This window comes from Callorhinus ursinus, unplaced genomic scaffold (genome assembly GCF_003265705.2).
Source record: "Callorhinus ursinus isolate GAN/ISIS: 27379988/994484 unplaced genomic scaffold, GSC_fseal_2.0 scaffold4, whole genome shotgun sequence".
Lineage (NCBI taxonomy): Eukaryota > Metazoa > Chordata > Mammalia > Carnivora > Otariidae > Callorhinus > Callorhinus ursinus.
This window is the reverse complement of record NW_027397066.1, coordinates 105383410-105455498: the sequence shown is the minus strand read 5'-3', so window position 1 is coordinate 105455498 and position 72089 is coordinate 105383410. Positions and strand designations below refer to the sequence as shown.

General features: G+C 35.8%; 1 pseudogene; it reads right to left on the bottom strand.

Annotated features, from left to right (window-relative positions):
* Positions 1 to 30458: 30458 nt before the first annotated feature.
* On the bottom strand, positions 30459 to 30587 carry LOC112826270 (U4 spliceosomal RNA; annotated as a pseudogene).
* Positions 30588 to 72089: the final 41502 nt, after the last annotated feature.

Sequence of the window (72089 nt, the reverse complement as noted above, 5' to 3'; positions counted from 1 at the left end):
TATTGAGCAGCTGACCAATTCCAGGCATTCGGGTAGGTGCTAATTACACAATGAGGATTAAGGCTGAAATCATTTTACCCATATGGACTAAACATCGATTGAATAATCTTCAACATATCCCTCAGATACAAACCCTTGACATTGTTAAGTTTTAAAGTAAGTTTAACATTATGAGATAAGGTTCCATTTCACTAGGGGAGAAAAGAAGCCTTTGAACAAAGAAAGGGAATTCAGACATATTAAAAAAAAAACGAAAACAAGGCCATCAACCTACTTTATTCCTTATTTTAACATTTTAAGGATACATAAGTATTACTGATATAATTGAATAAATCAATATTGATTTCTGTTTAGCCTGTTAGAGTGATGGATTCAGGAACTGGAAGAGATTGTTAGAAGACATTAGTTCCATTCCTCTGCTTTTGTGAAATGTGTAATTTGCCAAAGTAGCTCTGTGAGTGGAATGGAGAATAGTGGAGTGACTGGTTTCTATTTCACTGGTAAATTTATTTATTTTTTTAGGTGAATATAATGTAGGTGGTGTTTAGCTAGAAATCTCTTGGTCTGATAGGACTCTTTCCTTGGATTACAGGTTCTCTAACTGAGCATTACTGACATAGAACCTGGAGAAACTAGAAAATCTTCACTATGATTGTCAATGGAAAAGCCAAATACCTTTCAATCACATTGAATCTTTTCTTCTTATATATCATTTAAATAATAGAAGAAAGTTCTTTTAAAATCCAATAATATAGTATGACATTCTTAGATGTAATCTTATAAACTAGTTTCTTTCTTTCATCCTTTCTCCCCTCCCCACCCCTCCTGAACTCAAAGTTCTGCCTAGATAAGGGTAGCATGTCTTGAACTCACTTATAATAACACTGACCTTTTGGTTAGAAGGTATAAAGATTAATGTGATATGATACCTGTCATTTAGAGCTCAAAATCTAGTTGGGGTCAGCCATATGAATAAATAAGTTGAATTTGATATAATAAGCCCTATAATATAAACAAGTACAAGTTTCAGGGCTTAGCACAAAAGAGAGACAATAAAACACACACTTTAAATAAATGTTTTTCTCATTATACTTTCTCCAATTGAAATTGATTTAAGACGATAGAGTATGAACTATGTCTAAATGGCAGAATCCACATTTTGTATTGAGAGTAGAATTATTTAATAAGGGTGTTCTAGGCACAGTGCATGAGATGGATGAGAATGGGAGAAAATTCCTTTTTTTTAAACTATTTTACTACTTTTGTGTGACATCTCTTAACATTTCATTCTAAACTATCTCTAATTCTGTCTTCCTTTCCATTCTACCCTCATATTTTCCCTTCTTTTTTTCAATCCTCAGATTCCAACCATTTCTCATTTTTTTTTAAAAGTAAAAACTAAGAAAGCTTTAATGTCTCTTTAGCTTAGACTCTCTCCACTTGTTTTTACATATGTCTAAATCATATTTAATGGATAAAGAATCAGGATATTTGTCTACAGGCATAATAAAGACTTTTAATCTAAAAACAATAACAACAAACATCTCAACTTGATAACAAATAATTAAGAAAATCCCAAAATCTTGGGTTGCCTGAGTGGCACAGTTGGTTGAGGCTCTGATTGTTGGTTTTGGCTCAGGTCGTGATTTCAGGGTCATGAGATTGAGCCTCAGATTGGGCTCTGTGCTCAGTGTGGAGTCTGCTTGAGTTTCTCTCTCCCTTTGCCCCTCCCCCCATCTAAAATAAATAAATAAATCTTAAAAAAAGAAAACCCACTGCACTCAAGAGATGGGGTTTGTTTCTGCCCTTGTTGGGAGTAAGTGTGCTTGCTCTTAGGCAGGTAGTAAAAAAATTTATGGATGGGGCATCCAAATTTTAAAGAACTCTGCCTTTAGTTGTAAAGGTTTTCTAATCCCAATTTTAAGAAACCGAACATGTAAACTGCAGAAAGAATAAAGGGGAAATTGTGAATGTGCTTGAGTAATAAATGACATGAATGTTTTGCTCTAGGCTCTCATCTATTTCCAGGAACAAAATTAGAGTGAAGTGGATGAATACAGTCTGAATCTTTTTCCTGTTTCTTACTGTAAGTTTGTGTTTTGTTCTTGTTTTTTTATGTGTGTAGGTTGGGGAGCACTTTAGACAATGGACCGAAGTAAGTCTTTTGAGTATTGCCCTGTGAAGTTTGTAACAGTTTGGGTTGGCATGAGGGAAGTGAGAGGTAGCTTCTAACTATGTGGAAATTCTAAGAGTTGGCATAATGAGCAATTGGGACTGTATGAGTGGAGGGTTGACTATCCTGGAGTTCAGTTTGGCACATGTGTGGTCATTTGGACTGCTGTCTTTCTTGCATTTTTGTGTTTTTATTGTCAAGGGTTATGGGAACAATGGGGGTACAAACACAAATATTTGCTAAGGGAAGTATGATGGCTCCTAAACATAGAGTAGGGTTGGAAGTCTTTGTGTAGGAGAATTATTTATGGGTGTCACCTTCAGGGGCTAAGCATGGAGCTTCAGAAATCAGGCTTAGTCTCAGAACTACAGGGAGAAGGGAGTGCGCACTAGGTAGGCTAACTGGAGTATCTTAACAGTTGTATTTTTATTAATAAATTGGCTTTCTAGTATTAAAAAGAAAATAAAATAAATCAGCTTGGTCTGTGACTTTCCAGCCATAATATTATGGTTGGCTTAAAGAAGTGACCTTCTCAAAAATTTTATTGATTCTAAAAGTTAAAAAGATTGACTTAAGCAGGAAGAAGCTATCTAAGCGATGCCACATTTTTCACTGTGATTCACAATTAGATGAGTAGCTTCGTGATAATCTTAACAGAATTAGTAGAATTATAATAGCAATACCAAAAATGTTCTTTATTGAGAGTCTTCATTCTAAGAGGCTGAAAATGCTTTAACATCTATTCTTTCCTTCAACTTCATAAGGGAGACAGGGCAAGGTTGAAGCAATTTTGGAAATAATAATTTACAGAGTAATGTTAGAAGTGGAAAATAACCTAAAAATATGTTGTTCTGGAATAGGATGGGCCTATCCTACCTTAGGAGGGAGGAAGCTTTCTTTGGGCCACCTTTGTCCTTCCCATAGTTTCCTTTGTTCTCTCATTATTTTCTCCTCCAAGGCAATCACAGTCCTTCTGCAGTCTCTTGGATGACCATGGAATTCTAGTGTGATTCCTTAAGGGCTAAATTACTGTGTTTGAGAACTTTATGACCTCTCCTGTTCCTCATCTCATTTATTCCATTTCTCAGTGTTTGACTGGATGAATAAGGTATAACCTTCTTCCAAACACTGCCTTGTCATGCAGGAGGCATGAATCCTGGGAAATTTTGGTACTTTGATGTTCTTATGTTATGTGCATAGTGTCCTTGGGCTATATGATGGAAAGAAATCTGCGATATATTTCAAATCATACTTCAACTTACTTTGGTTTAATTATTTGGAAAGTGAGAATTTTACTTTCGACTTAGAATTCTGTCTAATTCTCATGGTACATGTTGGCCTGATAACGTTTCTTGAATAGAATTGAGTAATGAGTATATAGAAGTACAAATTTTACTGTTGTAGGACTATCTTAATCATCTGCACATTGCACTGATCAAACAATTGGTGATTCCATTCAGTATCTAGTGGTGGCCTTATGAACAATGAATTAATTAGTTTTAGAGTAATTTGTTAATACTTATTAACTTTTTGTTACTTTATTGTTTTAAAGCCGTTTCCAACAATAGTATTAAAGAATATATACTGTGTAAGCCCTTCAGTTTTATTTGTTTGTAAAGGATGATGTTAATAATACAGGGTTCTGATATTACATGAGGGTTTCTAATACCTAAGTTATTTCTTATCAAATCCATTTAAAAGAATAAATAATATATGTCAGGCCTGTTAATACTTATTTGAACATATTTTTCAGGTACACATAATCTATGCTTTGTAGAATAGTGATTTATGTGGTTTGATTAAGAAAAGGAGGTTGTTCAGGGCTTAAATGCTCCTGTGGGTTTATTATGCATAAAATCCTGAGATTTAAACATTTTACTGAAGTGGTTCCATGATCATGCAAAGCAAGTTATTCTTGGCTGCCTAAAAAGAAAGTAAAATACATTCTTGGTCTTATTTCTGTCTTTTATTCCTACCTGATGTCATCTTCAAATCGTGCAATATCCAGGAGGTTACAACTAATTCCAAACAAACTTTATTGGGGACTTTCCTTCCTGCAGACATTTCCTAACACAGAAAATACTATAAACATTCTCAGAGCTCCCAGACTGTCCTAATGTTTGGTTCTCCCTGCAAACCCTCAGCCTTGGTCTGCTACACATGATTGTCAATCAGAAACCTTCCTTCCCCAAGCAGAACATTGCATGGCATACTGAAAGATTTCCATTAAAGCCGACTCAAACAGATGAATGCTGATATACTGGGGAAATAAACAGAAGGAAAAATGGCACATTTTCTGGGAGGCAGTCAAAAGCAGTTGGGTTGCTAGGCAGGAGGAAATCATATAAATAATTTTAGATCCCAAATTCTATTTGGATATCTGAATGAATCCAGTTGAATTCATGGCAAAAGTGTAAAATAAAAGAAAAAATTTTTAAAGGAAAAAAGAAATTATTGATGTATGTCAACCGCCTCCCCCCAAGTTTTGCTTTCTTTTGGTTTCCAAGTTTCCATTCTCCTAAATCAAACTATATAATTGCTTCAGATAGTTTGCGTTTGAGATTTGTTTTGGATTTTGTGAATAGTTATAATTTACATAAAAAGAAGCTGCAGTTGCACTTTAAACTATCTTTCCAATAAGGATTTAATTTAGGTTTAATGGGACAGTTATCGTATGTTAATTAAATACTGATAGAATGTGAGAAACATATTTACTCTGGTTTACAAGCAAGGTACAAAAATACATTTTTAATCTAATTTTGGCATTTGGCTAGTTTGCAGATTCTTCTGTAGAAAGATAAAGTTCTTCAGAGATAATAATAGGTTTATTTTACTGAGATTAAATTGTACGTGACAGTTAAGGTATTTGTATTTGCTATCAGGTTTATAGTTATGTTACAGAGATGTATGTGGATATGTTTTAGATCAGTGAACACTGAATCTTCCAACATCAATTATATATTTAAACCAATAGACACACTGAAGAATGGACAGGGTAATAATCTTCCTGAGGTCACATAACTACTAAAGAGCAGACATTCAAACCCAGCCACTTTACTCCAGAGTTGCTACTTTTAATACCTTAGCATGTTATACTGCTTCATATTCATCTGCGTGTACATGTGCGTATCCACACACATATGGATTCTTTGTGTAAATACCCTCTCAATACAGGTACATACAAATATGTAACCATTTTTACTGATGTTTGTAATTTTGGGGGGCATTATATTATAATCTAAATAAGCTATATGATGAAACTTCATGGTCCTGAATACTATTAGAATTTGCTAAATAAAATTTAAAAGGCTCTCAAAAAATAAATTGATCTTTTTTATTGCTACATTTGTAATTTTGGAATTTATCTCTAGCAGGTGGTTACAAATTGCTGCCCAATAGAATCTCTTCTTTTTATCAATTTTTCAATGTGCTACTTATTAAGCAATGATATATTTTAGGAATGTTTTCTTCACATCAACACTTGTCATCTGTAGAACCAATTGTATTATCTCTAATTGAGTTTATTTTCCCTCACCATAGTTAGGAATACACTTGATTGAATCCACCTTCTTTTTCATCAGAGCCAATATTCCTCCTCATCTCTTTCTCTCTCTCTCTTTTTTTTTTTTTTTTGTATGAGTGATTATAACCCACTTTTTTTTCTGTCTCCTCTTGTATCATTTTATCCCTAAAGTCTCCCCTAAGGACTTAAAGCCTGGCTTTCCACCAAAGTACATTGTCTGGAGTCAGAGATCTTAAGAGTGCTGAGTTAACTTATCTCCTGAGTTTCTAGGCACTTTATAAAAGACTACACAGTAAAACAATGGGAGCCAGTAAAAGTAGAAGGTTGAGGAATTATCTGAAAAATGTGACCAGTGTGCACAGCAAATCTGGATCATTTCATCTCTAATTTTTCCCTCTCAATAACAGGATTATGTGGGTCTTGACACTTGCATTAAATTTCCAGTTCTTTGTGCATACAGAGTTGCAGCCAAAGGCAAGAGGTGATTTTGAGTTTTCTTTTTATTAAAGCAAAATATCTGAAATCCTTGACACATGAGCTCTTATAACATGTCTCATTGTACTTAGGAAAAAAAAAGAAAAAAAAAACTACAATTACTTGTGTGCTAAGGAAGGGAACACAAGGTGGCAGGGCCACAGCAGAAATAGCATCGATATTGTGAGAAAACACATACAGGGTAGGTCAAAGATATGAACAGCTTTAAATTCTCTGTGAAGTGCATTTTTCTTCATTCAAATTTCACATAATGTATTATTTTCTTTACCAGTAGTAAATTACTAATCCCTTTAGAAGGCACAATAGATCTTGGTTTCTAGGTTGGAATTCATAAGGACAGCAAGCGGACACACTTAACCTTGTAAATCACTTACCTGAAGTGTGTGTTGCAGTATTTTTCTTAGCTTTTTATGACATAAGCTTCACTTTAATGCAAAAATGCCTTGAGAGTAATTCTATGATCCAGATGATTTGAATATTCCTCGTCTCTGTTACATTTCAGAGTGTTTTGATTCTTTGGGAATTACTGGCATTTTCAGTATTTAATGAGCTAGATCAATGAATTTTCCTCTGTGTGGTTCAGCCAAGAGAAGTATACAGCTGTGACAGATATTCCAAGCCTTCGATGGTAAATAACTGGAATATTTATATTCTGGAAGAAATGGAAAATGTGCTGGTTAAGGTAGTAGAATTTATGTAAAATATAAATACAATAATTTCAGTAACTGAACAGAATGGAAGTTTAATTCTTGCTAATAAAAAGTGTTAAACAGGCATATCAGAGTGGCAGGCAGATTTTGTCAAAGCATTGATTCAGTAACCCAGTTTCCCCTATATGTCGGCTCCCTAATCTTCAACACCTGATTTCTAAAATTGCCACAGAAGGGGAAAGGGCATGGGAGATTGGAGATGTTAGGTTGTGTGGGCAAAACCTGGAAATAGTAGTTATCACTTCTACTCAAATTCTGTTGGCCAGAACTCGGCCATATGGCCTCATCTAACTGCAGAGGTTGCTGGATAATATTGTTTATCTGTGTGTCTAGGAGGAAGAAGAATTAGGTTTGGTGACCTCCTGCCTCACCTCTGCCATAGTGCTATTGGTAATTTTAACTGAATTACTACAAAAGCAAGATTAAGAATCATGGCTACAAATAGATATTTGGGAAGATGTATGTATCAGTTAGGGTTCAACCAGAGAAACAGAACCAGTAGGAGATATATATTAAGAGAGTTGGTTTAATACATGAGTGCTAGCTAGGCAAGTCTGAAATCCTAAATGCCATCAGGAAGGGTGGACTGGAACTCTCTGGTTCAGATGAAGCTGCAGTCCACAGGTGGAATAGCTTCCTCTTCAAGGAGTTCTCAGCTCTGCTCTAAAGGCTTTGTGACTGGTTGAATCAGGCCCAGCCAGATTATCTAGGATAATTATTCTCTTCATTTATAATAACTGATTATGGATTTTAATCATATCTACCAAATACCTTCATAACAATGCCTAGATTAGTGTTAATTGAATAGCTGGGGGCTCTAGACAGATTGGCACAAAATTGAGCATCACAGTATTTATATATATGTATAGATAGTTGTATTTGATTATTAATATAATTCAAAATTGTTTTCCATTTGTCTCCTGACACTCAGTAAATGTACAGACACATCTCCATATGTACTATATTTTGGAAGTCAAAACATTCTTCGCATTTGTACATTTAATTAGGAAATAAATAAAATGCAGCATGACATAAGTAGGATAAACCCAGCTTTGAAGTAAAATAGACTTAAGTTTGAAACCTTGTTACACTGTTTACTAGTAATTCTGTAGCCTTGCACAATGTTGCTCAATCACTTTGAGGCCCCCCCCCCTTTTTTTTTTCTTTTTTCTGTTGTAAGAGGTAATAATGACCATAGCTTTGTATAACATACTCTAACAGTCCTTGGTTTGGGACAGTTGCTCAATAAGTAATAGGTATTATTAAATGAGATAGGAGCTAGCCTACAGACAGGGCTGGCTTCTCTCCTAGAATGCTGACAAGATCAGAAGCCAGGAAAAATTCCTATGCCATTGTCTCTCCACCTCAAGGTGGAAGTGGCCGGCTGCACCATGCCTGAGACAGTGATTCTTTACTAGAAGCATGATGATAGAAGAGGCAGTGTTCAGAGAAATGTTGATGTCATGGAAAATGGTTTCTAAGGCCATAAAATTCTTGCCTTAAATCTAGGTCTTTGCAATGAAAATATTAGCTGTTCTCAAGTGATTCCTGCAAAACAGTGTGAATGTCAGAATTTTGTTCATTGTATTTATTCTTTTCATTCAGCAAATATTTATTGAGTTTTTACTAACTCCTTGACATTATTGTAGATGAAAATAACAGAAATATGTTGAGATTTGTGGAGAGGTGTGCTTTAGAGTAATAGTTTACAGATTGGAAGAGTGGGGCTGGTAATGAAATATATCCGTTAACAATGTCCCTGGTCAGGGTGGTATTGCCTTGTACTATCACAGTGAAGGCTGATGTAACACGTTGGGTTTTCTTGATCTCAATAACTCTTCTATCCTTAGCATATTATATTAAAAAAAAAAACTTCCTGAGAATCTAAACTTTTCTACTTATGATTTATATAATCTATGCATTTGCTTCTTAAAATAGTTTTAAAAAACAGTCAGTCTGGTTACTATTTCCTGCATATGACTTTTGATAAAATATCAATATCTTAAGGCCAACTCCTAGAAATCTAGGTTCTAAGAAACATCTGAATGTGAGCAGTGTATGAAAGTGGCCATTAGTTGGCTGGAGATTAATTTGACTAGTGATAGTTTTTATAGATGCAGCAAATTAAAGATAATTCTTTTTACTTTCCATTTGTTGGAGATAGTTAAGATGGTTTATGAGCTCAGTAGTCACATTCTTTCAAAGGTTTTGAAATACTTCATGAAAAATAGTGCCTATCGAAGGCAGTACCTACCAGTGCTTGTGGAGACAGGCTGGGAAACACTTTCACAATGGCAAATGTCTGACAAACTCTGCTTTGGAATGTTAATAATAATGTATAATTGCATATGACAAGGAAAAATTATTTTAGATCATATACTATTAAATGTTTTAATATAAAGCTTATATTATTTATAGGCAAAACTTCTCATTTTCCCACTCACTAAGTGTCATATACTGTTTACCTCAGAGATAGTGCAGGTTTGGTTCCAGATTACTGTAATAAAGCGAATTCTGCAATAAAGTGAGTCAAATGAATTTTTTGGTTTCCTGGTGCATATAAAAGTCATGTTTATACTTTACTGCAGTCTATTAAGTGTGCAAGGCATTGTCTTAAAAAGACAATATACATACCTCAATTTAAAAAAAATGTTTTATTGCTAAAAATTGCTAACCACATCTGAGCTTTCAGTGAGTCATAAGCACGGATCACAGATCACCATGACACAATAATAATGAAAAGTTTGAAGTATTATGAGAATAACCAAAATGTGACACAGAGACATGAAGTAAGCAATTGCTATTGGGAAAATGGCACCAATAGATTTGCTCCATACAGTTTTGCCACAAACCTTCAATTTGTAAAAAGCACTGTATCTGTGAAGTGCAATAAAACAAAGTGCAATAAAATGAGGTATGCCTGTAATTTTAAAAAGACATAACTTGTCAACAAATGCATTTTCAAATGACACATTACATGTTTGGTTTAGGGACTGAGTGTGTAGTCAGGGCCAGCTAGAATATAAAACTACTTTATTTTTTTTGGTATTAAAAATAGACCAAAAGAGCAATAATCCTGTATTTGGCTGGTTTATTTTTATAATTTTGTTACTTTTTCTATATGAAAATTGTACATACGTTGCAGGAGTGGATACATCTTTTTTCCCAACAAAGGAAAAAAGATAATAAATTTTCTCTAATTTTTTTTCACATTCTAGAGACTTTTTAGTTTGCTATATGAAAAGATTGATCAGATGTATGCAACTTATAAATAAGATGAAGGTATTATTTTCGGCATCTTGGCTATTTTATAGCAAAGAAAGCTGAGGTTTAGAGATATTTACCGCTGCAGAAGATCAAGTATGAACCTGGTGTTTTGGATAAATCTTAAAATGTGTCTTATGTGTATGTCACAGAAAGATTTGATAGCTAGATGTTTCTTTCCTTCCTTTTGTCTTTTTTCTTTGGACACTTACCTCTGTTTCAAACGCTGGTAGAACTGTGTGTAACTTTTAATATACTTGCACCAACTTCCTTTCTTTCACAAAATTATAAGTAGCATTCCCTCTGGATTTTCAGTGATTGTTTCACTGAATTGGCTTTTCATCAACAGTAATAATGTGATTTTATTTAAAGAAAGCAATAACAGAAAATAGGTATGAATAGTGACCCTTTGGCTTGTCTTGTAAAGTTTATCATGGCTTCTTGATCCAAGAGCATTTTTATTAGGATTACTACTTGCTTCTTATTACAAACTGGTTTTAGTTGTACTCCTCTCCGCCAGACAGCCCCTTATCCTCACCCCGGGGACTTGAAAAACACTCTTTTCCATTTATTTTGTAGTTTTGAAATGCCCAAATGGATTCCATTTCTTTTAGTTATAATGTTAAAGTTAACTGAGTGGTATCAGATTTCTTGGGATAATCCTTTGTAAGGTGTGTAAAGGTGTATTTAATAAAGGACTCAAGAGTTGACACCTGTAAGCTGCAACACTACATGGGAAAGGTAATAGAAACTGGTGAAGGTGTAACAGTTTGAGTGATTTGTAAGATTGTAGGAATTGAAGAGCTATGGTGAATGTGCCAGTGATCAGTAGTGGTTTGTAATAATGAGTGTTAATTCAAAATGATTTTTTCCACAGTGTCACTTTTATTCTCAGGAGCAATTTGGGTATTTTTAGTGTAGCTTTTCAGACGCTGTATTGTCCCCATTGATTTTCTGACATTCACTACATCCTGAAGTCCTGAGAACCCTCTTCATGTTAATTTTTATAGAGCATGTACCAAAAAATATGCTAAATGCTTGCAATGTTCCAATCCTAAAATCACATTTTGCAAGCAGATGATCCTTATAAATTTGTTTCCCAGAAGATCATAATCCAGTATTGAAAAATTTGTATTTTAATATCAGATGTTTTCTTAGTTAGCATCTGTTTGGTAAGGTTCATAATTCAGTAAAATGTCATGTTTCAAAGAACAGTATTTTTAAATAATTAAGAGTGGGTAAGCCAATTTGGAAGTATGACAAATTTTAGCTTTGTGAATATTAGGAATGTACTGGTAGAAAGAACAGAAAGAGGATCTGGGATAGGGTCTGCTCTGATATTATAGGTAAGAGAAAAAAATTTCACCGGAAAGAGCGAAATGAGATATATGGTTATGCATAAATCATTACACAGCTGTGTAGCAAGCACCTCATGTTGGATTCATCAGACTGTTGGCCAAAAAAAAAAAAAAAGTTTTGGAAAGTGGGGGAGGGGCTATGAATAATCAAGAGCAGGTACAAATCCCATTATAATGGATTTCATGAGAAAACTAAATTGTTTTGTAGTGACTGTATACATTGCTGTAAATATTTCCATTCTGCTGGAGGGAGAAAAAGCTTAAGCAAGACTTATCCAAAGCAAATTAAGAAGGAAGAAATAATCAGTGCTTTGAAAACAATTAAAAATGTGTGGTGAATAATATACCATATTCTTGTGACTCAGTGGCTTTTATTGTTCTGTTTGGAAAGTTTATAGATTTTTAAAGGGTAGGGTATTGGTATAATTGAAGAAGGAAGATGTAAGTGACATTAATCTAGTATTGTTGATATAGTAAGTTCACAAAGTATTGAATGAAGAAATAAAACTTGGAAGTTAATTGCTGCTTGGGGCAGGTCTATAGTGACAATGTGAACATACCGTTATGGCCTGATACAACCTCAGTAGGCCCTTCCTTGTCTTTCTTGTAGAAAGGGTGCTCTAAAACTGAAATCATCATCTCTTTTTCTGCTTCCCTTTGATACTCTTCACAGAAGCTTGAAAGTCACAGGAGCTGGGCTCTTAAATTTACTCAGGTGGTTTCCAAGTAGGATAAGTGGTTTTCAGTGTAGATCCAGCAAACTGTTTAAGAAAATTACTTCTCTCATAGAAGGTACAAACTTTTGCTGTAAAAGTTGTTTTTTCAGAAATGGTGGATCATCTGGAATAGAATGGTAACAAAAACAAGTAAAACACTCTTGCATGGGCAATCTCTTGAACTCCATACATCAATGTTCTACGGAATGCATCCTAGTAGTTTTGGCCCTCGATCTCATCTGAACCAAATTACCTTCCAAAGGCCCTACTTCCTAATACCATTGCAACGAGGAATGGGAATCGAACCTATGAATTTTGTGGGCACACAAGCATTCAGTCCATAGCAATCCTCACAGTCAAATCAGTTTTAAAACGTTAGCCAGGTAAGGATTTTCTTTTTTCTTTTTTTTGTTATGTTAAACATCATACATCACATCATTAGTTTTTGATGTAGTGTTCCATGATTCATTTTTTGCATATAACACCCAATGCTCCATTCAGTACTTGCCCTCTTTAATACCCATCACCAGGCTAACCCATCCCCCCACCCCCCTCCCCTCTAGAACCCTCAGTTTGTTTCTCAGAGTCCGTAGTCTCCCATGGAGACTCCCCCTCTGATTTCGCCCCCCTTCATTTTTCCCCTCCTGCTATCTTCTTCTTAAAAAGATTTTATTTATTTATTTGAGAGAGAGAGAGAATGAGAGATAGAAAGCACGAGAGGGAAGAGGGTCAGAGGGAGAAGCAGACTCTCTGCTAAGCAGAGAGTCCGATGTGGGACTCGATCCCAGGACTCCAGGATCATGACCTGAGCCGAAGGCAGTCGCTTAACCAACTGAGCCACCCAGGCGCCCTTCTTCTTTTTTAATATATAATGTATTATTTGTTTCAGAAGTACAGGTCTGTGATTCAACAGCCTTACACAATTCACAGCACTCACCATAGCACATACCCTCCCCAATGTCTATCACCCAGCCACCCCATCCCTCCCACCCCCATCACTCCAGCAACCCTCAGTCTGTTTCCTGAGATTAAGGATTCCTCATATCAGTGAGGTCATATGATATATGTCTTTCTGTGATTGACTTATTTCGCTCAGCATAATACCCTCCAGTTCCATCCACATCATTGCAAATGGCAAGATTTCATTCCTTTTGATGGCTGCATAATATTCCATTGTATATAGCACATCTTCTTTATCCATTCATCTGTCGATAGACATCTTGGCTCTTTCCACAGTTTGGCTATTGTAGACATTGCTGCTATAAACATCAGGGTACACATACCCCTTTGGATCCCTACATTTGTATCTTTGGGGTAAATACCCAGTAGTGCAATTGCTGGGTCGTAGGGTGGCTCTATTTTCAACTTTTTGAGGAAGCTCCATACTGTTTTCCAGATTGGCTGCACCAGCTTGCATTCTCACCAACAGTGTAGGAGGGTTCTCCTTTCTCCGCATCCCCACCAACATCTGTTTCCTGACTTCTTAATTTTAGCCATTCTGACTGGTGTGAGGTGATATCTCATTGAGGTTTTGATTTAGATTTCCCTGATGCCGAGCGATGTTGAGCACTTTTTCATGTGTCTGTTGGCCATTTGGATGTCTTCTTTGGAAAAATGTCTGTTCATGTCTTCTGCTCAATTCTTGATTGGGTCATTTGTTCTTTGGGTATTGATTTTGATATGTTCTTTATAGATTTTGGATACTAGCCCTTTATCTGATATGTCATTTGCAAATATCTTCTCCCATTCTGTCGGTTGTCTTTCGGTTTTGTTGACTGTTTCTTTTGCTGTGCAAAAGCCTTTAACTTGATGAAGTCCCAATAGTTCATTTTTGCCCTGGCTTCCCTTGCCTTTGGCGATGTGTCTAGGAAGAAGTTGCTGCGACTGAGGTCAGAGGTAGCTGCCTGTGTTCTCCTTTAGGATTTTGACGGACTCTTGTCTCACATTGAGGTCTTTCAACCATTTTGAATCTATTTTTGTGTGTGGTGTAAGGAAATGGTCCAGTTTCATTCTTCTGCATGTGGCTGTCCAATTTTCCAAACACCATTTGTTGAAGAGACTGTCTTTTTTCCATTGGACATTCTTCCCTGCTTTGTCGAAGATTAGTTGACCATAGATTTGAGGGTCCATTTGTGGGCTCTCTCTTCTGTTCCATTGATCCATGTATCTGTTTTTGTGTCAGTAGCATACTGTCTTGATGATGACAGCTTTGTAATAGAGCTTGAAGTCCCGAATTGTGATGCCACTGGCTTTGCTTTTCTTTTTCAACATTCCTCTGGCTATTCGGGGTCTTTTCTGGTTCCATACAATTTTTAGGATTATTTGTTCCATTTCTTTGAAACAAGTTGATGGTATTTTGATAGGGATTGCATTGAATGTGTAGATTGCTCTAGGTGCATTGACATCTTCACAATGTTTGTTCTTCCAATTCATGAGCGTGGAATGGTTTTTCCATTTCTTTGTGTCTTCCTCATTTTCTTTCATGAGTATTCTATAGTTTTCTGAGATTCTTTGATGTTTGGTTAAATTTATTCCTAGGTATCTTATGGTTTTGGGTGCAATTGTAAATGGGATCGACTCTTTAATTTCTCTTTCTTCTGTCTTTTTGTTGGTGTATATAAATGCCACGGATTTCTGTGCATTGATTTTATATCCTGCCACTTTACTGAATTCCTATATGAGTTCTAGCAGTTTTGGGGTGGAGTCTTTTGGATTTTCCTCATAAAGTATCATATCATCTGCAAAGAGTGAGAGTTTGACTTCTTCTTTGCTGATTCGGATGCCTTTGATTTCTTTTTGTTGTCTGATTGGCTGTGGCTAGGACTTCTAATACTATGTTGAATAGCAGTGGTGCGAGTGGACTTCCCTGCCATGTTCCTGACCTTAGGGGGAAAGTTCTCAGTTTTTCCCCATTGAGAATGATATTCGCTGTGGATTTTTCATAGATGGCTTTTATGATATTGAGGTATGAACCCTCTGTACCTATACTCTGAAGAGTTTTGATCAAGAAAGGATGCAGTACTTTGTCAAATGCTTTTTCTTCATCTATTGAGAGGATCATATGGTTCTTGTTCTTTTGTTAATGTATTGTATCACATTGATTGATTTGCGGATGTTGAACCAACCTTGCAGCCCAGGGATAAATTCCACTTGGTCGTGGTGAATAATCTTTTTAATAAACTGTTGGATCCTATTGGCTAGTATTTTGGTGAGAATTCTTGCATCCATGTTCATCAAGGATATTGGTCTGTAATTCTCCTTTTTGATGGGTTCTTTGTCTTGTTTGGGGATCAAGGTAATGGTGGCCTCATAAAACGAGTTTGGAAGTTTTCCTTCCATTTCTATTTTTTGGAACAGTTACAGAAGAATAGGTATTAATTCTTCTTTAAATGTTTGGTAGAATTCCCCTGGGAAGCCATCTGGCCCTGGGCTTTTGTTTGTTGGGAGATTTTTGATGACTGCTTCAATTTCCTTAGTGGTTATAAGTCTATTCAAGTTTTCTATTTCTTCCCAGTTCAGTTTTGGTAGTTTATACAGCTCTAGGAATGCATCCATTTTTTTCCAGATTATCTAATTTGCTGGCATATATTTGCTCATAATATGTTCTTTTGTTTGTATTTCTTTAGTGTTGGTTGTGATCTCTCTTCTTTCATTCATGATTTTAATTATTTGGGTCCTTTCTCTTTTCTTTTTGATAAGTCTGGCCGGGAGTTTATCAATCTTGTTCATTCTTTCAAAGAAACAGCTCCTAGTTTCGTTGATCTGTTCTACTGATCTTTTGGTTTCTATTTCATTGATTTCTGCTCTGATCTTTATTATTTCTCTTCTCCTACCGGGTTTAGGCTTATTTGCTGTTCTTTCTCCAGCTCCTTTAGGTGTAGGGTTAGGTTGTGTATTTGAGACCTTTCTTGTTTCCTGAGAAAGGCTTGTATTGCAATATACTTTCCTCTTAGGACTGCCTTTGCTGCATCCCAAAGATTTTAAACAGTTGTGTTTTCATTTTCATTTGTTTCCATGAATATTTTAAATTCTTCTCTAATTTCCTGGTTGACCCATTCATTCTTTAGTGGGATGTCCTTTAGCCTCCATGTATTTTAGTTCTTTCTGACTTTCCTCTTGTGATTGAGTTCTAGTTTCAAAGCATTGTGGTCTGAAAATATGCAGGGAATGATCCCAATCTTTTCATACCAGTTGAGACCTGATTTGTGACCTAGGATGTGAGATTGTTCTGGAGAATGTTCCATGGGCACTAGAGAAGAATGTGTATTCTGTTGCTTTGGGATGGAATGTTCTGAATATATCTGTGAAGTCCATTTGGTCCAGTGTGTCATTTAAAGTCTTTATTTCCTTGTTGATCTTTTGCTTAGATGATCTGTCCATTTCAGTGAGGGTGGTGTTAAAGTCCCCCACTATTATTGTATTGTTGTCAATGTGTTTCTTTGATTTTGTTTTTAATTGGCTTATATAATTGGCTGCTCATATGTTAGGGGCAGTGATATTTACAATTGTTAGATCTTCTTGTTGGATAGACCCTTTAAGTAGGATATAGTGTCCTTCCTCATCTCTTACTATAGTCTTTGGTTTAAAATCTAATTTGTCTGATATAAGGATTGCCACCCCAGCTTTCTTTTGGTGTCCATTAGCATGGTAAATGGTTTGCCACCACCTCACTTTCAGTCCGGGGGAGTCTTTAGGTCTAAAATGAGTCTCTTGCAGACAGCATATTGATGGGTCTTGTTTTTTTTATCGAATCTGATACCCTGTGTCTTTTGATTGGGGCATTTAGCCCATTTACATTTTGGGTAACTATTGAAAGATATGAATTTAGTGCCATTGTATTGCCTGTAAGGTGACTGTTATTGTATATTGTCTGTGTTCCTTTCTGGTCTATGTTACTTTTAGGCTCTCTCTTTGCTTAGAGGACCCCTTTCAATATTTCTTGTAGGGCCTGTTTCGTGTTTGAAAATTCCTTTAGTTTTTGTTTGTCCTGGAAGCTTTTTATCTCTCCTTCTATTTTCAATGACAGCCTAGCTGGATATAGTCTCCTTGGCTGCATATTTTTCTCATTTAGTGCTCTGAATATATCATGCCAGTCCTTTCTGGCCTGCCAGGTCTCTGTGGATAGGTCTGTTGCCAGTCTAATGTTTCTACCATTGTAGGTTACAGGTCTCTTCTCCCGAGCTGCTTTTAGGATTTTCTCTTTGTCTCTGAGACTCGTAAGTTTTACTATTAGATGTTGGGATGTTGACCTATTTTTATTGATTTTGAGGGGGGTTCTCTGTGTCTCGTGGATTTTGATGCCTGTTTCCTTCCCCAAATTAGGGAAGTTCTCTGCTATAATTTGCTCCAATATACCTTCCTCCCCTCTCTTTCTTCTTCTTCTGGGATCCCAATTATTCTAATATTGTTTCATCTTATGGTATCACTTATCTCTAGAAGTCTGCCCTCGTGATCCAGTAGTTGTTTCTTTGTCTTTTTCTCAGCTCTTCTTTATTTTCCATCATTTGGTCTTCTATATCACTAATTCTCTTTTCTGCCTCATTTATCCTAGCAGTTATAGCCTCCATTTTTGTATTGCACCTCATTAATAGCCTTTTTTATTTCGACTTGGTTAGATTTTAGTTCTTTTATTTCTCCAGGAAGGGTTCCTCTAATATCTTCCATGCTTTTTTCAAGCCTAGCTAGTATCTTTAAAATCATCATTCTGAACTCTAGTTCTGACATCTTACTAATGTCCGTATTGATTAGGTCCCTGGCAGTTGGAACTGCCTCTTGTTCTTTTTTTTGAGGTGATTTTTTCCATCTTGTCATTTTGTCCAGAGGAGAACAGATGAATGAGAGAACAAAATGCTAACAGGGTAACAACTACCCCAGAAAAATATACACTAAACAAATCAGAAGAGACCTGAATCCGGGGGAAATGAAAGGGAAAGAAAGAAAAAAGAAAAAAAAAAGAAAAATATAAAAACAAACAAACAAAAAAACAGAATATGATCAAATATGTTCAGGCTGGTGCATAGATCAGTGCCACACACTAGATTTTGTGCATATTGTGGTGTGTTAGAAGAATGTGCCTCCCAAAATTTTAAAGAACAGAAAGCTTATATATGTACAAAAATAAGGGTAAATATGATGAAGGAATGGAATATGACTGCAAAGATGAAAATTATAAAAGATGTTATAAAAGGAATTGATAAGATAGGATGTTGGTTGAAAAAAGAAAGAAGAGGATTAAAAAAAAAGGGCGGGGGGAGAGAATGTGATCAGGCAGGAGACTAGAACAAAGCCATACACTAGAGATTTAGGGTATATTTCGGTCTGTTAGAAGAAACTGTATCCCAAAATTTTAAAGAGAGGACAATTTATACATATATACCAAAAATAAGGTTAGCTACTATGAAGGGATAGAATATGACTCTAATAATGAACAATAAAAAAGATTTTTTTAAAAAAGGGATTGATATGTTGTTGGTTGAAAAAGGGAAAAGGAAAAATTCAAAAAAAAGAAGAAAAAGTTAAAAAAAATTAACTTTGAAAGACTAAAGAATCACAGTAAAAAAGCCATGAATTCTATGTGCAGTATTCTCCTAGCGCTGGAGTTCTCCTGTTCTCATTGATCGGTAAACTTGGTCTTGGCTGGCTGTTCTTGGTGATCTTCTGGGGGAGGGGCCTGTTGCCATGGTTCCCAAATGTCTTTGCCCCGCCCTTGCCGGGGTCTTGGCTAAGTAATCTGCTCGGGTTTGCTCTCGGGGGCTCTTGTTCCCTGCAAACTTTTCGTTTGGCTTTGGAGGACGAGAGTGAAAATGACGCCTCCCAATCTCTGCCCCGGAGGAGCCAAGAACGCAGGGCCCTGCTCCTCAGTGCGCCCCCAGAGAAAAGCAATCAATCACTCCCGTGTCCCCAGTCTCTGGCCGCACTCCGTGCTCACCCGGCCTGTGACTCAGCATTTCTATCTCTGGCACCCGATTCCGTGTGGAGTCTCCAAACCCAGCAGATCCCTGCGGTGCGCTCCCGCGCCACTCCTCCCAGGGGAGGAAGGCGAGTCTCCCCGGATCTGCCACTTGTTGTGTCCCTGCTGGAGGAGCAGTGGCCCAACTGTGCCACAAATCATGGCTTATGGGAACCCCGAGCTGAGAGCCTGCTCCTTGGCTCTGTCTCTGCAGCCGGCTTCCCCGCTCCGATACCTGGGAGCTCTGCCGCACTCACGCACCCTAGTCTTTCTGTGACCCCGAGGGTCCTGAGACCACGCTGTCCTGTGAGGGTTCCACCCCTGCTTAACCACTGGAGCGATGTCCCTCAGTGGAGAGGACTTGTAAAAGTTCCAATTTTGTGCTCCGTTGCTCTTATCACTTGCCAGAAGCGGCTGATGGAAGCCCCCTCCCCCACCGTCTAGCCTCCCGAGTATCGCCTCGGATTCACTTCTCCGCATGTCCTACCTTCCAGAAAGTGGTCGCTTTTCTGTTCAGAGAGTTGCTGCTATTCTTTTCTTCGATCTCCTGTTGAATTTGTAGGTGTTCAGAATGGTTTGATCCCTATTCAGCTGAATTCCTGGGACCAGATGAAATTTAGGTCTCCTACTCCTCTGCCATCTTGCTCCTCCCACCCAGGTAAGGATTTTAAATGTTGCTATTTTTATAGCAGGATTTTGACTCTTACATGCATTGTATAACTTCAAGAGGCTGGTGTATATTGTAGGCACTCTTTTTCAGAGATCTTCAATTATAGAACTCCTTTTCTACAGAATATCCTGAGGAACTAATGTCTAGGAAATACACTCTGGTGGGCTGTGCCTTGGCCCTGGACATCTCTAGATTTTTATTTTTCAAATCCTATTACAGAAGCCCATTATTAGCTTGGCATATGTATGAGACCACTGCTGTAAGGGGACATTTCATGTATTACTGGATCTCTTGGGACTAAGAGGTAAGAAATGTTTTCTACATGTTTTCTCTTGCCTTATCTCCTGCTTTTGGGAGATTGTAATTTTTAAGACTTAGTGACCTAAAAATATTGTGGATATTTTGAAAAATGTCTTAAATGTGAATGGACTTAGTGTTCTACAGTAGCTAGTACAGCCAAATAGATTCTAACTTCATGATAAGATTCAAAGCATCCATGAAAAAAAAAAAGATAAATACGTTTGATTCCTTGTGGACAAAAGAATCAGAAGTGAAACCAAATTCCTAAATTTTCTTACTGGCTTGTTGATTTGATGTCATGTAGATACTACTTATACTTTATGTTATTGGTGAGTCAAGGAAATGAAGTCAGTTTTACATATTGGAGCTTTATTTAAGCATCCATTGACTTCATTTTTAAGTTAAATGTGACTTTAGTAACTCTTTATTGTTTCCTAGGTAACAATATGTAGTTTTTATAAAATGAGTAGAGAAATTTTTGGAGTTTTCCATTTGCTTAGTGCCTAATAATGGAAAATAGATTTTTAAAATAATAAATGTATAAAAATATATTTTTAAAATGAAAATAATTTAATAATGGAAAATGAAAAAATCGTATGATGTTCTTGAACTGTCAGTAGTACTGAACATTTGAATATTTAAAAAATCTATAGGCCTTGGGCGCCTGGGTGGCTCAGTCAGTTAAGCGACTGCCTTCAGCTCAGGTCATGATCCTGGAGTCCCGGGATCGAGTCCTGCATCGGGCTCCCTGCTTGGCGGGGAGTCTGCTTCTCCCTCTGACCCTACCCCCTCTCATGTGCTCTCTCTCTCATTCTCACTCTCTCAAAATAAATAAATAAATCTTTAAAAAAATAAATAAAAATCTATAGGCCTTTGTTTTATCAGATATTCTTTGAAATTGTTATAGTCAGGAGGGAAGAAAGATATAGGCCAGAATGTTGGACATTTGCATGTAATGTAAAAATAGCTCATCTTTCAAAGGAGTATAGAATATGTAACTATTTGCTTATTTGTTGCTACTTATGGTGTCAGTGTTCCCTAAAGCTGAAATAAATGAGATTAGGAGAATAATCTCTCAAGAATTCAAAAAGAGTGTCCACTTATTTGTGGATAGTTTTTTTCTTGGTGTATGCCTAAAGACTGTCCGATTGATTAGGAAACATTACATAAACTTATTTTTAAGTATATCTGTTACATTTCCAAATATATGCTTAATGTATCTTTTGTTCAAACTTCTAGACACTTTTTCAGGTCAAATATCTGTAAGTTTTAAGCAGTGGTTTCAATTGTTAGACTAAGTAAAAAATATACTAGCTTCCTATTTTTCCAGATTTGTTGATGCTCTGTAGTATATTTGTTATATTTTTTAATGTAAATTTTCTTGCTTTCAGCTATATGTAAACATTTATGAACCCCATATCAGACAAATAATAGATGGCTGCCACTGAGGCAAATTTAGGGAAAAATCAAGGTATTTTAAGTTACTTCATGTTTTATTAATAGTAGAGGAGTTCCAGGTTAGACCTGGAAAACTTTAAATGGAGAAATGGAAAACATGACATTGCAAAGGAACGTTGATTAAACGTGATGGCAATAATCAAGATGATTTCATGTACTTGATTTATTATGAAATGTATGAAAAATTACATGAAGTCAAAAAATATTTTTTTACTTGTTTGCAAAGTGAAGTTCTCCCAATTTATCCTGACTTCATTCTCTAGTCACAGCACTGTTTCAGCCAGCTTGATTTTATATTCTTTTTTTTTTTAAATTTTGGTGTACTTTGAATAATGAATAATTTTTTGTTTTGTAAAATGAAGTCCAGTGTAACAATATGGACATTTTATTGTCACCTTATGGATGAATTTAAAAATATTCCTTATTTTCAAATTCTATAGCAGTTGTTGCTATAGGGCAGTTACTGCATCATAGGTCTTTTTGAAAATTATAAGTATTATATATCTGTGCGTTTAAAAGAAGTACACACACCCAAATAAAACCAGAATCCTCATACTGCTGTTTTAAGTGCATAACAGCTAAAGCATATTATTTTATTTTTTTAGAGATGGGGGAGGGGCAGAGGGAGAGGGAGAGAAAGAAACTTAAACAGGCTCCATGTCCAGCGCCCAGCTTGGAGCCTGTGTGGGGTTCATCTCACAACCCTGAGATCATGACCCGAGCCGAAATCAAGAGTGGGTCGCTTAACCGACTGAGCTACCCAGATGCCCCAAAAGCGTATTACCGTTAGAGCTGAAGGGTTAATTCAATTCAGCAAATACTTCTTAGCACTTTACCTACAGCTTCTCTCAGAATGCCGACTGCATAATTGGCACTCAACTGACACTGGATTTTGGGGAATGAGTGAGCAGATGGAAGCATTTTGTTAGCTGAAGCAAGTTATATATAAAGGTATGTAAATATTACTTGTTCTCAAGATTCTTTCAATTAGCTGGGGATTCAAGCAAGTAAAGACAGAAAAGCAGTCATTTGGGGGAGAAAGAACTGAATGTGGAGGAGAAGAAAATGCAAAGCCTTAGGAAGTACGTAGGCGCAGTGTGTGGGTGAGTGGCCCCACATGCTTGGAGTTTAGTGCTCTGTAGGGTGGAATGAAAACTAAACCTGGAAGAGTGACTTGACTTCTCCTTTTAGAGAGATTTTAACCTAGACAACATTTGTACTTAAATGGTTAGAAAATGTAAGCATCTTGGAAATATTTTGATTGGAGAAATGACATGGCATTAGGGAGCTGATTGGATGGCAGTGTTCACCAAGTGAAGTGTACACCTGAAAAAGGGAGGCTGCCAGAAGTGTTACACACCAGAGACAAACCAGGCCATTTGGCTACAGTCTGTGCTATGTTTCTCAAATCAATATTTTTATTCTTTGAATTCTTAGGCTAGCTTTCCAATGTTTACTGGCAACTCTACAACACTTTTTCTCTTAGCTAATCTTAGCTAATGCTCTCTTAAATCTGTATCATAATACCTTTCCTCTCTTTCTTAGGTAGGATATTTAGCTATAGGGACCTTATTAAAATACCTCCTTAGTTAAGATCATGTGTATGTATGTGAGTGTGTGTGTGTGTGTGTGTGTGTGTGTGTGTGTGCGCGTGCACCCGCATAGCATTGGTGGCTACTGCTGTTCATCCTGGCTATCATTAGAAACTCCAAATATATGTAGGCCATAATTAAAAAAGAAAAAAGTATGTATGACTGCCCTTAAGATAATTTATCCTTGTATTTATCATAGTCAGATTTGACTAAGACTTTGGGAACATGAACCATTTTCCAGGTACTTTCATTTACTAGTGATAATTAATTTTTGTAGTATATAATAAGCAGTCATTGTGCTAACACATTACATATAGTATCTAACTTCATAATTGCAATCCTGTGGTTTATATGTTATCTTACTCCTTTCTTAGAAGAATAAATTGAGGTATAGAGACAATAAATATTTTCCTATACGTCAGGCAGCTAATAAGTGATAAAGTAAGTAACAAAATTGGTTTGGTTTCAAATAATATTACTTTTTCATCAATTAATATAATTGAATCCTTGCAGAATTAGCTTTATGCAGCCTATATTATTCCCGATTTTAGATTAGGGAACAGACTCATTCATCCAGATAGAAAAAAGCTAAGCTCAGATTAAAACAAAGGGTTTCCGGCTCCACGTTTCATGACCTGCATGATGTATCAACTTTCCCAAGTTTAAGACTAAGAAACAAAGTAAAATAACAAATAATTTCGGGCCCCAAGCTCCCTGTTAATCAGTGACTTCTCTAAAATAGCACTAACATTTTGTTTGTTTTGATCATTCATACCCCAGCTTTGTTTCTGTTAATTACAGTCTCAGATTCAGTGGTTTATGGTGTTAAATTTATCAACAAATACATATTTTTAGTAAGTTTAATTTCTATTATTATCTAACATTGGGACCTGAAAGTTCCATATTCGTCCCCAGAGATTTATTTATTTATTTATTTATTTATTTTTAAAGATTTTGTTTATTTATTTGAGAGAGCGAGAATGAGAGAGAGAGAGAGCACATGAGAGGGGGGAGGGTCAGAGGGAGAAGCGGACTCCCTGCTGAGCAGGGAGCCCGATGCGGGACTTGATCCCCGGACTCCAGGATCATGACCTGAGCCGAAGGCAGTCGCTTAACCAACTGAGCCACCCATGCGCCCCAGAGCTTTATTTAATGTTGCTTCTAGTCATCCACTGGAAATGGTATGTATGACCCTAGGCATCTTCATGGTAGATTTTCCTGCCACTTTCTTCTGTCTATTCTGTGCGGCTGCCTAATGAGTCATTTCAATGTCTACTTCATATTTCCCAGCTGCATTTCATTTAGTTAACCAATATACTGCACATGCATGAAGAAACACAAGGTTCGTGTTCAAGAATGCTTAGATTAGTGGGTGGCTTAGAGAGGGGGAGGAGGATGACAGAAAGAAATTAATGGATTCCCCACAGAAAGGTAATTCTTTAAAATGTACAATAAAGAATTTCTTATAACCCAGATCACCCTGTCAACATATATAATGCAGTTTGAACATACACCTATCTTAACTTTTGAAACAACTTTTAATTTATTAAGGTGAAAGAGCTTGTTAGCATTTGCTTTAGCATGCACAGAGGAGGTAAATGATTGGTTTTAAAATGTTTGATAATGCAGGGTTAATTGATGGGCCTTAAGGGCTTAGGATTCTTAAGAATGATATTTTAAAATCATTTTGCACCACCTGCAAAATGAAAAAGTATTCCGGTACTTGAAATATATTGATATGAGCTAAAGTGAGGCTCATAAATTTTATTCTTTTTCTCTTCTGAACAAACACCGCTTAGGGTTGTATAATGTGTGCCTAGGGTGGTCTTGGTCATTGTGCTGTCAGAAAGCAGTATGCTGTGTTCGCCCAGAAATATAGATGTGATACATTATATGCTGAGAATAGTTTTTTGGTGATTTTTCAGTCTTATTCTCCCTTCCTTTGGGTACAATTTTACTTTAATACAGAATAAGCAAAATATTACTAATAAATTAAACAGTGAAAGAGCTGACCTAAAAAAAAAACAAACAAACATCTTCAGGGGTTAAACAGCACTCTGAACTAATCATACCATGTCAGATCTAAATGAAATTAGTGAACACTAGATAGCATTCCTCTTAGAAGTTGCAAGTGATGTGCCTAAATCTGGTTTTGTCCTATGGATGTTTGACCCACACAATGTTTTTTAACAATTGAATTAGTTTCCAACATTCAAAATAGGAAGATTTTACCTAAAATACCAGATTTCTGGCTTCTCTTGAAAAAATATGAAGGTCTGGCATACTGAGTAGACCTTCCCACATGGACACAGTTGATGAGAACTGCAGAAATTGCCCACTACACACATTTGCTAGGATATGAATTCCGTGAAGACTCATGAAGAAGTAACTGTTCCATGAAGAACTGAAGTCCTATGAATTTCCATAAAGAACTGGTTTGTGGGTTGAAGTAATCAGAATATCTGGAAGAGTATCTGGCTATAGATGTTCAATACATTATCACACAAATCAGCCTTTAATCTCTTAGTAAACATTTGTTGAAGTAACAGGGCATGGGTTCACCAGTGTGACATCCACCAATCCTTACTGTATTGTACTTAAACCGCCTTTTCATTTATATTACCTCCTTGGGCCCCTCCGCAGGCATTTACCTTTTTTGTTGCTTTTTAAAAATTGTGGTAAAATATACATGATGTAAACATTGCCATATTAAACATTTTTAAATGTACAGTTCAATGGCATTAAATATATTCACATTATTGTGCAATCATCACCAGAACTTTCCATCTCCAGAACTTTTTTATCTTCCATATTTAGAATATGGCTCATATAGGGAATATCTTTCTAAAGAGACTCACCTAAGTCATTGTAGAAGTTTTTATTTCATTTGTAAATGATTTTGGGGGAAGAAGGTTGGCCATTCTGGTGAACATTTAAGCACTACTTTAGCAACTATAGTTGGAAGATTGTTTTGTTCTCTTCAATTATGTTTAGAGATTTGCTAACCTAATGTTTTTATTTATATTGAGATTTTATCCTCAGAAAAGTAATTTTTTCTTGCCCAACCTGTCTTTGTCTTTAGAGTGATGTTCTCAGTCATAGCGATCTAGGAATGCAGATATCATTTGTTAATTTTAAGAAACTCTGGTTAAATGAAGTTAGGTGATTGCTGGAATTTCAGCCCAGGTTTTCTGATTAGTTCAGTGTTCTTTCACTGCACCAGGAATTCCTGATTATAGAGATTTTTCAAAACCATTCAAACCCATAATTTTAAAAGATTTGGGGGGGGGGAAATATATAGATTGCACATTTATTTTTTTCTTAATGTTGAGAGAACTCTGGAATTATTCTAACAGTCCTGGGGATACACAAACATTTTGCTATGGCAATTCTTTGGATTTGTGTTCAATGGCATATGTAAGACAACTGCTTTGTAATGGTGGAAGAGGTTTGTAAATCTTGTTAAAGAGCAAACACTGAGATCACAAACAATGTAGATATTTATTAAGGACAACACACTCACAAAACCAAGGTTTTCTTTAAAAAAAATGAGGCATTTTACTCTGACAAGAAAACAATGGAATTTAATTAAGTTTTGCATATGATACCACATACTTTGCAGTTGAGATTCAGTGATGTAATCACTCTATCTTTTGTCTCCCACTCTTTCTTTACTTTTGGTTGAAAAATGGACTCGCAAAACCTTGTGTTGATATATTTTGCTCATGTTTAAAAAAATTTCCATGAAGTTTTTTTTTTTAAAGATTTTTATTTATTGAGAGAGAGAGAGAGAATGGTAGAGAGAGAGCATGAGAGGGAAGAAGGTCAGAGGGAGAGTAAATTTATTAAACTATATGTTATTAACATCTCTGAAGCCGTATAACAGGTTTAAATGGTAAAGAATGTGACATTAGAGGCATTTAAATTGTTCACTGTTATGTTTAATTTCGAACAAATTAGTAACCCTGTTCTTAGATATAATACTTAATGAGTCCAGTGATTCATCTCTTGAAAGACTGACATATAATTGATAATCAAGGTGTATGCTTTTGATAAAAGTTTCCCCTCTGACTTTCTGATGATATTTGGAAAAGGTGAGATTTATAGGATCTATAAATTTATAGCGTCTTTGAGGAAAGTCACTTTTATATTAGATCTAATTAGTGATGAGGCCAGTTTTCAAGTTTATCATGTCCTCACAATTATAACACACATTTCTGAAATTATGCTGTTTATCATGATAGCAGCTTGCTTATTTTTTACATCTGTTATTTTATCTGATTAGTCCTGTCAAATTTCAATCTTTGTATTCTCTGAACTTTAATATATTATTAGCACTTCGTTGATTTCTCAGATTAATTTAATCTTGAATGAATTATTTTCATACTTAAAACATTTAAACCTTTAACCAAGTAAACAGATGCTTAAAATGCATATACTTGCTTAGTAAAATATGGAACAGTGCTGTATCTAATGTAAACAACACTCAAAGTGGATCATTATATAATACTCCTTAGATAACAAAATTATTTTTAGTAGTAATCATGAAATGAAATAGATACTAATAGTAATAATAACAAAAATAAATGCAGACAGCAATTGAGTTTTGTATATATAATCATGGCAGTAAAAAATTAAAAAAACAAAGTCGTGGATTAAGATTTTTTAACTTCATAAAGTACTTTTGTTGAAAAATAGGAAAGAAACAAATGAATGACTTCAAGAGAATAAATTCTTCAAGATTCAGGGGCGTGATTTGTGCATAGAATTACAATATTAAGGTAACTCAAGTATTGTTTCTTCCATCTTTACAATCACTCTGCTATCATTGTTCATTTTGAATTTATAGATGCAGCAATAGACATTGGAGTTGTGAAATGTGCCCAAACTAAGCTCAAATTATTTCACACCATTTTGAGTTTACTCTTGATATGAATGAGGGCAGCAAGGACAGCTGAGTTTGTGTGAGGCAGGGCTGACCGGGTAACTCAGTTCTCTAAATTAACCTGCCTGTAGAATATTATTCTCATTAAAGGTATAGTAAACACATGCTAATTGGTATTATACATGTATTTTATTAAAACTCAACAGTAACAGCAACTATGTTTAGAACATAAGAGCAGAGATTTGCAAACTATAGCTTGTGGGGCCAAATCCCCCATGATCCCAGGTAAACCATTTTTGGGGAGAGTAAAAGAGCAGGAAAAGGCTCCAATGCCATTTCTGAGCATGTACATCTGCAGTGGGACTAAATTCTGCTGTGTATGTGAGCGTTGTTCTTAGCACCCTGTATTAAAAGCAAACACAGACTATGCCATTTTATTTCCCAGGTGCTGTGTATCTTAGGTGTTGTCTTTCTCAGTGGTAAATGTGCTTAACTTGAGTGTGGTTCAGAAAATGTGTCTCATGTGTCTTAACCTCTGTTACTTTTTTGAGGAAATAGCCCAAGCTATAGATTTAAATCAAAGCCTTCGAGAAATTATATTTCTTCAAGCAGCTTCACCTTGATATAGTTTTGTTATCTCTTTTATTTTTATAAACTTATAAGATAGCTTAATGACCAGAGAACTGTTTTTACATAAATATTTGGAAGCTATGTCTTTGAAATGATTTCTCCCCTTTTGATCTAATTTTATTTAAACAAATATCTTGATTATGTAATTAAATTTCCTTGACTTTTTCTTTAAAGTTAAGTACCTTATTTATAGGTCTCAGAAAATGTTTCTGTACATTAAAAAAAATAACTGTCATATTTTAGCAGACCAGAAATATAACTTGTAAGGAAAATCCCTTTTGTACTGCTGTTTGCTTTAACCATATAGATCACGTTCTCAGTCTCTCTGAGGATCTGTGCCCAAATGGAATAGTCTTTGCTTTCTTCTATGGTATTTATCAATAGATATTTTTTATTATTTTTTTAATTTTTAAAGATTTTATTTGTTTATTTAACACAGAGAGAGAGAGACAGCGAGAGAGGGAACACAAGCAGGAGGAGTGGGAGAGGGAGAAGCAGGCCTCCCGCGGAGCGGAGAGCCTGATGCCGGGCTGGAGCCCAGGACCCTGGGATCATGACCTGAGCTGAAGGCAGATGCTTAATTACTGAGCCACCCAGGCACCCTGACAATAGATATTTTTTTAATTTATGCTTCAGTGACTGCAAATTTTGCAGCATAGTCTACTTGGTTATGACATTTCAGCTGTGCTCATTCTTTAGTGTAGACTTTTTTATCCATTTTGTGTTTATCATACTAAATAAAGCACAAGTAGTAAATACCAATTTTAAGCCTTCAAACTATATAATTGCATCTGTAACTAATAAAGGGATATGACCATATATTCAGTGTACTTTAAGTTTCTAAAACTTTGAGAAATTAAAACAAAACAAACATGATGCCATTTAGCTGTGTGATTTAGAAAAGTGAAGGCCTAAGAACTGACCCTTACTCTCAAATGTAGGACCAAGAAGGTTCTAAGGCTGGTAAACTTCAGTACATTGTGCCCCTCTGAAATACAAGTATCACCAATCAGCTGTATTATGTCTAAGAGAACTAGACTATAGTCTCTGTGGAAAATTTAACTCTGGGAAGACTTGAATACTGATGAAACTCAACAAGTTAATAACAATAAAGTAATTCTGAGTTTTATTTTATGTCAGTAAGTACTCAGCTGTTCAAACTGTTTAAGCAATTCACTACTTTGAAAGAATCAGGCCCAGATAATCAACTGGTTGATTTGTAATTTGGAAGTAAGAAAGGATTCCTCTCTGTTAAGATGGTAGAGATAAAATTTTATGTCCATTCTAAAGGCAGTTAGACCAAGAGTAGTATAAAGAGACCAGCAAGAATCAGGGATCCAATATTTAGGAGAGTCAGTGGAAAGAAATCAGTTCCTATGTGAGGTGACTCCTTCCTCACCTTCTTTTCCTCCTTTTCTTTCTCCTTCCTCTTCTCTTCTTTCTTCTTCTTTTAATTTTAGTATATAGCTTTTGTAATATGTATTCTTACTGATTAGTTATGTGCATAACAAATCAATAAGAAAAAGGCCTATCACATATTGGAAAGTTACATAAAAGACATGAACAGGCAGTGAAGTTCCTTCCTGGCTTCTTTTCAGGAAGAAAGGACTGTTGCTACACTATTGCACTAAATGGGGATGGGGAAGTATGTGCTATAAATCTACAAGGAATCCTTTGCCAATTGCTATATGTACTGTATCTGCATCTTATAATAAGGCCTCCTTTTTTCTTAAAGGCACCTGGGTTCTTTTCAACTTAAATTTTAAAGCCAACAAACACAAAAGAATAGCACTTCTTTTTTAATTAGCAATAATCGCGCCTCGGATAAACCTCATTGGCTACGATACTGCCACTGTGCAAAGCTGTATAGCACTTCTTTTTTAAAGATTTATTTATTTGAGAGAGAGGGGCAGAAGGAGAGGGAGAGAGAGAGAATCTCAAGCAGACTCTCCACCAACAATTGCGGAGCCCAACTCGGAACTCGATTCCAGGACCCTGAGATCACAACCTGAGCCAAAATCAAGAGTCAGACGCTCAACTGACTGAGCCACCCAGGTGTCCCCCAAAGAATAACTCTTAAGGCAGTTATATGGTGCTGTTTTCACATGAGTAGGTCAACTTGAGAAATACTCAAACCTCAAACCGAACTCCACATCATGCTGCTCAGAAAGATACAGCACAGCCTCAATAGACTTTTCAAGGTTGTGACAAGAACATGAACAAGAATCCCTTTGCCCCTCAAAAAAGGGAACATTTGAGGAATGGAAAATCAATTGTGACCATGAAATATATATACATATAGTTTTGGTTGTGATTTTTAATATTGGATAACCAACTTACCCAAAAGAAATGCAAATGGACTATCTTCACATTAAACTGCATAATCTTGTTCATAATTAAAGACATAAAAATTAAGATAATAACTTGATTCACACTTATTTTCTTAAAGACTACAGCACCTGCTTATGTACAGTATGTAAATATATTGAATGGAGAAGTCATAGTTCTCATTCAAAGGTGGTGAAGTCGAAATTATTTTAACTTCTTTTAATGGCAGCTTGTCATATCTATAAAAATATAAATGTATATTACTTTGACCTAGGAATTTCACTTCTAGGAATTTATCATGTATATCTTGCACATGTATGCAAGGACATTTCTACAAAGATATTTTCTGCAGCCCTGTTTTTGATAGCAAAAACTGGAAACTACCTTAAGGTCTTTTATTTACTTATGCTAAACCTATACCATGGAATATTATACAACCATTAAAAATAATACAGAGCAAGTCCATGTGTTTACATTAAAAAATCTCAAATATATTTCCAACTAGAAACATGAATTCCCAGAATAGTATTAAAATTTATGTGAATTTATGTTAAAATGAAAAATATATAGGTTATATGGGACAATTCTGTAATGATGCAGAGTAACTTAAGAGTGTTCTCCTGGGCAGGAAAGTGGGGCTAGAGAAGTACTTTTCACTGTATTAACTATACTGTTTGAATACTTAGCATGAGTTTTATTTTTTCAATAAATGAAAAATCTAGTAAAAAGAGAGAGTACATGGCATTTTACAAATACTAATGTTGGACATCACATTGAAATGTCTTATAATCTAATTTTGTCGTATTTGTGAAGTTATTTTAAAATTGCATCAAAATTAATAGTGTTTATGCAAGGAAGATTTGACATCAATACTTTACCACTTCATCACTGATACTTTCTTACTCTATTAGTAGAATTGTTGATCATCACAATAGATGCAGAAAAGACATGCATAATAATCAATATTTTACCCACATACACATGCCTATGTGTATTTGTGTATGTGTGTATTAAGAATAGCAGAGAACTTCACTGAACCTGCTTGCAAGTATCTACTAAAATTCAATGCAAACCATTGTACATAATTTTTAACTTTAGAAGCATTTTAAAAGGTGATGTCTGCTATCAGTGCTATTGCTCAAACTGTAATCATTTTGGAGGTCCTGGCCAATGTAATGTGATTTTTTTTCTTGCCTCACGGATTACTGCATTACTTGGATGTGATTTTTTTGGTGTTCAAGTATGTGGTATTTTTGACCTTTTTATTTTAGCTCTGTTGATTTCTTTTAACTTTATAGGACTGTGATGAGAGAAGAGGGTCTTGGAATATCGATTTTTTGCAATTTGTGGAAGCTTTATTTTTATGGCTTACTACATAGTCAGTTTCTTCTTGCTGAAATATCCCCTTTGTAATTTGTTTTTCAGTGAGAGACTGACTAAAATTTCTGTGTTCTTGATTTCTAAAAATGTCTTTAATTCACTCTAACTCTAGATGAGTGATAGTCTGGCTGGGTATATAACGAAATACAAGGTAATTTTCCCAGAGCCATCTAAATATATTAATTATCTTACTTCTGTCACATATTTCTGTGAATAAGAAGTCTGCCATAAATCTGAGTGATGAAGATTCCTTATAGAAAATTTAGTCTTTTTCTGGAAAATTTAAAAAATTTTCTTTGCTGCAAAGAGTAGCAAATTTCATTATGATGTATAGAGATTTGGATTACACATGTGGTGGATTTTTTTTTTTTAACCTGAAGATTGATATCATTAGGTCTGGGAAAATCTCAGCTCTTAAATCTTCAGATATTACATCTTTGTGGTCTTTTCTTTTTTCTTTCTGGAATTAGGCAGGTATATATGCTCCTAAAATTGTTCTTCATGTCTCTTGATTACCCTCCTTCTCCCCCACCCCATTAGTTTCTGAAAGATTCCATTAGTCTTGTCTTATAACTCATTAATTTGATTTTTAATTTTCTTTAAGCTAAGATTTAGCCTATAGGTTTTAAAATTTCCCTAGTGACTCTATTTTTTAATTCTAAAATTTCTAATTTTTTCCCCTACCTGTTGTTTCATCATCACATACTATTCTTTCTTAACATCTTTTTTCTTTTTATCTCTTTGAGATATTTAAACCTAGTTCTCTTAACGTTTTTTCAAATTACTTTATTAGCTTGATTTTCTGGGTTCAAATTCTCTCCTGTTGAAGGCAAGAAACGCTCTTACATATTTGTATGTGTGTTTGCTTTTACTCCAGCTGTGTGTAATGTATGCTCTATGAAGGCATGATTTGTAACTATTTGTTTTTCATTGTTGTTTTCCTAGCACTGGCAGAGCGCCTGGCATATAGTAGATAGTTAATAAATATTTGTTGCTTCAGCAGTTCATGTACTTTTATTATTTGTGAATCTTGTTTGTAAACTTATCCTATGTGGGTTTTTGATGGTCTGTATAATTGCTTTATGTTTGTTTCTGCCCTGGGCTTATAAAGTGCAGGGCTTGAACATGGTAGCTGTTTGGCTTAAAATTCTTGGCCTGTGTAGTGGCACATATCCATACCACATGGCCCTAACTTTGCATCCGTGCTGGGCTGTAGTCTGGTAGTTTATTCCTAACCCTTTCATAGGAAGAAGGCACAGATTTGGCTTCCAGGTTTATTCAGGTCTAGCCCATAACCTCTTAGCCTGTATTTGGCTCTATGTTCATGGGCTTCCTGACTAGATTTTCAGTTGCTTTTCCTTCTAAGTTATCTTTTTCTGCTTCATGGATATATACCTGTTCAATTTATAAATTTGTCTCCATATTTTATTTATTTATTTATTTTTAAAGATTTTATTTATTTGACAGAGAGGGCACAAGCAGAGGGAGAGAGAGGGAGAAGCAGGAAGAAGCAGTGCGATGTGTGACTCGATCCCAGGACCCTGGGATCATGACCCGGGCCGAAGGCAGCCACTTAACCAACTGAGCCACCCAGGCATCCCTGTCTCCATATTTTAAACAAAAAGAAGCCATTATCTATCATTTCTGTATTTGGGGAATAGAAGAGATAATTTTCATATGTTTTACTCTCTACAGCTAGAAAAAAAATAAATATATGTATTTTTTGCCTGTAAAATCCAGAATTATTTATTAATCCCTTTATTTCAGCCCAAAAGGAGTACAAATACTATTGTAGGTGTCCAATGGAGTTATAGCACATAAATTTGTAATATCTCCATGAAGCAGAACCAACCTGCTTAAATTCTAGGATTTGTATATATCTGTGTAGTAAATAGGAGCAAAAACTGTGAACTTAAATATAGTTCATGAAAATGAAGTAATAGAAGCCTGAACCATGAATACCATTATACGGGAGGGTTTAGAAATCTTTACTTATAGACTATGGTCCTCAGTGGGAGGAAGTCACCTGCATGTGGATCTGCTTAAGATGTGGCACAATCTGGTGGTAAACAACACAGTGTGCACGCATTACTAGAAAAAACTAGTCAACTTACAAAACAAAGACATTCTGTTTCCCATAATGGAATAACAACTCCTCTTACAGAATAGCGATTTAACAAGATTGATACCACAAATTATACTACTGCATCAAATCGTTAAACTTCAGAAGGTCAAGTAAGGCATTTATGATGGTCTGCTTTCACTTTCACCTTCTTAAACCCATATTTTCCCTGTCCCATTTGTATAGTTAGGGAGAAAATTAAAAATAGTCAAAAGAAGAGTTATATAATCACGTTCAACATGATTCATGCATCTATAGGTATTCATAAAAATGCCAAATAAGGCATTGGGAGGAGAGTGGGCTTTCCTATAGTGTGAATGCCCCAGACTTTAATCAGGGTGTTATTTTTTCAGTCCTCATATGAGTTTCTTTGTACCATTTATCAGTGTCCACTTTCATGTCTCTTTTCAAACATCTAATTGGAATCTATCATTCTCTTAAGTTTACCAAACTTCATCTAGTTTCCAAACAAACATTTCTGAAATATTAATTTTTTTCTGGAACACTTTGAAGAACATTTAGAAAAAAATAACACTTTCTATTCTAGACCCTCTCATAAGCATACAGTATTCATAAAATGCTCTCACTGTCCTTAGCTATTTTCTTCAGTGATTTCCCATATGATTACTACGTTAATACACATGAATTTAACTCATATGATATGTGTCTATTTTGTCCTTCTGTACTTGTAGATAACAATTTTAGGGTTGTGACTTATACTATTAAAGCATCTGAATAAATAGTAAAAATTAATTAACTGGATATTCTATTCTATCTACAGTGCTTATGCTTTATATGCTTATGCTTAGATGACTTATGTTTTTGCATTTAATCTGTAGATTTGATGTTCTATAGCTGCAGAGTTAACATAAGTTACCAAAGAGACCTGTTATCTTTCTTCATATATTCTTTTGTCACTGTAAAGTAACTTAATATACGAATAATTCAGACAGTACAGAATTACGAATACTTCAGACAGTACAGAATTATGAAAAATAATAAAAGTATAGCTTTGCTCTTCTGGTCCTACTTGTCTGAGGTAACCAAGTCTAAGAATTTAGCAATATACTCTGGAAATATTTAAATAGTACTTTTTCCATTCCTGTTATGGTTCTTAAAATTTGCCCCCATTTAATTTTATTGCATGTTAGTTTTCTTATATGATTTTGCTATTTCTTCATGGCCCTCTTTGGCAGCATAATCTAGTTTCAACTTTTATATCTTTCCAGTTGATATAAGAGTTTCTGGTATATTTTGCCAGATGTGGCATCTACCATTACCTTGTCAAAAATGATAGCACCATTGATTTTTCTTTTTATATGTAGCATTAGCTAAAATACTAGATGATGAACTATAGTGACTTCTACCGTGAATGCTCTAGTAGAAGTTATTAGAGGCCCTTGCTTATAATACCTGCCACAAACAGGTAAATTATACTTTGATACTTTCCCCCCGAATAACATCTTAGGCTTAATGATCTTACCACAGTTCCAGTTGCACCAGAAGGGTCTATTAAATTACTGTACTTTTCTCTTAGAGAAATCAATACCTATTACCTGTAGGTTACACTTAAAAATATGGTACTGTTTGAATTACTATGAATATGTCTTGGTATCCTGTTTATTTATTTATTTATGTATTTATTTATTTGATGTAGTGTTCCATGATTCAGTGTTTGTGTATAACACCCAGTGAAATTATTATTATAAGGAATCAATCTATGTCAGCTTATAAATAGGAGAAACTTACAGCTGAGAACCTGAATGAACAACAGGAGAGTCGGCAGTTCAACTTTTACATGTTTAACGAAGGATTATGGAATTGTCCCACAAGCATAAGCTAAATCATGAAAATTTCCGTTTTCCTTCTGTAGGACAGTTCCTGCTAACATTATCCTCTGAACAACAGCTCGTTTTCTTGTGCCAGAATTCTATTCCCTGAACTGCAGCTTGGCAGCAACTGGGTCTCAAATTTCAACCACATGTATTTCAAAAAATCAAAAGATCCTTATTTGGCACTTTAGTCACATATCTTTAAAAGCAGTGTTTGTGCGTCAGATTTAAAAATAATTGAAACCAGGGGGTTCAGAAAACCAAACGTTACTTCCAAGATGTTTCAACTTCAGCTGATTCCAAAAACACTGAAAGCAACAGAATGGAAACGAGAATAGAAACTTCATGCAGACTGCAGCTTAGTATGCCGACAGAGCCAGCAGGAATGGGCTCAAAATGTGCACCCTACCCCCAAGCCAAGATGGGGATCCTTGTAATGCCTTGACCCTCTTTGTACGATAGCCTGCCTGAAAGCAGTCCTATGGGTTCTACAAGTCTATGGGTAAGTATGTGGGCCCATGAGATCATTTTCTCTGAGTCTGAATGAACTCATACCCAAAGATGGGAACATATGTAGCTGTTTTGGATTGGTTATCCAATATTAAAAATCACATTAAGAAGTATATGCATATATATTTCATGGTTAAAATCGACTTTCCATTCCTCAGATTTGCCTTTTTTTTTTTTTTTTTTTGGAATGATTCTTGCTTCATGTTCTTGTCACAACCTTGAAAAGTCCTTTAAGGCTGTGTGCATGTCCTTGTGAGCAGTATGGATTGGAGTTCTGTTTCAGTTTTGAGTATTTGTCAGCTTGACCTAATTATGTGAAAACAGTACTATATAATTGCCTTAAGATAGGTTCTTTTGTATTTGTTGCTTCAAGCTAAAAAGAGCCCAGATAGATGCCTTTAAAGAGAAAGAAGGACTTACTGTAAAATGCAGATAAAGGACATATAGAAGCGAGCAAAGGATTCCTTGTAGATATATGCACATGCTTCCCCATTTTGCGCAATAGAGTAGCAATAATCTCTCTGGTTTAAAAGAGCAATTACTATTCTCCCTCTGAAGAGAAGCTAAGAAGGAACTTCACTCTGACTGTAGAGGAACTAGGATAATAGAGATGTTTACAAACAGTAAATAGAAAATTACTCCATTTTTATGTAAATGTGTTTAACTCTAATGTTACATATATAAACCTTCTTGTGTATAATTGAGGGGAATAAAATGAGTTATTTTAATCAGACCCCCTTTTATTTTAGACCACACTGCTCATCTAATAATTTTGTGGTTCTCCCAGATTCCATTCCTTCTGTGTTCCAAGCATTGTTCATATTGTGCAGATTCACCTTTACAGAGAACTCCTTTCATTGTTTCCTGATCAGAAAAAAACCCTCACTAAATCACCATTTTCTTTTATTCAATCAAGTCCAAGTACCTTAGCCTGGAAGTAAGCCTCCTTACAATTTTACAGTTGGCCTTCAGATCCCTTCTAGTCTTAAAGGACATCATCCCCTCACCTCTTCCTTGGCCTTCTTCATTTGTAGATTGGAAAAATCTCACTTTTTTTTTTTTTTTTTTTTTTTTAGCAGAGCATATTGCAAAGAGAACAGACTTCAGAGTTCAGTAAACCAAAACTGAAATTTTAACTTCATCACTTATCTCTGAAATCTTGGAAAACTCAGTTAGTATTTATATAGTAACTCTGTGCTCCCTATCTCTAGGGTGATTGTACTTCCAAAAGAGTAAATCCAAAGGAAATGTTTTTGAAAACTAAAATGTGATCTACCATTAATTTCCAGTGTATCAGAGTACTAATTACATTTTATTTTCATAGTTTTATATTAGAAACTGGCACACTGCTTACATGTTTGATGAATCTTAGCCACAGATTATTACTGCAGACTTGGATAATTAATTTCTTTGTGACTCAGTTTTCTTATTTGTAAAATAGGAACAATAATAGTAGTGCCCCCCTCAAATAGTTCTTGTGGGAATTTTAATTGAGTTAATTCTTATGAGAAGTTTAATCAAGAGTTAATATTTGAAAAAATGCCTAGAAGAGTACCTCCTGTGAAGGAAATGTTATATATGGGTTTGCTGAATACATAAGCACTGAATTAAACAAAGTTAAATAGGTTTCTTTATTTCAGGACTTATTAGCAAACATACATTGTTGTTTCCTAAGAGAGAATATGATAGAGTTTTTCAAAATTATTTCCTAAAGGAAAATTTCTTTTGATGAGTACCTTGGAAAATGCTGAATTTTATCAACAATTACTTATTTTTTCTTAATAAGTGGTTCATTTTTTCCCACTGCCTATCTTCCCATTAGGGAATTATATGTACTTTAGCAAGCCCTGTTTAATTTTCATAGCACTGAAAATAACCTTTGAATTAATTTTTTTTTTTTTTGCAATTTGAGATTCAATTGAGATACAGCAGAATTGAGTAGAAAATGTAGAGTTCCACACCAAAGAGGTACATTAGTTATGATTGATGAACCTAGAAGGACACATCATTATCATTCAATGTCTATAGTTTACATGAGGGTTCACTCTTGGTTTTGTATATTCTGTGGATTTTTGACATTGTATAATGACATATAAGCACCCTGATAACATCATGTAGAATAGTTTAACTGCCCTAAAAATCTTCTGTGATCTGCCTATTTATCTCTCCATCCCTACTATGTCCTGCAACCATTGAACTTTTTGTTGTTTCCATAGTTGTGACATTTCTAGAATGTCATATGGCTGGAATGATACAGTATACAACTTTCTCAAATTGCCTTCTTTCACGTATGCAACATAGTGTATGCATTTAAGTTTCCTCTATTTCTTTTCATGGTTTGATAGCTCATTTCCTTTTTGTACAGAGTATTATTCCATTATCTGGATATACTATAGTTTATTTTTTTAAGCCTTTAAATCCCAGTTAGTTAACATACAATGTAGTATTAGTTTCAGGCATACAATATACTGATTCAACACTTCTATACATCATCTGGTGCTCATCATAACAAGTGCACTACTTAATCCCCATCACCTATTTCACTCATTCCCCACCGACCCCTTCCCTCTAGTAACCATCAGTTTGTTCTCTATAGTTAAGAGTCTGTTTCTTGGTTTGTTTCTCCCTCTTTTTTCCCCCATTTGCTCATTTGTTTTGTTTCTTAAATTCCATATATGAGTGAAATTATATGGTATTTATCTTTCTCTGACTGACATATTTCACTTGGCATACTCTCTAGCTCTATCCGTGTCCCTGCAAATGACAAGATTTCATTCTTTTTTATGGCTGAATAATATTCCATTGTGTATATATACCACATCTTCTTTATCCATTCATTAGTCAATGGACACTGGGCTGTTTCCATAATTTGGCTATTGTAAATAATGCTAATATAAACATAGGGGTGCATGTATCCCTTTGAATTAATATTTTTGTATTCTTTGGGTAAATACCTAGTAGTGCAATTCCTGGATTGTAGGGTAGTTCTATTTTAACTTTTTGAGGAACCTCCATACTGTTTTCAAGAGTGGCTATACCAATTTGCATTCCCATCCACAGTGCAAGAGGGTTTCCCTTTCTCCACATCTTCACCAACACCTGTTGTTTCTTGTGTTGTTGATTGTAGCCATTCTGACAGGTGTGAGGTGATATCTCATTGTAGTTTTGATTTGTATTTCCCTGATTGGAGGGTGATGATGAACATCTTTTCACGTGTCTGTTGGCCATCTGTATGTCTTTGGAAAAATGTTTATTCATGTTTTTTGCCCATTTTTTAATTGTACTGTAGTTTAATTATTCATTTGCCTACTGAAGGAAATCTTGATTGCTTCCAAGTTTTGGCAATTAAGAATAAGGCTGCTATAAACATCCATGTGCATCTGTTTCAACATGGACATATTTTCAATTTATTTGGGTAAATACCAAGGAGCATGATTGCTGGATCATATGGTAAGAGTATGTTTAGGTTTGCCCAACTGTCTTCCAAAGTGGATGTACCATTCTGCATTCCTACCAACAATGAACGAGAGTTCCTGTTGTTCCACATCCTGTTCAGCATTTGGTGTTGTCAGTGTTTTGGATTTTGGCTCTTCTAATAAGTATGTAGGGGTATCTCATTGTTGTTTGAATTTGTAATTTCTAATGACAAGTGATGTTAAACATCTGTTCATATGCTTAAACACCTTTGCATTTAAATTTTGATTTTCCATCTGTATAACTTCTTTGGTGAGTTACCTGCTCAAGTCCTTGGCCAATTTTTCAGTTGGGTTGTTGATTTTCTTATTGTTGAATTTTAAGTGTTCTTTGTATATTTTAGATAACACTCCTTTATCAGGTATTTCTTTTGCAAATATTTTCTCCCAGTCTCTGTCTTGTCCTCTCATTCTCTTGTCAATGTATTTTATAGAGCAGAAGTTATTAATTTTAATGAATTCCAGCTTATCAATTATTTATTTCTTTGATCATAATTTTTGTATTGTATCTAAAAAGTCATTGCTATCCCCAAGGTTATTTAGCTTTTCTCCTGTGTTATCTCTCAGGAGTTCCATGATTTTGTATTTTACATTTACTCCATTTGAGTTCATTTTTGTGAAGGGTGTAAGGTCTGTGACTAGAATCATTTTTTTCCATGTGAATCTCCATTTGTTCCAGCACCATTTGTTGGAAGGACTCTCTTGCCCCATTGTATTGCCTTTGTTCTTTTGTCAAAGGTCAGTTGGCTTTATTAATGTAGGTCTATTTATGGGCTCTTTTTCTGTCCCATTGATCTGTCTGTCCTTTTGCCAATACTATACTTTCTTGATTACTGTAGCTGGATAGTAAGTCTTAAGTTGGGTAAGGTCATTCATCCAACTTTATCCTTTTTAAATATTGAGCTGGCTATTCTGGGTCTATTGCTTCTCTCTATAAACTTAATAATTAGTTTGTTGATATTCGCAAAATAGCTTGCTAAAATTTTGATTTTGATTGCATTGAATCTATACACCAATTTGGGAAGAATTGACATCTTGGCTATAAATATTGTTTTCCGTCCATGAATGTGGAATATTTCTCTATTTATAGAGTTATTTGATATCTTTCATCAGAGATTTACAGTTTTCCTCATGTAGGTCTTATACATTTTTTTTTAGATTTAAACTTCAGTGTTTCATTTTTTGAATGCTCATGTAAATGGTAATATGTATTTATGCATATGTTTGTGGTTTCTGTTTTATTAATTTTTAAATTCCAGTATACTTTACATGCAGTGTTATACTAGTTTCAGGTTTACAATATACACCTGAATTTAGAATTCAACAATTCTAAAATCAATGAATTGATAAACCTCTGTCCACACTTAAAAAGAAAAAAGAGAGAAAAGACACAAATAACATCATAAATGTGGAGAAATAACCAACACCACAGAAATACAATCATAAGAGAATATTATGAAAAATTATATGCCAACAAATTGGACATCCCAGAAGAAATAGATAAGTTGCTAGAAACATATGAACTACCAAAATGAAACAGGAAGAAACAGAAAATTTGAACAGACCAATTACCACCAAAAAAACCAAAGTCCAGGACCACATGACTTCACAGGAGAATTCTACCAAACATTTAAAGAAGAGTTAATACCTATTCTTCTCACAAACTATTACAAAAAAGTAGAAAAGGAAGAAAAACTTTAAAATTCATTTTATAAGGCCAGCATTACCCTGATATGAAGACCAGATAAAGACACCACTAAAAAAGAGAACTATAGGCCAATATCCCTAATGAGCACAGATGCAAAATCCTCAATGAAATACTAGGATACTGAATTTAATAATACATTAAAAAACTCATTCACCACAGTCATATAGTGAGAACTATATGATCATTTCAATAGATGCAGAAAAAGCATTTGACAAAGTATAACATACATTCATGATAAAAACCCTCAACCAAGTAGGTTTAGAGGGAACATATCTCAACATAAGAAAGGCCATATATGAAAACCCACAGCTAATATCATCCTTACAGAAAAACTGTAAGCTTTTCCCCTAAGATCAGGAATAGGACAAGATGTCTACTCTCACCACTTTTATTCAATATAGTCCTAGAAGTCCTAGCCACAGCAAACAGAAAACAAAAAGAAATGAAAGACATCCAAACTGAAAAGGAAGAAGTCAAACTTTAACTATTTGCAGATGATGTAATACTATATGTAGAAAACCCAAAGGCCCCACCAAAAAACTGCTAGAACTAATAAACAAATTCAGTAAAGTTTCAGGATATAAAATTGATGTATAGAAATCTTTTGCATTTCTCTACACCAATATTGAGGCAGAAGAAAGAGAAACTAGGAAAATAATCCCACTTATAATTGCACCAAAAATAATAAGATGTGTAGGAATAAACCTAACTAAAGAGAAAGACCCATACTCTGAAAACTATAAAAGAAATTGAAGATGGCACAAAGAATTGGAGAGACATTCCATGCTCATGGATTGGAAGAGCAAATATTGTTAAAATGGCTGTACCACCCAAAGCAATCTACACATTTGATGCAATCCCTACCAAAATGTCAACAGCATTTTTCACAGAATCAGAACAAACAATTCTCAAATTTGTATGGAACCAAAATAAGCTCTGAATAGCCAAAACAATATTGATAAAGAAAAACAAAGCTGGAGGCATCACAATTCCAGACTTCAAGTTACATTACAAAGCTGGAGTAATCAAAACGGTATGGTAATGGCACAAAATAGATACAAAGATCAATAGAACATAATAGAAAACCCAGGAATAAACCCATAATTATATGGCCAATTAATCTTTGTCAAAGCAGGAAAGAATATCCAGTGCGAAAAGGACAGTCACTTTAGCAAACAGTATTGGGAAAACTGGACAGCAACATGCAAAAAAAGAAACTGGACTACTCTCACATCATACACAAAAGTAAATTCAAAATGGATTAAAGACCTACACATGAGACCTGAAACCATAAAAGTCATAGAAGAGAACAGGCAGTAACCTCTTTGACATAGGCCATAGCAACTTTTTTTCCAGATAGGTTTCCTGAGGCAGGGGAAACAAAAGCAAAATAAACTATTGGTACTATATCAAAATAAAAATCTTTTGCATAGCAAAGGAAACAATCAACAAAACTAAAAGGAACCTATGGAATGGAAGAAGGTATTTGTAAATGACATACCCAATAAAGAGTTCATATCCAAAATATATAAAAAAGGTATACAACTCAGCACCCAAAAAACAGAGTCCAGTTAAAAAATGGGCAGAAGATATGAACAGACATTTCTCCAAAGAAGACATCTATTAATATGGAAGGGGTAGGCAAAGGGGAAGCATCTGTAGTTTTTTTTTTTTTTAAGATTTTATTTATTTATTTGATAGAGAGATCACAAGTAGGCAGACAGGAAGGCAGGCAGGCAGGGAGGGAGAGGGAGAAGCAGGCTCCCTGCTGAGCACGGAGCCGGATGTGGGGCTGGATCCTAGGATGCTGGGATCATGAGCTGAGCAGAAGGCAGACGCTTACCCGACTGAGCCACCCAGGCGCCCCAAAGCATCTGTAGTTTTATGATTAGGTCTGAGTCTTTTGGTGAGGCAGTGTCCTGGACTGTGAAATTTACCAGTGTCTCTCAGTTGATTTGTTTTATTTTCTTTTTTTTGTCTGCTTATTTGGACAGGATGGTGAGTAGGCTGGAGTTGGGTATTTCCCTTTACCCATGCAGATTAGATTCTGATAAAACCCTAACAGGTTAGTTTTGGTAAAATAGAATAAAACAGAAAGCTCTGGTGTATTTTAAAATGGTTAACTTTTTCCTCTGTCTGCCAGAAGAAGGGGATTTTTCTGTATTCTTCACTGTGAGACTCTGGTAGAACTCTTGGAGGTAAAACTTACAAAGTGTGGGAGCTCCCCAGTGAGGGCATGTCCTTGGAGTTTTAACTTGCAGACTTGTAGGCACTGAGCCTCTAGCAATTTGTCATTTACAGTTTTGGTTTTCCTACCTGGACTGTTTCCCAAGGAGGTTTCTGCTAGTAGGTTTCTGCTTCTGTAAGTTCTGATTCTCAGAATCTACCTGTTTGTCTCTCCGTTTGGGGGGACATCATTTTGCCTTGTGATCTCACTCTGATGGTTCTTAGAAGAGTTTTTTTTCAGTTTGTTCAACTTTTTACTTGTTAGCTTGGAACGGTACCTTCTAAGCTCCTTACATACCAGGCTGGATACCTGAGGTAGCAATATCTTCTTCTTTTTTTTTTTTAATTAAAAAAAATGTAAGATCCAGTGGCCTACAAACTTTAATAATGTATTACTGCGGAGAACAGGAGTGATATTTAATGCTATTAGTTGTATTTCTAGATAAGATGGTTTTTAATTTTAGACTGTATATAATACTTGAAATTGGGCTACTTTTTCAGGATAATATTTTATTATTTCTAAAATTACTTTTGGACATCTTTTGTCTTTCATTTCTCCTTTTTTATTTTTATTTCATATATCCTTTATATTACTTTTATTATTTTTTCTGTATTTCCATTTCTTCTTGAAATATGTTAGGAATATTTCTCTAATCATGGCATAATGAGACTAAACATACATTTTAATTTAAATAATCTTAAAAGCAGATTAAATAATCAATTTTTTGGAAAATTTTCATTGAATGATTTCATTGGGGGAAAGAAAGTTCAACTGTGAAATAATATAATATATGACATTTTATAATATATAATATATTAACCTCATTGCATTATGTTTGTATGCTACGAATGGCACTACTCTTTTAAGTTTATTTTCTAACAACTGTTACCCTAGAGGAAAAAAACACCTGAAATATATTGGATGAGTTCAGCCTTTTTTTTTTTTTATGTGGTTATCTTTTGAAACATTCATAAGTACCCTTTGCTGAAACTACTAAATAATCTGGCACTTGCAAACATTAGGACCGTCTGTAAGCCATGCACATAGTTTTTCTTCCTGGTATCTTTATAGGTTTATAACAGAATGAACTTGTGGAATTTATTCAATTTTTTTAGCAAAATATGTTAGCCAATAAATAGAGCCTGGAAAATTCCTTATGTCATAGATGTTTTTATTGTGGTCTTTTATCATTTGATTTATCAAGTTAGGAAGTATCAGTCTAATAAACTAATGGAGCTTAAAAGAATAATACCATTTTTCTTTAAGAATAAACTGAATTTTGAAATTGTATCTTTATTGAAAAAATAGACCTACTTAAAAATCTGACCTGGAAAGGACAGATTCTTTATAAGTCTAAAAGTTGTATAGAATCAAATATTCAACAAAAGCCTATTCCAGAAAGAAAAAGAAAGAAAGAAAGAAAGAAAGAAAGAAAGAAAGAAAGAAAGAAAGAAAGAACTGTTAGTTCATTTTTCTTATTTTCATGGACATCTTGGATATCACATATACCTTTGACAGATATTTATTTCTATGTAACTATATCTAAAGACAAAACATGTTGAACACACCGTTCACCTATATTTTTGTATTCATGCATGACTTCAATTTAATATGAATTGATAATATACACTTAGTTGTTTAAGGGAAAATACAATATTAAATAATGTATAGCATACAAAAGATATCATTATTACAGCATTTCCCAAGGGGCGGGAAATATATTATTGATAGAATATGAAAGTAATATTAGGGGTAGGCACATGAACAATCTTTTTAATTTATTTGTTAATTATTTTTATGTGAATTAGAAAAATACATTCAAATCTTGATTTCAGGAGAGATAGAAGGATATCTTTAAAAAGTAGACCATTGGGGTTGCCTGGGTGGCTCAACTGGGTAAGTGTCTGACTCCTGATTTTAGCTCAGGTCATGCTCTCAGGGTCAGGGGCTCCAGCCCAGAGTTGGGCTCCACCCTCAGCTGGGAGTCTGCTTCTCTTCCTCTCCCTCTGCCCCTCCCCCTGCTCGCAAGGGCTCTCTCTCTCTCTAAAATAAATAAATCTTAAAAAAGTAGACCATTATAAAGAGATATGCTAAGTTATTGATGGTACAGATTGTGTGATGGTATGACAAAATGATAAAGATAAGTGAAGTATGGAAGTTTTGGAAATAGTGCATTAGGAGTCAATATGAGCATTATAATAAGATTTTATTTTATATATGATTAATTTCAGTAGCCTATCTTCCCAGTGTATTTTATTATAATTTAATTCACAAAAGATGATTGATATCTATTGGCTTAGGTCAGGTTCAGGTAAAACAAACTCATGGCTGTCATACAAGGAGGCAAAAAACCCAGAAACCACTAAGTTGCATTTTTTCACTAAAACAATTTTAGTGGAAGTGCTCTGCAACTTCAAACTGTTGAACATAAAGAGCTTATGTAAGACTGAACCCTTTAATTCTGTAGTGATTGATCTCTCCCCTCTAGTTTCCTCTGAAATGAAACCATTTGCTTTAATGCTGCTGAATCTCATCAGTACCTTCCCACCTTCAATGTATAACCCATACCCTAAAAATTGTCAAGCTTTGTAACATAGATACAGTCTTAATAAGTTTGTGGTATACTTTTAGCAAAAGCAATTCTGAAAATGGATGGGGATAAAAGATGTTTAGGGATAGAACACATTGGCTTTAATCATAAGCATTATTCACACAACAGCCTTTTTAATTTTAATTTTAATTTTTATTTATTTGAGAGACAGCGAGAGAGAGGGAGAGACAGGGAGAGAGAGAGCAAGAGGGAGAAGCAGACTCCTACTGAGCAGAGAGCCTGATTCAGGGCTTAATCCCAGGACCCTGAGATCATGACTGGAGCCGAAGGCAGATGCTTAACCAATTAAGCCACCCAGGCGCCCCCACACAACAGTCTTTTACAATTAATAGAATTTCTTCCATGCTCTCTAATATCCCTATTTGTTAAAATAATTAATGCTTAATAGACTGATCATCAAGGTCTTTTTAAAAAAGTTTGTCACCCAGTCACCCATTAACAATTATTGAGATTATTAACTTGTAATATAAGGAAATATTGCATTTTATTGTGATGGAAACAACTCTGAAGTTTGAGTCCCAAGACTTTTTAGTCTTTGTAGAGAAATTTAATCATACTTGGAAAGGAGTGGGTAATTTAGGAGGAACTCAGACTTGTAGTGCTTGAAGAGAAAGTAACTGAAAAGGTACTTGAAGTAATTTCAAAACTTTTACTTGGTTTATTTCTTCACCCTTTGTATGTAATCTATGCTATTCTTCCACCAGAAGACGTGTTAAGCATCTCCTTGACTTCCCAGATGGCACTTGAATCTGTTTCTCAGTTTCTTTGGGTTCTGTGTATTCCTTCATCACATGTTATTTGGATATACTTATAAGGAAATTAAAAATTAAAAATCTATAAGATAATTGTTTAATGACAACCTTCTTCACCTAGGGTAGTTTTTATTTCATAAACGACAGCCATTTAAAGATGAAAGACATCTTAAGGATAATCTTTGACTAGTTTCCTTGGTGAGGAATTTTTAAACCTTCAGGATTTTTTTTGCCACTTCATAAAATATAACATACCTGTGTTTAACATATGATTACAAGGGGCACCTGGGTGGTTCAGTCCGTTAAGCGTCTGCCTCTGGCTGAGGTCATGATCCCAGGCTCCTGGGGTCAAGCCCTGTGTGTCTTGTCGGGGAGGAGCCTGCTTCTCCCTCCACCTACTGCTCCCCCTGCTTGTGCTCTCTCTCTGGCAAATAAACATATGACTACATATATATTATCTGGAGATAAAGAGGAGAATAAAAGAGAAAAGGAATAATGGGAGAATTTCTCTTAGGGAAAGACTGTCTTAGTATAAAAATGGACATGTGTGGAACTGTTTTGTCGAAGATGTGGATCTTTAAAACCTGGCTGGAGAAAGAGAAGCTAAGTTGATTTGCAACAGAAAGAATAAGGTTAGTTGTAGATATGGCAAGGCAGATAATAAGGTAGTCCAAGTTGAAGAGAGAGGTGCCTAATTTCTTAGCAGCTGAGGTTATATAACGTTAATGATCTCACCTTATGACATAAAATTCTACCCATTGCCTCTTGTTTTGGCTCTGAGTTGGTGGTGCTAAGGAGAGAGAAGGGGCAGGACTCCATCCAGAAGGATGATATGATATAGACAAGAGACATTGCTTCTAGGTTGTGAAATGCAGAACATAATTTGAGAACTGAATTAAATAAATGTCTGCTTCTTGTCATTGTAATTCATGCTAATTTGAGAATCTAATGATTATGATTTTTTATTATTTATCATTGCAACTTTAAATAATATACTACTACATCTCATTCCATTGATTCTTTATCTGAACCTCAGTCCCCTTCTGTGTAAGGTGAAGAAAATTTTTCCTTTGTATTTTCTACCCTTTCTGTATCCTACCTCCTTTAATTATATTTTTATTTTTATAACACTTAAGATTTTTTCACATTGCCTTTCTCTTTTAAAGTTGTATTTTCTTGGATTCTTGTTTCTTTTTTTTATAAATTTGATAAATATATATATTTTTAATTTTTAAAAAAGATTTATTTGTTTATTTTAGAGAGAGTGAGAGCACATACATGAACACAGAGGGGAGGGGTGGAGGAAGAGAGTCCCTTGATCCTGAGATCACGACCTGAGCTGAAACCAAGAGTGGGTCACTCAACCGACTATACCACTCAGTCACCCCTTAATATTTTTTAACAAATTTTTTTAACAATTTTTTTAAGCCCAACATGGGGCTTGAACTCACGACCCTGAGACTAAGAACTGAGCTGAGATCAACAGTCAGAAGCTTAACCTACTGAGCTACCCAGGTTCCCTGATAAATATGTTTTTTGAAATTGTTTCATGTTTTTATATGAACTTTTATAACATCTTTTTCTCTAATTCCTTTTCATGGGTTTATTTTTAGTCAGGTATTGAACCTTTTAGATTGATCTTCTATATTGTATATTTTCTCTCATACTTCTCATTTTTTATAGTATATTTTGAGACATTTTCTGCATTTTACATCATAGACTTTCTACTGAATTGTTTAGCAGTTACATATTTTAATTTTCTGAAGTTTCTTTGTTTTCTTTTTGTTCCTTTTTCATAACTTACTGATCTTGCCTTACAAATGGAACTTTTTCCTTATATCTCTATAAGAAATCTATTAAGGAATTTTTAAATGTTTTCTTTTTTTCCTGAATTATTCTGATTCTCTTGAGACCGATCATCTGTTCATTTTTGACTTCCTGTTTCAAACTATCCCCATGTTTGAAGATCTTAGTTGTCCATTTATGGTGAAAGTTGAAGAACCAGACTGATTTTTCTAGGTGGTTCTGGAATTCTTCTGCTCTGTTTTCCTGATAGGACACCTGAGGAGGAGGAATGATTGATGAGGAATCCTACATTTCTGGGTGAATTCAGTCCACTGTTAGGTCCTATTTTGAATGAGAGGGTGGGATGCCAACTTTCAGGTAGTGGGTCCTACATATAAATCTGGAGTAACATGCTAATTCTAAAAGCCAGAGCTTCCCTCATATTTAAAAAATTAATTTATAGAAAAGATATTTGCTTTTTTTTTTTTTTGCCTGGGGATAAATACTGCTTTGCTTGCTGCTTAAAGAATAAAATGGGACTGAACCAACAGTTCCTTATATGTTCAGCCAGCCCTACCCTCAACATACCTCTATCGTATTAGCTGCCTGTGAGGTCTCATCTAGATACAGCCCCTCACAGCATATCCTGGGACACAGTTTTCCTTCTCTTTATGTCATTAAAGGACACCCTTTATTTGCTTGCTTTCTTCCAGGAATATATATTGAGATTTCATATGTACTTGATGAATCTCCTTCACATTTTCCTGTCTGACTTTTTGCCATTGTATACTGTCCATCTGTGGAACCTTGAGAGGCTGACAAGTACACTAAGTGTAACAGGTGTTTATTGGTCTTCATTCTTGTGCCAGACCTTATTCCATATACAAGGGACTGAACTAAATTATGTGTTTCCTTCTAAAATATGTCTTAGCCTCACAAAGCTTACAGTGGATGGGGAGGGTGGTGGGTAGTGAAGTCAGGGAGCAGTTTTTTTAAACAAAAAATACTATAAGGAATAACAAGTGATCTGAAAGAGGAAATACAAAATGCTTCAAAGTTACCCAACATGGGCAGGGGAGTTCTGTTTAGAACACAAGCCATTTAAGTTAAAAAAGGAAAGATGACTAAGAGACAGCTAGGTTAAAATGGCATTCATTGGCAAAGTGGGTGACTATAGTCTTGCCAACAACTGCAAAGGATAGAGAGTTTACTGCATTTGGGGAGAAGTAGAAAAAAATCAGTTGGCAGGACCATGAGTGCATACAACTAGAGAGGCAAAGGGCCCTGCTGAGGCAGTCATTCTTGTTAAAGGTTCTGACTATCATTCCAAGAATAATAGAAAGCTTTCGAAAATTTATAATCTGTGGAGAAACAAGAAGCACTTTAGAAAACTCACACTGCCGATATCCTGAGGAATGAGTTGAAGGGAAAAGACCTGGATATAAAGAGGTCAGTTAGGGAAACTTCAGGAGATTCACGTGGGAGCCCTGGTCTAGGATCTTGGCAGTGGTGATGAAGCCAAATGGAAGGATTTGATAGGTATTTAGCTGCAGATTCAGTGGAGCTTAGTGATTTTAGGGGTATGAGAAATGAGGAGAAGGAAGGACTTAAAGATGATCCTCACTCATGCTGTACCATCTGAGTGTAGAGTAAAACCTGGAATGGGGCAGCTGTGCAGGGAAAGTGCTGTTGCTGATGATTTGTTCAGGGTGGGACATAGCGAACCCAGCTGAACCAAGAGTCAGCAGTAAAGAGAAAGAAAAGCTGATAAAAATTACTGAGGTGTGGGGGGTCAGTTCCAGTGCTATTGGTGTTAGATTCTTACCTGGGTTGCCCTTCATGTGGAAAGCTGAAACATTTTTTTTTTAAAGATTTTATTTATTCATTTGAGAGAGAGAGAGTGACACACAGAGAGAGAGAGTGACAGAGAGAGCACAAGCAGGGGGAGAGGCAGAAGGAGAAGCAAACTTCCCGCTGTGCTGGGAGCCCAACGTGGGGCTTGATACCAGGACCTGGAGATCATGACCTGAGCCAAAGGTAGACACTTAACCATCTGAGCCACCCAGACGCCCATTTTATTTTACTTATTTTTTATCAAGGATCAAAACCTATCTGGGCTACTCTAACTAAACCCAAAATGTGAATAAAGTGCTCTATATAAACAGTAGAGAAACAGACTGTTTCAGTACATGTAAACAAAAATCAATGAATTAATAAGAAACATTGCTATTTTGAGTTCAAGAAATATGGGATGATAAAGAGGCAGATGGATAGTAAGGCAAAGTTTCTAAAAAGGCACATTAGATACCCAGTCTCTGAGGCTTTCTTCAATTGTTCCCAGGGAAGTATGGATCATTTTTTTAGATCTAGCTCTCGATCTATTTATTTATCTGTCTGAAATATAGAATAATGAGATTTTCTTAAGGTAATTGGGAGAACTGGAAAACCTAAGGTAAAACTTAAGGAGTAAAAGAGGACAATAAAGCTAAACTTTCATAATGTGCGAACCATGTGGCACATCCTGTTCTAGGAGTTTCCCATATATGAAATGCAGTAATCCTCATACAGTAAGGTAGGTGCTGTTATTATCCCATTTCACTAAGGAGTACACGGAGGCATAAAGCAATTAAAAACTTTCTCAATTTCACACATTTAATAATTTGTGGTATTAGGATTTCAACCTTGGAAGGTTGGCTCTAGAGCCCACCCACTTATTTCTCATATTATATAGACTTTATGTAAATAATAGAGATATCTATATATGAAATAGTCATAAACAGAATATATGCAACTATATAAGATATCCCAGGTCTATACCTAATAGAACCACTGGGTAGTCATATGCTTGACTAAATGTGCAGGTGCTTTCATTAATACACAGCAAAAATAAATTTAACTAATATATATAGCTTTGTCCATGTTGTAAATATATATATCTAAGGTAGCACACACTAAGTTGTGAATGATAGTGCTCTATATAAGCTCCCGTGTACACATTGCATTTCTTTGATGAAGAAAGAGGGGAAAATAATTTAATGATTGCTTACAGAATTTGCAGGAAAGGCCAAGAAAGTGACATTACTGTGTTCTGAGAGTCCCTAGATATAGCAAGATGGAAGCAGAGTGACTTCAGAGTGACAGAAGAAGTAAGCGAAATTTTGAAAATTATTATTTGTATGCTTACGATTTTCACATGTGAGTTGCTCATAATATGGGCATTGCTAAGCACAGCTATGCCTGTTTTTATTTCAATCCCTTTAACATGATTTAGTGTGAATAAAATAAACATTTGTCTAAATAAATATACATAGTCCAAGTTTGAATTTTTTAAACAACTACAGAAAATTTCAGTCGAAAATATCCATGTGCATATTTTCAAGAGAAATGTAGTCATTTAATGCTGCCTGTGGCATTTTTGAAAGTATGAAGATAAATAAGGATTTAATTTTCTCACTTGAATATTTTCCTAATTTGATGAACATGCTGAAAAAATAGAAATGACAGCCATTTAAAGGATATTCCAGAGAAGCTTAAAGGGGGCCTCACAATCTCAGTTTTTCTTAAAGGCAGTTCTGTGTGTTTGTGCCCAGGCATACATCCATTTTGTAATTAAAAGTAAAGCTTTAGAATATTGTATTAGATCCAGTCATCCCATAGCTGTGAAGAAAAGGATAAACCAACTCAGGGGCTCCTGGGAATGTTGAAGCAGGGGGCATAATTCATAGCCTCCGGGAAACAAAATCTATTTATGTAAAAGTATAAGAAGAGATGAGTCATGAGCATAAAAATACCACAAATGGAATAAAAATTCTAGACTCTAGTAGGGGCAGGGGATTGACCTAAAAGAAATGGGTGTATTCAAGTATCCCTTATGTTTCTAATAGACTTCTGTTGTTTGGTTTTGACTTAAAACCAGTGACAGGAAATAAAAAAGGTTGAAATGAAATACCACATCACCCACATGTGACTCACAGCAAATAGCAAACAGGACAGACATTCCTCAGAGCTAAACAACTCCCTGATACTTGTCATTTAGGTAATAAGCTGTTACCAGGGGAGGGGTTTTCTAAAGAAAAAAATACTTTCTAATAGAAAGTATTAACATTAATTTTAGATTATAACCAGTTCATAGTTACCATAAGTATTCAAAAGAATTTATATTATTATTTTGGGTGGTACTCTGAAGTCACAATCTCCTATCCAGAAAATTTATGTACGTATGAATGGATATGCACAATTGTTTTGGGAGACAACGTATTAACACAATTTATTCTCATGTCATTTGTTTAGTGGCTAGTTGTCTATGTGCAGTTGGATAGCTTATTCCTGGTTTATATAAATAGCGGAACCACGGGATACAATAGTCACATGCCAACTGAATTGTTCATGTGCTTTCATAAATGCCCCACAAAAACCAAGCTGACTAAAAACTTTTCATGTAGTTACTTAGTGTGGTAATAGAGGTACTATTAGGTCAAATTATATTTAAATGTCTAGAATTATTTTTTAACTTTGAGTTGCATGAAGTAGCATAGGAACTAGTCAGTGTATTCATACCTGAAGGCTTGCTCTGAGGATCTGACTTAAAAGCCTCACTCAGGAGACATTTTATTTTATTTTTTACTAAACTTTCTATTTCCAAATTTTATCCATTCATCCTTTTTTGAGAACTTGGGGATACAAATCATTAGACACAGTTGCTACTTTTAGTATTCTTACAGTCAAGTGAAATAGTAAAATAGTGAAGCTATTTTCACATCGTATATTTTGAGCCATGGTTTTCTTTTAATCTAGGAGAGTTTTTTTCTTACTACACATGTATAGTCTTTTCCTGCCACTGAGTCATAAAAATTCTAAAATCTTGCAGTTGTTAAATGCGCATTGGTGCCTTTTGGACACACATACAAAAACTGGTCAACTCAAACAAATAAATTGGCAATAAACAAGTAAATAAAAGGATTAGGTGAAAGATGACTCAGGTGCTCACATACTCAGAGGGATTACTGGAAATTGAAACTCTTGGAGCAGAGTCAGGCAGCTTGGGGGACTCAGCAGCAAGACTCAAGTGGAGCTTCTCTCTCCATCTACAGTCTGAAAAGTATAGTCTGCATGGCAAATACCAAACGCCATGCACCATTGCTTGTTTTGTGCAGCTGCAAGCCAAGAAAGATTTGTTTCATTTTGTTTTATATTTTTGAATGGTTGAAAAAAATAAAAAGAATACTATTTTGTGGCCCATAAAAACTATGTAAAATTTTAATTTCAGTGTCCATAAATAAAGTATTATTGAAACATAGTCCTACCCATTTATTTATGTATTGTCTATGGCTGCATTCATTCTACAGAGATAGAATTGTAGTGACAGAGACCTTGTTGCCTGCAAAAAAAGGACAATTTTGCTGACCCCTGAACTAGAGAACTGACTTAACACTAGTTTCTAATAACCCTCAGTGGTAGTGTCTACACTCATTTCAAGTAGCTAGAAGAAAGAGTCTGATAAACTCAACTGAACTTGGATCAAGTTTCCATCCTCTGACCTGTGATCACAGGTTGGGGAGATCAGTTTATAACTGGACAAGGCTTGTTTTTTTGTGTGTGTGTGTGTCTAAAGGAATGGAATCTGCTACAAAGAGAAGGAAGAACCAGTGAGGAAAACCTTTGAGCAAACAAAAGCAATGATCATTTCAACACAACTGGGCAAACAAAAGCAATGATCATTCCAATACAAATCAAATTGCCATCTTTAATTCCTTAATTAATGGCAGCTTGTATTTCAGTAAACAATAAGCACTTACTACATATCTATTTTTTATGTTCCTTTCATTGATTCATGCACCAGATAGATACATGAAACAGTTACTACCTTTGAGGATCTCCTGTTCCTAAGAGGAAGACAGTTATTTAAAAGGTGAAATAGAAGACTATGTTTTAGATATTGCAGAAGAGATATAAGCCAAATGGAAGAGGAGCAAAGAGAAAGAAAGCAACAACCTAATTTACTTTAGAACTTTAGGAATGTTATAAACAACACATGAATTTTCAACTTCATCTTTAAGTATAATGTTCCAATTATTTATTACTATAAAACAACCCTAAAACTCAGTGGCTTAAAACAACAATAATTTATTTTACTCATTAATCTGTATTTTGTGCAGTGCTTGATAGAAATGAATAATGTTTGCTCTGTTGGGACAGCTTAAATAGTGACTAGAAACCCTCCTTTCAAGGTGACTCCCTCACTGTCTGGCTAGTTGGTGCTGGCTATTGATTGAGAGATGCTTGGGTCTTCTACAAATAAGCCTCTCCACAGGCTGCATGGGATTCCTCACAGTATGGTAGCTAGGTCCCAAGAGCTAAGGAAGGTCTCAAGCAAACAAGGTAACATGTGTTTCATTTTTTTCTCAACTAGCCTTGGATTTCATGTTGTGGCATCTGTGCCATACTCTACTGGCTGAGCCAATCACAAAGTCCCCCACTCAGGTTCAAGAGGAGTCATAGACATAGACAAGAGTCTCTAGAGAGAGACTACAAAAATAGATTAAGAAACAACTGTGATGACATCGTATGTCATACCACACCAAAGAATTTGGATTCTATCTTGGTTGTTTTATAGCACTTAATAGTTGGTACATAATCCTTAAAGATGCAGCTTAAAATTCACCTGTTCTTTATAACATCCCTGATGTTCTGAAGGTAAATTCGGTTGTTATTTCCTTTGTCTTTGTTCCTCTAACACTTTGTTTATATTTCTTTTGAAGTACTTATCACTAGTATTTTATTTCTTTTTTTGAATAACTATCTTCATTCAACTATAACAGCAAACCTACAGAAGTATTTGAATAGTAGGGCTATATTATCAGTTTTGTTTTATAAGCAGTAAATCCCCCCCTTTTTTTTTGCTTAGTTATATCCATGTAGTTTGGCGTATAAACATGAATATAAATATAACCATATTTTATAACATATATTATATATACTTATACCATTTTACTTGAACTTCACTTTATTATTATTTTTTCAAGTTATCACAGGTTGAATGTATGGCCAACTTGGAATTTTTCCTGTGATCACATGGAAATATTTTTTGCTAAATACATGAGCCACAAATCACAGACCTGAAATGTCAAATTTTGCAAGTAAAGCATGTGACTGTTTATCACCAGCTTTGGTCTAAGAGTTTTCAGTTTTCAGAAAGACACCTGCTCCTTGTATATCCTTCTATTTTGCCAGATTCATTAATATAGCCTTAGCACTTGATTGATGATAATTTTGAAACCTGTGCTTTTTGTTTAGCCTTAAAATTTTTTAAACTTTTTTTGGGGGTACCTTTTCTTATACCATATAGCTTGAAACTAAAATTTGAATATTCAAGTATTCCTAAGGTTAACTGTATTAGTGTTTAATTGTTGTATAACAAATTACCACAGACCTAGATGCTTTATTAGCTCATACTTTTGTAGGTCAGAAGCCTGGGCACAGTGTACTCCAGGTCTTACACACCTGAAATCAAGATGTTGGCTAGTGCTGTAATCTCATCTGGAACTCTTCCAAGATAACATGGTTGTGGTAGAATTCAGTTCCTTGTGGTTGTAGGACTGAGTCCCCAGTTTCCTTTCATCTCTCAGCCAGGGATCACTGTCAACTCCCTAGAGTCTGACTGTATTCCTTGTCGTGTGATTTCCATCTGTTTTACAAGGAATGGACAATCTCCCTTGTACCATATTCCTGTCACACTTCAAATCTCTTTCTTCATGAAGAGCCCTGTCCCTTTTAAGGACTCACTTAAGTTAGGTCCATCCCAGATAGTCTCTCATTCATAAAGCCAAATGTGCTATATAACATAACCTAATCATGACAGTGAAATCTAGCAAAGCCACAGTTCCTAGTGGGCAGAAATCTTGGGTGACAAGTGTTCAAAATGGGACAATTTTGAAATGAAGAGGGCACTATTACTTCGTTAATGATTACACTGAGACAATAGGTAGAAACTGGTGATGTCTCGGGAAAAATATGGTCATGTTTATACTTAATTATTTCCTTTGTTTTTTGTCTTTCATTAGCTCTAAAGTCCACATGTTTACTTTCTACTCCTTTTAATTTTCTTTTATTTTCAAATTTATTGGTTAGTTTTTGAAATATGCAAAAGAGTGCATGCAACAAGTTATGACGCACAAAAACTTGAAAACCATGAATCCAACATTCAACCAAGATTTTTTTTAAAGTTTACTTATTTAGGTAATATCCACACCCAACTTGGGGCTTGAACCCACAACCCTGAGATCGGGAGTCATACGCCTCTCTGACTGAGCAAGCCAGGTGCCCCTCAACTTAAGATTTTGAACATACCAGTGTCATTGTGTCTGCTTTCTCCCTGGTCCCATTGCCCTGCCCTTCCTGTTTGCTCCACCATTATTTCCAGCTTCTGCAAGAACTTGGTTGTTATCATGTTAGATTTGAACTTTGATTGTCTAAGAGAAGAGGCCCCTGTGTGTGGAGTTACCAGGTGGGAAAATCACCAAGGTACAGAATAGTTCCCTATGTTTGTTGTGGTAGCTTAAAGTTATCATGGTGCTGACCCCCTAAACCCTTCAAAGTAGAAAAGTCACCATGATTTAGAGTCACCTGCAATAGTGCCCCTTTGTAACTTAATGTATTTAGTGTACTATTCCTGGCCCTTTGCCACCTGGAGGTGAACCCTATTGACTAGGTACTTTCATCTCAAGGCTCTGTTGTCATTGATCAGGGTCCTCTAATTTTCCTCCCCAGTCCTTTCCCTATCTGATCCTTCCACAGTCATCCATCTTTTACAGCCTCTGTAAAAGAAATTGTGTCCACTAAATTCCTAGAAGAGTCCTTCCTTTGACTGATTTGAGTTACAAATATGTGGATACTTCCCATATTGCAAACTCATTGCATTATATTGTGTACAAAATCATTGAAATGTCTGCCCTAGTGACATCAGCAATATCCTTTTCTTTTTAAATCCTCATATTTCTTTAGTTTGCAGTCTTACTGTGTTAGCAAGTTAGTTTTAAGCCTGACTTTCACTGGCCAACTCTGTCTGCTTTCATCTCTAAAGCCCAATAAAATCATAAAGTGTTTTGCATTGATAATACTGTATTTTTTCACAAAGATGAGTTCTATCCCCTATACTTCCAAGGAGTCATTTTTAAAGGCACAAAACATTAATAACCAGTTTGTCAGGACCTGTTTCTTAGAATTTTAGACTTCCACTTTTCACAGCCCAGTGCTAATTGATTGAAATCTGCAAGCTCAGTTCTACTTCTGCCATCAGGGGAAATTCTGGCTTTAAAAGGAAGAGTTGAAGTAGTTTTAGCTCAACTCCGTTAGACTGAACATAAACTCTCTAGCTTGTCCCACTCTGACACTGGCACAGTTATCATTATTGCCATTTTGCCTTGTCCTTGCTAACCAAGCATTCTCTTCTACTGAACTCTTTGCCTAGAAATGTGCCTTAATGGGACTGGGGCCTTGCTTACCTCATCACCTTTTCTTATTCTTGACTACATAGCCTGGGATCTGTAACTTGGTGGTACAGTATCCAGACAGTAGCCCCCATCTTCTTCCATTCAAGGCAGTCTTTGATCCTGGACCTCTGTATGGCAACTGCCCTATAAATATTGTATTTTTTCTCCACTTTTCAGGATGTGCTGCTTTCCAGTACCCAACTACTGCCCCTGCACATCTATTATAGACCTCTGGCTCTCTGTAGAGAACTGAACCATGTCTGCTTTTGACTCCAGAAATGAGGCAGAATGGGAGCCATATCAAATATGTGCAATAAAATATTAAGTTTTATATGTCGATAAGGTGAGTCAACAAACATTTAGTATGTTTCTGCAATGAAACAGGCATTGTGCTGGACAATAATTTTCAGTGAATTCAATCCATCAGTCCCTTGCCATGATTTGTCTTCCTTCTAATAAAAGTCCCAATCTTGCCTGCACTTTCGTGCAGTTTTCATAGACAGTTTCTTTAATCAAGTTGTAATTTCTTTATCCTCACTTATTATTGCTAAAGAAAATAAACTCCTTATCTGAGATCTGATTAATAAACTCATCAAAATAATCACAATATGATTTAGATGATTAATCCTGATCTTATGATTAAGCTAATTTCTTTTTCATCTCTAAGTTCTCATCTCATAGTCTCATATTCCAATTATAACAAATTATCCTTGGCAAAATGTTATTATCACCTGCTATTAATCTTGTATTTTCTTTGAATTCACATGATATTAATGGCTTCCATCACATAGCCCTTGCTAAACAGCTGCTTTCATCCCTTTGAAATGCAGCTTCCTAAGGATGCTCTCCATGGTCTTCTTTCCCTTCCAAAAGTCTCTTAGATGTTCTTACTTTCACTCTTCTTTCTTTTGTTTCATCCTGTAGTTTTGCAAATGATGAAGGAGATAGACCTACAGACATGATTTCTTTCCTTTTTCACCTTCCTTTGCTCCCTTCCTTCAGGACTCATTTCTATCATCATGCTCCATTTCTTTATCTTTATTCTGTAATTCCCCCCCCCACGATGGTCCTGATTATAGATGATAGCTGAGACTCACCAGACCCTTGGCAGAAGCAAGGGGACCATAGTTCAGGTTGTGTTTTTCCTAACTCTCACAGGCCTGTTCCTCCACATGTTCTCACTGCTCTCCCTGCCCCACTGGTCCTGCCGACCTGTGTCCCCATGCCACACTTCCCATGCTCAGCCTCCTCTACCTCTGAGCAGCCTGTGGGAATTACAACAGTAAGCTCTCTAACCTCTCAGTGTCATCCTTCTCAGATCCTCAGATGTGAAGACCATCCTGTCTCCCTTGCAGCAGTCACTCACAGGTAAAAATTTTTTGAATAGGTTTGAATAGGGGGTCATCTCATGTACAGATATTATTCCTCAAGACCCTTAGCTTACCAAGATGATGAAATTGGGCATAGATAGATTAAAAGACTTTCAAACAGTCACAAGGAAGTTAAATGTTAGAAGTTGAGCCTATAGCTAGGTCTCTTGACTTGTAAACTCAAAAAATGTGGAACAAATTGGGTGTTTAGAATATCTGTATCCATGTGGTTTAGTTTATTCTCAGCCAAAAATACTAATTTGTAAACATGCCAATCTACTATTATTATGTTGGACTTAAATTTGTCATTAGGAAGGTCATTGCAATTTTAAATGAAAAGATTTCAGTTATTTTTTGAGTGCCAGGCCAAAAGTTGAAATAGAAAGACCTTGGAATTTGTCTTTATACATTTGTCGGCTTGGATGTGGACTTTGGGGGAACTTGAAGTTTAGTTTTATAATCCTTGTAAGAGTGTATTGCTTAAAAAAGAAGAGGGCATGTGATGTGATGAGCACTGGGTGTTATACGCAACTAATGAATCATTGAACATTACATCAAAAACTAATGATGTACTATATGTTGGCTAATTGAATTTAAATAAAAAAAATAAGTGCCCATTTACACAATAAAAAAAAGAGAGGGTCTATTGTTTCTTTTCACCTAAGAAAAGTAAATCTATACCATCAACTGCAAATATCATTTCAGTCATTATAAACTAATTAGTATTGTGAAGTAAGTTAACTCTTTACAAGCATATCTCTAAACAGCTTTGATAACTTTCTCTTAACCTGATTTGTAATCCTAGTAAAAATAAATTTATAACGCCTCCAAAATATAAAACATTAGAAAATATTCCTGTTGGCTTCAGAGTGAAGATCTTAATGTCCATAAACAGTCTTTATTCAGAATGAACCTTTTGGGCTGTATTTGTCAAAACCAAAACAACAATCTGAATAACTGAAGTTTGAGTCAAACTAAAAATAGATGTTATGGTCCCCAACCAACTAAATGGTTCAAATTCAATCTTTTTGCTTAAACTATTTCTAAATGATATGATTCATAGTATGTCAAAATGCATACAAAATAAGTTTTAAGTGAAGATGTATTTATTTTGAATGTTTTATACAGTATCAAGTATAAAGCAGCTAACAATGATATAAAAGCTACACCTTAAATAGACAACACTTATGAGAACCTTGTATGTTCTTGTTATTTTCCTAGTACTCTGCGTGATGGACATCATGGTGGTCCCTGAGAACAGTAGTTCGAACTCCTGAGGCATTTTAAACGTTGTTTGGGAGATTGAAGGAAAAATGGCGGAGAAGTAGGGGACCCTATTTCAACTTGTCCCCGAAATTGAGCTGGATATCTACCAGACCACTCTGAGCACCCACGAAACCAGCCTGAGATGTAAGAAGATCTGGATCTCTACAAACAGAATATCGCAGACGGTTAGTTTTGAAGTATGAAGCAGGGAGTCCTGATTCCACCGGCTGATATCGGAGGATAAATGGCAGCGGGAGGGTGCCTGGCCGTGGGGATCCTACACCGGCGGTGAGCGAAAGCCTCACTCGCTGGGGATGGAGTACAGACTCGCAGACCAGTAGGGCGGGGAAAGGACTTTAAGGCAGACTCCGGAGCGGAAACCTGGAGTGGCGGGGTCGCGTGTGAGATCTGGGGGTGGCTGGCGGCTTTAGAAGCACAAAGGGCAGAGACGTGGAGGCAGGACTGGGGGCGCTGAGGAGGGGTGCACAACCCAGGCCGCTGCAGTTTATAGCAGCATGGACAGAAATGGAGACAGTGTGGTCTGGAGAGCTCACTGAAAAACAGACTGCAGTCTCTCTGCTCTGAGGCAGAGGGTTGGAGATAGTCTCTTCTGCTCTGACTTGAAGAAGAGATGTGGAAAGCCGCCAGGGAAAGCCGCCAGAGAACAAAAGCCCCAAAGCTAATCCCTGCTGAGCCCATCCCCCACCACAGGGGGGCAGGGCAACTCTGCCCAAACAGGGTTGCCTGAGTAACAGTGTGGCAGGCCCCTTCCCCAGAAGACAGGCTGGGAAAACAAGAGACCAGCAACCCTAAGGTCCCAAGAAAACAGGTGCATCTTGCTTGGGTTCTGGTCAATAATTTGGACTCTATACATTCCCTCAACCACCCCTCACAGAATGACTAGGAGGAGAAACCCCCAAAATAGAAAAGACACAGAGATTATGACTTATGCTGCCGGATTACAAATGGATGCAGATATAACCAAGATGTCGGAGATGGAATTCAGGCTAGCAATTATGAAGACAATGGCTAGAATGGAGAAATTGATTAATGGCAACATAGAGTCTCTAAGGGCAGAAATGAAAGCTGAATTGGCAGAACTTAAAAATGCTATCAATGAGATCCAATCCAATCTAGATAATCTAACAGCTAGGGTAAGTGAGGCAGAAGAATGAATAAGCGACCTGGAAGACAATATAATAGAAAGGGAAAAGAGGAGGCCAGGGAAAAACAACTCAGAGTCCATGAAAATAGAATCAGAGAAATAAGTGACACCATGAAGCGTTCCAATGTCAGAATAATTGGAATCCCGGAGGGAGTGGAGAGAGAGAGAGGACTAGAAGATGTATTTGAGCAAATCGTAGCTGAGAACTTCCCTAATCTGGGGAATGAAACAAACATTCGCGTCCTAGAAGCAGAGAGGACCCCTCCCAAGATCAAGGAAAACAGGCCAATGCCCTGGCATGTAATAGTAAAACTTGCAAATCTTAGAACCAAGGAAACCATCTTCAGGGCAGTTAGGGGGGAGAGATTCCTTACGTACAGAGGGAGGAACATCAGAATAATGTCAGACCTACCCACAGAGACCTGGCAAGCCAGAAAGGCCTGGCAAGACATAGTCAGGGTTCTAAATGAGAAGAACATGCAGCCAAGAATACTTTATCCAGCAAGGCTGCCATTTAGAATGGATGGAGAGATGCAGAGCTTCCACGACCAGCAGAAACTGAAAGAATATGTGACCACTAAGCCGGCCCTGCAAGAAATATTAAGGGGGGTTCTATAAAAGGAGAAAGACCCCAAGAGTCACATACAACAGAAATTTACAGGGACAATCTATAAAAACAACGTCTTCACAGGCAACATGATGACAATTAATTCATATCTTTCAATAATCACTCTCAACGTGAATGGCCTAAATGCTCCCATAGAATGGCACAGGGTTGCAGATTGGATAAAAAGACAGGACCCATCCATATGCTGCCTACAAGAGACTCATTTTGAACCTAAAGATACATCCAGACTGAAAGTGAAGGAATGGAGATCCATCTTCCATGCCAGCGGACCTCAAAAGAAAGCTGGGGTAGCAATTCTTATATCAGACAAATTAGATTTTAAACTAAAGTCTGTAATTAGAGACACAGAAAGACACTATATCATTCTTAAAGGGTCTATCCAACAAGAAGATCTAACAATTGTAAATATCTATGCCCTGAACATGGGAGCAGCCATCTACATAAGCCAACTGTTAACCAAAATAAAGAGTCATATTGATAACAATATGTTAATTGCAGGAGACCTCAATACTCCAATCTCAACAATGGACAGATCATCTAAGCAGAAAATCAACAAGGAAACAAGAGCTTTGAATGATACACTGGACCAGATGGACCTCACAGATATTTACAGAACATTCCACCCTAAAATAACAGAATACTCATTCTTCTCGAGCGCACGTGGAACTTTCTCCAGAATAGACCACACACTGGGTCACAAATCAGGTCTCAACCGATACCAAAAGATTGAGATTATTCCCTGCATATTCTCAGACCACAATGCTTTAAAACTGGAACTCAATCACAAGAAAAAAATTGGCAGAAATTCAAACACTTGGAAGCTAAAGACCACTCTGCTCAAGAATGTTTGGGCCAACCAGGAAATCAAAGAAGAACTTAAACAATTCATGGAAATCCATGAGAACGAAAACACATCAGTCCAAAACCGATGGGATACTGCAAAGGCGGTCCTAAGGGGGAAATACATAGCCATCCAAGCCTCACTCAAAAAATAGAAAAATCCCGAATTCACCAACTAACTCTACATCCTAAAGAATTAGAGAAAAAGCAACAAACGATGCCTAAGCCATGCATTAGAAGAGAAATAATTAAAATTAGAGCAGAAATCAATGAATTAGAAACCAGAAACAAAGTGGATCAGATCAATGAAACTAGAAGCTGATTCTTTGAAAGAATTAATAAGATCGATAAACCACTGGCCAGACTTATCCAAAAGAAAAGAGAAAGGACCCAAATTAATAAAATTATGAATGAAAGAAGAGAGATCACGACTAACACCAAGGAAATAGAAACAATTATTAGAAATTATTATCAACAACTATATGCCAATAAACTGAGCAATCTGGATGAAATGGAGGCCTTCCTGGAAACCTATAAGCTGCCAAGACTGAAACAGGAAGAAATTGACAACCTGAATAGGCCAATAACCAGTAACAAGATTGAAGCAGGGATCAAAAACCTCCCAAAAGACAAGAGTCCAGGGCCTGATGGATTCCCTGGGGAATTCTACCAAACATTCAAAGAAGAAATAATACCTATTCTACTGAAGCTGTTTCAAAAAATAGAAACAGAAGGAAAACTTCCAAAGTCTTTCTATGAGGCCAGCATTACCTTAATCCTCAAACCAGGCAAAGACCCCATCAAAAAGGAGAAATTCAGACTGATATCCCTGATGAATATGGATTCCAAAATCCTCAACAAAATCCTAGCTAATAGGATCCCACAATGCATTAAAAGGATCATCTACCACGACCAAGTGGGATTTATCCCTGGGATGCAAGGGTGGTTCAACATTTGCAAATCAATCAATGTGATAGAACACATTAATAAGAGGAAGGAGAAGAACCATATCGTCCTCTCAATTGATGCAGAAAAAGCATTTGACAAAATACAACATCCTTTCCTGATTAAAACTCTTCAGAGTATAGGGATAGAGGGAACATTTCTCAAATTCATAAAATCCATCTATGAAAAACCCACAGTGAATGTCATCCTCAATTGGGAAAGCTGAGAGCCTTTCCCTTAAGATCAGGAACATGTCAAGGATGCCCACTCCCACCACTATTGTTCAACATAGTACTAGAAGTCCTAGCCACAGCAATCAGACAACAAAATGAAATAAAAGTTATTCAAATTGGCAAAGAAGAAGCCAAACTCTCTCTTTTCACAGATGACATGATACTTTATGTGGAAAACCCCAAAGATTTCACCCCCAAATTACTAGAACTCATACAGCAATTCAGTAATGTGGCAGGATACAAAATCAATGAACAGAAATCAGTTGCTTTCTTATACACTAACAACACAACTGTAGAAAGAGAAATTAGAGAAACGATTCCAATTACAATAGCACCAAAAACTATAAGATACCTCGGAACAAACCTAACCAAAGAGGTAAACGATCTATACTCTAGGAACTACAGAACACTCATGAAAGAAATTGAAGAAGACACAAAAAGATGGAAAAAATATTCCATGCTCATGGATCGGAAGAATAAACATTGTTAAAATGTCTATGCTACCTAGAGCAATCTATACCTTCAGTGCCATCCTGATCAAAATTCCAATGACATTTTTCGAAGTGCTGGAACAAACAATCCTAAAATTTGTTTGGAATCAGAAAAGACCCTGAATCGCCAAGGAAATGTCGAAAAAGAAAAACAAAGCTGGGGGCATCACGTTGCCCGATTTCAAGCTATATTACAAAGCTGTGATCACCAAGACAGCATGGTACTGGCACAAAAACAGACATATAGACCAATGGAACAGAATAGAGAACCCAGATATGGACCCTCAACTCTATGGTCAAATAATCTTTGACAAAGCAGGAAAAAACATGCAATGGAAAAAAGACAGTCTCTTCAATAAATGGTGCTGGGAAAATTGGACAGCCACATGCAGAAGAATGAAACTCGACCATTCTCTAACATCATACACAAAGATAAACTCAAAATCGCTGAAAGACCTCAATGTGAGACAGGAATCCATCAAAATCCTGGAGGAGAACATAGGCAGTAACTTCTTTGACATTGCCCAGAGCAACTTCTTTCAAGAAACATCTCCAAAAGCTAGTGAAACAAAAGCAAAAATGAATTTTGGGGACTTCATCAAGGTAAAAACCTTCTGCACAGCAAAGGAAACAGTCAACAAAACAAAGAGGTAACCCACAGAATGGGAGAAGATATTTGCAAATGACACTACAGACAAAGGGCTGGTATCCAAGATCTATAAAGAATTTCTCAAGCTCAACACCCAAAAAACAAATAATCAAGTCAAAAAGTGGGCAGAAGATATGAAAAGACACTTCTCTGAAGAAGACATACAAATGGCTAACAGACACATGAAAAAGTGTTCATCATTAACCATCAGGGAAATTCAAATCAAAACCACATTGAGATATCACCTTACCCCAGTTAGAATGGCAAAAATGGACAGGGCAAGAAACAACAAATGTTGGAGACATTGTGGATAGAGGGGAATCCTCTTACACTGTTGGTGGGAATGCAAGTTGGTACAGCCACTTTGGAAAACAGTGTGGAGGTTCCTCAAAAATTTAAAAATAGAGCTACCCTATGACCCAGCAATTGCACTCCTGGGCATTTACCCCAAAGACACAGATGTAGTGAAAAGAAGGGCCATATGCAATCCAATGTTCATAGCTGCAATGTCCGCAATATCTAAACTGTGGAAAGAGCTGAGATGCCCTTTAACAGATGAATGGATAAAGAAGATGTGGTCCAGATATACAATGGAATATTACTCAGCCATCAGAAAGGATGAATACCCAACTTTTACATCAACATAGATGGGACTGGAGGAGATTATGCTACGTGAAATAAGTCAAGCAGAGAAAGCCAATTATCATATGGTTTCACTTATTTGTGGAACATAAGGAATAGCATGGAGGACATTAGGAGAAGGAAGGGAAAAATGAGGGGGGGAAATTGGAGGGAGAGATGAACCATGAGAGACTATGGACTCTGAGAAACAAACTGAGTGTTCTAGAGGGGAGGGGGAAGGGGGGATGGGTTAGCCTGGTGATGGGTATTAAGGAGGGCACGTACTGCATGGAGCACTGGGTCTTATACGAAAACAATGGATCGTGGATCACCACATCAAAAACTAATGATGTATTGTATGGTGACTAAAATAACATAATAAAATTAAAAAAAAAAAGAAAAAAGAAAAAAAATAAAGTGTTGTTTGGGAAATATGATGAAAATAATAGAGAAAGAATGTATAAACATAAAATATTACTATTTTAATCCAGCTTCTTGTATCTTAAAATGTTCTGCAAACAATCTTAAGATTTTTAAAATTAATACGTTCATATTGTGACATATTTATGACTCATATATTATATATTATTTGTGAATTTTCCATTTGTTTTATATAGGGACAAATTTCTCACCTTTTAGAAGGGCTTGACTTTTTTCACTAAAGTTCTATTTAGTGACTGAGAAATAGTATTTGAATTTAGAAAAAGCCTTACAAAATGGACCTATGTACCTGGAAAGATTAATGAATCTTCAAAGAATGACTTCACTGAAATGAGTAAGTTCTATGACATTTTAAATGAATTTTTAATGTAAAATTTACTCTTTAAAACTGCAAAATATGTAATGTTTTCCTTACCAAAAGTATAAATCCCTAAAGATTAAGGTCCTCTAGTATTGTACAATTTTTTTTACAGGTATGACGACTCTTGTGTTTTTTTCTTAGTTTATTTGCATGTGAGACATTCCCTATATTCTTTTAGTGTGAAAACATTTTTCCTGAAGTTTCTCACAAAGCTTCACACCTTCTAGTGTGAAGCTATATTTACCCTACAATTCATCTAGTTATTTGTTGATTTACAAAAGATCACTGAGAAATATAATTTGTATTTTAATAGCCTTTTGAATAAATAGACACACATGTAGGATAAATTGCTAAGATATGAGGAGAAAGGAATAATGGAAGAGATGCTGAAGAGAAGTAGGGTGAAACATAGAGAGACAGATTCAGTAGAGAATTGCACTATTTTGTATATGTATTTTTCAGAATCAAGTGAGAGCATTTTCTGTAAGATATTTTTCTCCAGCTGCTCATGTGATTCAAATTTTTTTGGCATGTAAAGATTTATTTACTTATTTTAGAGAGAGGGAGATGGGGGAAAGGACAGAGGATTAGGGAGAGTGAGTCCCAAGCAGATTCCATGCTAAGCACAGAGTCCGACGTGGGGCTCCATCTCATGACTCTGAGATCATGATCTGATGTGAAACCAAGAGTTGGTCGCTTAACTGACTTAGCCACCCAGGCGCCCCTCATGTGATTCAAATTAAAGACAATTTTACTTTAATCATACCCAATTAAATTTATTGCTATATTTTTCTATCAGTTCTACCTCTAAAAATAATGTTATAAACACAGTAATTAATCCTTCATTTCACATAGGTGTGTAGATACAATATTAAAAACCAACAAAGCAATAGTTTTGTGCCATGAGTCTTCTGTTAATTATTAACCAATCAAACGAATGTGATTGAAAAGCTTGTAAACTATTAGAGTTTGAAAGCTGAGCTTTTTGAGATTAAAGGGATCACTAAAGGAGTATATAAAAGTCATAGTTTACCAGTTTGAAAAATAGTATTCAATGACTTGATATTTACTTTTGTTTATGATAACTTAAGGTGGAGCAGGGGAAGTTATATACCTCTTCTCTTTCTAGCCTTCACTAGCTATTGAAAATTGAATATGACTTCTAAGTCTCTTATGTTATGAGTGTTCAGGATACTGACTTAACATTATGCCAGAATTTTAAGTGATTACTTGCCATGCAGTCAAACTGATCCTCATGGACATTAATTTTGTGAATCACATTCTCCCTAGTCCAACTGGTTTACCATCCCTTGTTCTCTGCTAGGCTTTATGATTTAGGTCAAATGACATCTTCGGAAGACTTTCCTAATTGCTATGCATATCTTTTTTATAAAACCTAACATATTTTACTGAATGTGCCTGCTTATGTCTCTAAGTCTTTCCCATGTAAGATGATAAGTTCTTGAAGTGGTTATGGGATGAGAGAATGAGAGAAAGCAGACACCATGTAATTAATATCTTATTCACCTTGTTTCCTTTGGACGTAAGAGAGAGTAGGTGTTCTGAAAGTGGGGATGAAGCTATTTCACGATCACCAACTGGTCTTACTCCATTAGTCTGCATTGTGATAACTAGTATCTTATCTATGCAGAACTATGTTTACTTTCATCTGTTCTAATTTTGTTGGCAACATTGGGGTGATACTCTTCTCAGGTCATTTATAGACCAGTGTGAGGACTATTGAACTTAAAAATCACTTTCATGGTCCACAGATCTTTTCTAGTATTGTCAAACAATTCAACAAAAGGGAGACTTCGATGATTTAAGGATATTTGCTAAAAAAGTATGGATTTTTCTACAACCTCATAATTATTCCCCTTCCCCTTAAAAAAAAAGTCTATTTCTTAGAGTAGTTTTGGACTATGGAAGCCAGCCCTTTACATAAGTGTTTATTCACTAAAAGGTCTCTGGTAATTTTGCTGCAGTTTGGGGATTTAAGTTCTTAAATTGGAGTAATATTTGCATACCTTTCCCTCAGCCTAGTAAGCTTCTAAAAATGGTTTGGGAAGTTGATATGAATGAGAAAAATTGACTTTTTTTTAAACTTTCCCACAGCATGGGAGTGTGAGGGTGGAGGATAGCATATTGGGCTTCATTAGGAAGAGTATATGCCAAACAGGCCCTATGTTTTAGCTAAGGTTCCACTTTGAGAGGGTGTATTTAAACTCAATCCCCATGTCTGGAAATGTTGAGCATAATTGCAATCTGACACTGGATGAAGTAAATGTTTTCTTAGAGTAAATGTTTTCTTGCCTAAAGAAAGCCCCTTTTATTTAGGAGGACCCAGGCGCCTGCTGATGAAGAGGTCTAGATCCTCCTGTCTGGGAGTGATAGGCATTCTCCTGTTTTTGTGCTATATTTGTCAGCAGGATCCTACTTTTCCCAAGATGGGAATGCAATCGGTCCCTGGAATTTTCGCCATCCTAACACTCACTTGGTCATAGGTAAATTGATTACTGTAGCTCAGTTGCTCTGCGAACAAAGCACTCTGTCTGTTTTGATTCTCAGTCCTCACTCTTCATCTGTCATGCATCATATATTGTTTTTTTCTGCACCATTACCCACAGTGACAGACTAGACAAGACTGTGTCATTGACTGCACACTTCATTGCAGCCCCTCCAGAATTAAAAACATATTGCTCATTATTATGTTTAAAGTTCCTAACCTGTATGCAATCTGTTTAGGGTAAGAAGATTTTGATGTTAGCTTTCTGGTTTTGTGAACCATGACAAAACTTAAATTTCTCAGGCTACTTGCAGGAAAACCAGATCTTGACCATGTAAAACTAAGAAAATGCAGGAGAAAAAGAAATATAAAGCAAAAGAGCTGATGGCAGACTATGCCAGGAACCAACTCACAGAATTGCCAAAAAGGATATAATTTAAAAATTAAACTTAGTTATTATCCTATCTCATTTCAAAGGATTTGAGTCAGAGAGTAAAAGTTCCTTTTTTTTTCTGGTTTAGAAATAAAAGGTAGAAATATGAAATAAAGTGAGTATTTTTTTTTAAACTACCATGCCAGAACTTATTTGTTTAAATGTATTTTCACCTTCAAAGTAGATGCTTTAGGGTGCTATAAGCTTAATCACACAGTCTGCTCCTTTACATTGCTTTTTGGATTCTACTGCATATTTTTTAGGATAGCTCCAGTGATGGCTTTTGTCTTTTGTGGATTGTATGTATTTTTTGAAAGTCCTTAAAGTCCTAAAGATAACGCCAGGGAAAAGTTTCAATAATTCACTTGTATATATACTTTTTTAAAAAATATTTTACTCTCAAATGATAATTTAAATATCCTTGCCATACATTTCAAATCTATTGAAAGATAACCCACTAGCCATCACATGACTTCTCCTGTCTTCTGCATTCGTACCTAGGCATTCTTCTAGGGAATTTATAGCAGCTGAATGTGAAGAAAGTTTCCAGGTTTTCTTCTAATTCCATGCCTCTTTGTATAGAAGATAGTGCCACTTTTTTCACAGTAGAGATACTAGCTTTACCTTATATTCAAAGGGGAATCATTCCTACTTCCATTGGTTGTAACTTTCAAAGTATCGTATTATTATCAATGTTATCATCATTTTCTACTTGTCAATTTTGTGTTTTTCTTCTTTGCAATTGCAAATGACAATCTTCATATTTTCTATGATATCAAATTATGTCTGCTTCATATTTAGCAAATTCCATTACATTGCTCTATACTCATCCTAGTTTACATATATTCATATGCCACTTTATTATGATAATTAATTTCTTATTTAACAGGTCCATGTTTAGCTGCATGTTATGTTGGTCGTGGTCAGGAACTGGATCTCAACTACTTTTAGTACCTTTTATGATTAATAAAGTATGAAGCACAGTGGCACTATGAAAATGAAGATGATTCAACATATAAAACTGTTCTTAGGGACCATGATATTTGTTTATATATCAAGAAAAGCAATCACAACAGGACACATGCTAGCACAATGATATTTTACTGGGCCTATCAGTGAACAATCTGACAAACATCTTAGATGCAAGCTCACCTTGAGAGATCCTGTTTTGACTCTATTGACCTTTCCTGCAGTCTGCTCT